Raw genomic sequence first — 72089 nt, forward strand, 5'->3', positions numbered from 1 at the left:
CACTGGGAGACATAGCTAGGGGGATTTAATCACAACACTGGGAGCCTGAGGCAGGGGGATTTTATCCCACCGCTGGAATGGAGAGGCAGGGGTATTTAATCCCAACACTGGGAGCCTGAGGCATGGGGACTTAATCCCAGTACTGGTAGCCTAAGGCAGGGGGATTTGATCCCAGCACTAGGAGACATAGGCAGGGGTATTTAATCCTAGCATTTTGGAGGCTGAGGCAGGGGGTTTTAGTCAGAGCAATGGGAGCCAGATGCAGGGGAATTTTATCCTAGCACTCAGGAAGCAGAGGCAAGGGATTTAATCCCAGCACTCAGAGGCAAAACTCGGAGTATTCAATCCCACCAGTCAGAGGCAGAAGGCAGAGACCTTAATTTCAGGACTTGCAAGGATGATGAAGGGGGATTTAATTCCAGTGCTGGGAGGCAGAGGCAGGGGGATTTAATTTCAGCACTTGGGAGTCTAATGAAAGGGGATTTTATCCCAGCAATGTGATGCAGAGGCAGGGGATTAAATCCCATCACATGGAGGCATAGGCAGTGTAGTTTAATCCCAGCACTGGGAGGCAGAGGCAGGGGGATTTAATTTCAGCACTTGGGAGTCTAATGAAAGGGGATTTTATCCCAGCAATGTGATGCAGAGGCAGGGGATTAAATCCCATCACATGGAGGCATAGGCAGTGTAGTTTAATCCCAGCACTGGGAGGCAGAGGCAGGGGGATTTAATTTCAGCACTTGGGAGTCTAATGAAAGGGGATTTTATCCCAGCAATGTGATGCAGAGGCAGGGGATTAAATCCCATCACATGGAGGCATAGGCAGTATAGTTTAATCTCATCACTGGGAGGCAGATGCAGGAAGATTTAATGCCAGTACTGGGAGCCTGAGGCAGGGGGATTAAATCTCAGTACTGGGAGACATAGATATGGAGATTTAATCCAAGCACTGGGAGACATAGGCAGGGGGATTTAATCCTAGCATATCTGAGGCAGGGGCAGGGGGTTTTAGTCCCAGCACTGGGAGGGCAATGCAGGGGAATTTAATCCCAGCACTCAGGAAATAGAAGCAAGGGATTTAATCCCAGCACTCAGAGTTATAACTCAGAGTATTCAATCCCAGCATTCACTGGTACAAGATGGAGAATTTAATTTCAGCACTTGGGAGAATGATGAAGGGGGATTTAATTCCAGTGCTTGGAGGCAGAGAAGGGGGATTTAACCCCAGCACTTGGAGTTAGGGGCAGGGGCATTTAATCCCAACACTGGGAGGCAGAGGCAGGGAGAATTCAATCCCAACACTGGGAGGCAGAAGCTGGGGGATTTAATTCCAGCATTTGTGAGGCTAATACAGTGGGATTTTATACCAGCAAGGTGATGCATAGGCAGGGTGATAAAATCCCGTCCCTCGGGGGCATAGGCAGTGGGGTTTATCCCATCACTGGGATTCAGATGCATGGGGATTTAATCCTGCACTAGTCCATAGAGGCAGGGGGATTTAATCCCAGCACTGGGAGTCAGAGACAGGGGGATTTAATCCCAGCACTGGGAGGCAGAGACAGGGGGATTTAATCCCAGCACTGGGGAAGTAGAGGCAGGGGATTTAATCCCAGCCCTCAGAGGCAGAACTGGAAGGATTTAATCCCATTTGTCAGAGCCAGAACCCGGAGGATTTAATTTCATCACTTGGGAGGATGATGACGGGGATGTAATTCCAGCACTGGTGGCAGAGGCAGGGGGATTTCATCCCAAACCTGGGAGGCAGCTGTAGGGGTATTTAATCCCAGCACTGGGAGGCATAACCTGGAAGATTTAATTTTAGCCCTTGGGAGGGTGATACAGGGGGATTGTATCCCCAAACTTTGAGGCAGAGGCAGGATGATTTAATCCTGTCACTTGGGGGCAGAGGCAGGGGGATTAAACCCCAGCTCTGGGAGGTATATGCAGGGGGATTTCATCCCAGCAGTGGGAGGCAGAGGTAGGGGAATTTAATTCCAGCACTGGGAGGCAGATGCAGGGGCATTTATTCATATCACTGGGAGGCAGAGGCAGGGGGATTTAATTCCATCCCTTGGTGCTAGAGGCAGGGGGATTTTATGCCATCACTGGGAGGCACAGGCAGGGGGATTTAATCGCAGCAGTGGGAGGCAGAGGTAGGGGGATTTAATCACAGCAGTGGGAAGCAGAAGCTGGGGAATTTAATTCCAGCACTTGGAGGCAGAACCTGGAGGATTCAATTTCAGCACTTGGGAGGCTGATGCAGGGGGATTTTATCCTAGCATTGAGAGGTAGAGGATGGGTGAATTAATCATGTCACTCAGTGGCATAGGAAGGGGAATTTAATTCCAGCACTGGGAGGCAGATGCAGGGGGATTTAATTCCAGCACTGGGAGGCAGAGGCAGGGGAATTTAATTCTAGCACTGGGAGGCAGAGGCAGAGGCAGAGGCAGGGGTTTTAATCCCATCACTGGGAGGCAGAGGCAGGGGGTTTAATCCCATCCCCTGGGAACAGAGGTAGGGGATTTAATCCCATCAGTCAGGTGCAGAGGCAGTGGTATTTAATCCCAGCACTGGAAGGCAGATGCAGAGTGATTTAATCCCAGCACTGGGAGGCAGAGATAGTGGGATTTAATCCCAATACTGGTAGCCTGAGGCAGAGCGATTTAATCCCAGCATGGGGAGGCTATGGCAGGGGGCTTTAATATCAGAACTGGGAAGGAGAGGCAGGGGGATTTCATCTCACTACTGGGAACTAGAGGCAGGGGTTTTAATTCCAACACTCTGGAGGCTGATGAAGGGGGATTTAATCCCATTACTTGGAGACAGAGGCAGGAGAATTTAATCCCAGCACTGGGGAAGCAGAGGCAAGGGATTTAATCCCAGCCCTCAGAGGCAGAACCAGGAGGATTTAATCCCAACACTAGGAATCAGAGGCAGAAGAATTTAATCCCAGCACTGCAAAAGCAGTTGCAGTGGATTTAATCCCAGCCTTCAGAGGTAGAACCCGGAGGATTTAATCCCATCTGTCAGAGCCAGAACCAGGAGAATTTAATTTCAGCACTTGGGAGGAGGATGAAGGGGGATGTAATTCCAGCACTGGGTGGCAGAGGCAGGGGGATTTCATCCCAGCACAGGGAGGCAGAAGCAGGGGGGTTTAATCCCAGCACTGGGAGACAGGCATAGGAATTTAATCCCAGCACTGGGGAAGTAGAAGCAGGGGATTTAATCCCAGCACTCAAGGCAGAACCTGGAGGATTTAGTCCCAGCACTCAGAGGCAGAAGCCGGAGGGGATTTAACTCCAGCACTTGGAGGCAGGGGCAGGGGGATTGATTCCCAGCACTTTGAGGGAGAAACTGGGGGATTTAATTTCAGCACTTTGGAGGCTGATTCAGGGGGGGTTAATCCCAGCACTCGGAGGCAGAGGCAGGGGGATTTATCCTCATCAGTTGGGCAGAGGCAAGGGGATTTAATCCCAGCACTTGGAGGCAGAACCTGGAGGATTTAATTTCAGGACTTGGGAGGTTGATGCAGGGGGATTTTATCCCAGCAATGTGATGCAGAGGCAGGTGATTAAATCCTGTCACTCAGAGGCATAGACAGGGGGTTTTAACCCAGCACTGGGAGGCAGATGCAGTGGGATATAATCCCAGCACTGGGAGGCAGAGGCAGGGGGATTTAATATCACCACTGAAGCTAGAAACAGGGAGTTTTAATTCCAACACTTGGGAGCCTGATGCAGGGGATTTAATACCATCACTTAGGGCAGAGGCAGGGGCATTTAACCCCAGCACTTGCAGGCAGGGGCAGGGGCAGGGGCATTTAATCCCAGCACTGGGTGGCAGAATCTGGGCGATTTAATTCCAGCACTCAGAGGCAGAACCTGGAGTATTTAATCTCAGCGCTTGGAGTCAGAATTAGGCAGATCTCCATGAGTAGAAGGCCATACTGGCCTACAGAGCAATTTCCAAAGCTACACAGAGAAATCCCTATTCAAAAAACCCCGGAAAAAAAAACACAACACCAAAGTCATTGTTCTTGGTCTCTATACTAACCAAAGTGGATAACACCATTCTTACCCTTCTAGAATCTCTTTATTTCACTCTTGTCCCATCTCAAAAAATAGTCAAGGCCCACAAAGTATGTCCTGAGTGACATTGTCTGCTAACCATAAAGAAGTATCCCAGTCCCATAGGAATATGTTCTCTTTTTAACAGCTTTGGCCCAACTCACAGGAGCACCTCCATCTCAAATAATAGAGCTTGTTCTCTATTTCAGCCACTGCAGAAGACGTCTACCCTTACCTCAGTAACCACCATTTTTTATGTTGATATTTTAAAAATAATTTTATTTTTTTGTGATTGTAATAACATCGATTCTATCATTTCCCCACTTCCCTTTCCTCTTTCCACACATATCCATGTATCTGTGTTGCTCACTTTTAAATTCCTGGTCTCTTTTTCTTTAATTGTTGTTGGTGGTTGTGGTGGTGGTGTAGGTGGCAGTGTTGGTGGTGGTAGTGGTAGTGGTTTGTGAGTATTACTAAATACAAAATACGTCCTGGTCAATCCATATAGTGTTACATGCATGCATGTTTTCAAGGTGACTGGAGTCCAAACAGACCTGGACAGGGAGGACACCAATAGGCATGTTTGTGTGGGAGGAGGCAAGCTCAGGAGTTAAAGCAGTATTTAAGAGAGCCAGCTCCATGACTGCATCCAGGATATGCAAAAAAAAAAAATTCCATGAATTTGGTGAGGGCTTAGGAAAAATTCTTATCCATCTGAGGGTTAGATTTTCTCTGAGCAGGAAAATATGGAAATATACATGCTTTCTGATGGTAACTTTCTTTCACTTCATCTTAAAAAGTCTCTTTCTCTGAAAATCTGTCTCCCAGGTGTGTAGCTTGAACTACATAAGGGGGATGACAATGGGATTAGAATCCATCCCTGGTCATGAGCTGGCTTTTTGGAGCCCACTACCTAAGGTGGGACACCTTGAACAGCCTTGAGGCAGGGGAAAGGGCTTGGACATGCCTCAACTGAATGTACCTCCTCATGGGAGGCTTTACATTCTTGTAGGAGGGAATGGGGTGTGGATTGGGAGGTGGTGGCTAGAGGGGTGGGAGGAGGGACGAGAGGGATCTTTGATTGGTGTATAAGATGAATAAATTTTTTTTCTTAATAAAAACTAAACAAAAAAGGAAAATATGACTCCATATAGTTCTCTCTCTCTCTCTGTCTCTGTCTCTGTCTCCCTCTCCCTCTCCCTCTCCCTCTCCCTCTCCCTCCCTCCCTCCCTCCCTCCCTCCCTCCCTCCCTCCCTCCCTCCCTCCCTCCCTCCCTCCCTCCCTCACCAAATTCATGGATTTTTTGCATACCCTGGATGCAGTCATGGAGCTGGCTCTCTTAAAGACTGCTTTATCTCCTGAGCTTACACACACACACACACACACACACACACACACACACACACACACACACACACCCCTCACTTTCTCTTTCTGAAAGTCTGTCTTTTTCTTGCTCTCCTACCTAGTTATTCATTCTCGTTCTTGAGCTCCTTCTGCATACCCACATATATGTTCACATATTCTCTCATTCCTCATTCATCCTTCTTCCTCTCATAGCCAAACTCTGCACAATTATATGTTACATTTTCAGGGTCTGACCCATTTTCATAACACATGATAAGTCACATAGTTTTTCTCAGGCTAAGAAGGTCACACTGACTGGCCAGTGGGTAACACTTGGCCAAGCATGTAGCATGAATGGTTAGTGTTCCCAGACATAGAATGAGATTGAAGTTCAGGACTTAACAATAACAGTAGTTGACTAAACCTTGAATGGTTGTAGTACATGCAGAAAGAGAATTATTGCAGGGGGTTATGTCTACCAATGTTGATTCAGTTCTGATCTTGATTTAGCAATTAACAAATGGAATTAATGTCTGTGTGTTCTCTGCAAGGGCAGTTAGTCTGGTTTGAATTTGTTCTGAAATCTAAAATTAGCTGTCTTTTGTGACTGAGAATACTGTTACTATCATGTGTTGGTCATGAAAAATATTCTAGTACAATTTTTATTCATCAGAATTATACAGCTTTAATAGAAATCATCTTTCTGACCTATAAGTGTTCCCAAAGATGGGGTTTTTTATGAGATAAACACTTAAGCAGTAGGGAAAATACCCATAGCTGTTATTAGGGAATAAATGAAGTGGCACATGAGAAAAACTACAGACAGAAATAACCAGTCATTTACAGTCAAGGTCTCCATGGCATTTCCAGATGGGGCTCCCCATCAGGTAGGGCTGGTGATTCGACCTGTTAAATACTAGTTGTCATTCACTGTATATTCCCATGGCCTCCTACAAGGAGGCTTCAATCCTAGATAAGAACTACAGTCTGTGACCACCATTTTAATCTGTCTCTGTGCAGTTTTTATAATAGCTGTTGCTCCCCTGCCACACACACCTTTGTTCTCAATCTCTGTTACTTTCAGAGAAGGACTCACATTGCCCTCAGGAAGCTGGTCCATGTTTGCAGTAGTGGAACACCCCAAAGAAAAAAAATACCTCTAACAATTTAGAGAACCCCTGAGAAGAATGGTGCAATTGAAATACCTGCTTGTTTATGCATTTAGGGTTTTAAAAATGGCACAGTCAATAAAAATGTGGGCCACATTTTAGTAGAGGAAAGAAGCCTATACTGACAACATAAAATGCAGAAAAACATAGGTGGAGATACTCAGAAAGGCCAAGCATGGGTGTCTCACAGACATACGCCCTCTGTTCCTGCAGAATTAGAGAACTGAGGCTCTTGACATGAGGGGAAAAGATCCTCATGTTAGCCAAAGAAGCAACACTATGTTTTGTAGGGAATTAAGTGAAGAACCTAGAGTGTGTCCTGAGGGAACTCCCCATCCCAATACACTCAGGAGGTTAACAGCCTGCCCCTTTCATCAGTCCTTGGAGGTACATGTAGTGCTAGTGTGTTAACTACTATCAGACAAGTCTTAAGAGTAATGAGATTCTTAGGGTGAATGGAGGGTCCTTTAGCCAGATAAATTCTCGGAGTATGGTCAGAAATCAGATAAGGACTCCATGGGAGGAATCAGAGTACTTCTCCTCTGCTAAGAGCCTAGATTTTCTGTGCAGTAGTAATGGGTCAGGCCCCCATTTACTCCCATGCAATGAGGCTGTAGCTGAAATAGTGGTAAGGATTTTGGTCAGAGGACATGGCCTAACTATTTCTACAAGGAAGTTCAAGTCATTTTTGAGGAGAACACATACAACAGAGTATATCACAGGGGGAGATTTGGCAAGTGGTAGAGGAGAGAGGTTCAGGATTTCCAAGAACTTGCTTAAAGATTCTCAGTGGAAACTGAAAGGGCCCCAACAACTCTAAGGAGCTAGAAGGCATGAGTGCTAGCCTGATGTATTCAGCCAAGCCCAGCAGAGGCAGGAATGATAGGCTGTAAGTCTAGACTTAATCTGCTTCTTCCTTAGGGAACAGGCAGTTGAGAACAGAAGGCCAGTAGATTCCTAAAATTGGTGCTCTCATGGAAACATGCAGAGGCTAACTTAGATAAACAAAGGGTGGATTCCCCTGGATGAAAGTCCTCACATAATTTCATTCTCTCCTTAGCAGGTGTCTGCATCACCAGCATCCTGCCCACACTTCTTGCTGTTGTCCCTAGCCAGAGTCATCATGCCTCGTGGTCATAAGAATAAGCGCCATGCACGGAAGAAACGCCACCAGACCCGAGGTGAGGCTCAGGCTTGTAAAGGTGTTCAGGAAACAGTAGAGGAAATACCAGAGGCAGCAGAAAAGTCCTCTGCTGCTTCCCAGAGCCAGCCTGGGGCTGATTCCTCCAGCACTCCTGAGGCTCCTGAGAGAGCAACACCATCTGCCTCAAGCACTCTGAGTATTTCTTCCATTGAATCACATGAGAGTTCCTTTGAGGAAAGTGATGAATTCCAGGAAAAGGAATCCCCCGTTGAGGACCAGCCTTGTACCATCCGTCCTCACCAAGAAATGGTAGCAGGAAAGGTAATAGTGCTCTTACAGTACTTGCTTCACAACTACAATCTGAAGCAGTTTACTACTAAGGAAGACATGCTGAAGCTTCTCACCAAGAAGTATGAAGACGACTTTCCTGAGATCTTTAGGAAAGCCTCTCAGAAGCTCGAAGATGCCTTTGCAATGGAAGTGAGGGAAGTCAACTCCAGTAATCCCACATACAACCTCATCAGCAAGCTGAAGCTCCCCAACAATGGGAGGATTCGTGCTGGCAAAGGCTTTCCCAAGACTGCTTTTGTGATGTGTGTCCTAGGTATCATCCTCGTTAAGGGCAATTGTGCCAGTGAAGAAGAGATCTGGCAGATCCTGAAGACGAAGCGAATCTATCCTGGGAAGAAGCACTGCATCTTTGGTGAGCCCCGGAAGCTCCTGACCCATTATTTGGTGAAGCTGAATTACCTGGAGTATAGGCAGGTGGCTGGCAGTGATCCTCCACGCTATGAGTTCCTTTGGGGTCCCAAAGCCTATGCTGAAACAAGCAAGGTGAAAGTCCTGGAATATTTGGCCAAGACAAACCAAACAACACCTGGTGCCATCTCTGCCCTTTATGAAGAGGTTTTGAAAGGTGATCGGGAACAAACAGAAGCCAGAGATGAAGATAACTGATGCCACTGATGAAACTAGTGAAGATTCTTCAGCAAAATTACCAGCGAATTCCACTGTCCCTGTTGACCCCTAAAGTTTTCCTGTCATTGAGATAAGGACATAAAGCATGAAAAAAAAGGTTTTCTTGAAAATATGAAATAATTCTACAGTTAGAAGGATTAAAAGATGTTCAAATCTAGTTTTCATTTTTTTTTTTACTATGTCGTTTGGTAAAGTTACATGCAATTAAATGTTATTCTTTGCTTATGAAATAAAGTTGAAGAAATTAAATGTTTATGACTCAAATTTTTTTCTTCTTACCTGCTATTCACCAAAACTTCCTTTAGCACACTGGTCAAACTGGGATGCTAAGTTAAATCATTTGCTTCTACTTTTAGAATTTTTAAATCTAAGAACTGCAGCTCAATCACTATATTTAATTACTTTTTTATTAGTTAAGGTAGATTGAAAATAGGAGTTTTTTTATGAAAGCTATTAAGTGGAAATATAGTGTATAAAGGACATGGGATATTAGGGGAAGATGAAATAACATAACAGTGTGGGGAATACATGGGCTGCAATGATGGTGCCAAGAGGAAGTTGGACAGATGGAGCCCAAGTTGTTTATGCTGAGATTAGATACAAAACTCAGATAGGATGATATCAGTACATAAACAGCTCGTAGATAAAGGAACAAATAGAGGGTGAGTTTTAAAATGATTGGTTGGTATCTTTCACTCCCTCCTAGGATTCTGAGGTTTTCTGCTATAAAAGATGCTTACTGCCTAATAATAAATGATTTCCTGCTTGACATGACTTCCTGCTGCATCTGATTGTCTCTGGGCAAGAGGAAGGCTGGGAAACGGGTAAGTGGCGCACTTACCTTTCCTGGGTTGTGACCACCTCCTCAGAAGTGATCTTAGTTCAGGATGGGGTAAAGCCCTACAGCTGGCGCTCCTATGTGGGGCTTGAAAGTACATTCGGCCAAGGCCAAGTTGTCTTCCAGGGTAAGTGAAACCCTCAGTATGGATAAAGCAATTTTTCCAAAAGATTCCCAAGAGCAAGGGAGGCTAAAGAAGGCAAAGAGGAACAGGAGGGTGAAGGGACCAAGTTTGACATGAAAGTGAAAGTCACCCCCTCCATGCCTTGTGAGCCATGCACCCAAAGGAGCAGGGCCCCTTGCTTTATATCCCTGAAATGGGAATGTTCTTCACCATATACTACCCTTAGAAGGGACCTAGGTGACTGGGGTACCTATGACCTGCCATTAGCTGGGGATCAGGGAGCCAATGAACTGACTTTTGCAGAGGCCTATATTACCCAGAGAGGGCCCTAAGGGAGGCAAGGCACAGGGCCCCAAGAGCAGACCCCAGGCATTTACTGTTAATATGGTCCCTTCCCCTAATAGGCATAAGAATGGTACCTGTGGGAGGCCAAAGACCTTAAGGGACTCCACAAGGCAGTGGCAGAGGATGGTTCAAATGTCCCTTGGTCCCAGACCCTACTGCAGAATATTGCATATAATCACTGTGTCCCCAAGGATTGGCTGGACCTGGCTGAGGTTGTCCTTTCAAGCAGTCAATATATCAAATAGTGTGCCCATTAAAAGGAGGAATATAGAGTTTAAGCAGAGGCCAATCAAGCTGCTCAGCCCATGATCGAAATTACTTATGGCATGTTGGTGGGAACTGCTGAAGTGTACTCTACTAGGGTCCAGCAGGCCACAGTCCTGGCGCCATACCAAGACCAAGTGTGACAAATGTGCTAGCAGCCTGGGGTAAGCTAGATGAGGGACCTACAGAATCCCCCATAGCCAGAGTTGTAGCAGGATGCTTAAAAGTTCTTATTAATAAAATCAAACCCGAGGCCAGTTATTGGGGTCCATGCTGGTAGATCAGAGAGACAGAACAAGCCACAGCTATCTCACCTCGCCGGATCCTCAGCTGGTCTTGTCTCCTCAGACTGGAGGCCTCTGAGTCCTCATCCGGAATGGGTCTCAGCTGAATTACTGCTCAAAAGCCTGAATGCTTAACCAGCCAAAATCTAGTTTCTGGTCCTCACGCCTTATATTTCTTTTTGCTTTCTACCACCACACCCTGGGATTAAAGGCTGGCTTTCTGGGATTAAAGGTGTGTCACCATGCTTGGCTATTCCCAATGTGGCCTTGAACTCACAGAGATCCAGAGGGATTTCTATCTCTGGAATGCTAGGATTAAAGGTGTGAGTGCCACCATTTTCTAGCCTTTGTATCTAGTGGCTGTCTGTTCTCTGACCCCAGATAAATTTATTAGAGTACACAATATTTTGGGGAACACAATACCACCACACAGAGTCAGGCAGATGCCCATTGAGACCCTACCAGAGTTTATAGACCAGGTCCAACAGAGTATTAGTTGCAAACTACCAACTGGATACCTCTGGGACCAATTTATAAAGATTCTGGTCTGGGATGGAATGAGTTCAGAATACCATGCTGCCTACACAGGGCTGAAAGAGGCTTCCATGGGCTGATGGGTAGTTTCCACCCAAGATCTGGGCACCCAACATCACCAGACTCAGATGCTAGCCTTAACGTTGCAATCCCAGATGGCTGCCCTGACTGAGGCTTTCTCAAGGGCCCTGGCAACCCAGAGTCAGGGGATTGCAAAGCCTTCGACCTGGGGGCATGCTTTAGATGTGGACAGGAGGGACATTTTATACAAGAGTGTCCTCTGCAATAACCTCCTGCCATCCAACAAAAGTTTTTAAGTTGGCCAGGAGAAATAAAGCCCCCTACCAACCACTACCCTAGGTGCAGAAAGGAAAAAGGACTGCAGGTCAAAATCTAACGTAGATGGGAAACCTTTAAACTAGATAAGGGGGTGCCCTCCAGCCCCATTAGCCAAATGAGGAACTCCCCCTGGGGGGGAGGCATGGCCCCCCAGAGTGGCCCATGCCAACTGGACCATTCCTTTGGTCCTGGGACACCACTCCAAGATGAGTATTATCATAGGAGAAGATTCCACTTCCTGGTGGATACAGGGGCAGACAGGACCGTGCTCCACTGAGAGGAGGTGCCCCCTGACTGGGACCTGACTCCGAGACCCGAATATTGGGAGTGGGGGGTAATGCTCAATCTCTTGAAACAGTCGCTCTCTTTAAATGGACCAGCCCAGACGTGGAACAGGGCAAGATATGACCCCTGGTGGCTGAGAATATTACTGCCAACTTATTGGGACAGGATATGTTGTCTCAAATGGATGCAGTACTCACCACCATCCACTGAGCTTTCTATGATGATATTATGGAGGAAGAAGAGGCCCATGGAAGGGGATGGGGAGAAGAGGAGATAAAAGGAGAGGACTTCTTCACCCACTATAGAAATGACTTCAAAAAATCCACTCGGTTTTACCCCCAACCCTAGAGGCCACTGTCCCCCTGGTACCCCCTTTTAGGTGGAGGCCAGGTGACCCAGTATGTGTGGAACAGTGGCCACTTGTTAAACCTAAATTAGAGGTACTCCATGCTCTGGTTAAGGAACAATCAGACCTTCCTTGGACATGTGCACCCTTCCATAAGTCCCTGGAATACACCTGTCTTTGTTATTAAAAAAGCCTCAGGAGCCTGGCACATGTTACAGGCTCTCTGGAAAGTAAATTAGAGGATAGAGCTGGTAGGCACTCCCTTGAGGGGTCTGCCTTGGGTGCCAGCAATACCCTCAGAATATATACCCTGGTGGTGATTGATGTTAAGGACTGTTTCTTTTCTATCTTCCTCCATCCGGATAATTGTGCCAAGTTTGCCTTATCTATCCCCTCCTTCAATTTCTCCCAACTTGATCAGATATTTGAATGGATTGTATTACTTCAGGGAGTGGCTGATAGCCTGACCTTCTACCAACAATACCTGGCTATCCTGTTAGGATCCCTGCTACAGACAGATAAGACACTTACCTATGTTTACAGGTGCTTGAATGGCTGCAGAGAGGAGTGTTCACAGTGGCTCCTAACAAAGTCCAGAGGGTACCTCCCTTTAAGATTCTTGGCACCGAAATTATCCTGACCCAAGCCTGCCCACTTAAGCCTAAGCTAGACATTCCTGTGTCTTTGACCCTGATTCAGTTGCAGAGTATCCTGTGAGAGATCAATTGGATACTACCTTGGTTTCCCATCTCCAAAGATAGTCTTGTACCCTTATTCTCCCTATTAAAAAATAAGTAACCTCAAGATGTTATTGTTCTTACCTCAGAATACTGGACCAGCCTTTTACAATTTCAGAATGCTCTTAATAAAGTTTCCCTGAGGAGGTATTCTGCTGACCTTCTCATTTCCCTCTGGCTGTTCACAAGCACTATATTGATCTCTGCAGTGCTGGTTCAAAAAGGAGAGCCAATAGAATGAATCCATACCTCCCTGGGAGATACCCCAAAGGTATACTCCCAGGCTGACCAGGTTATTGATGCTATAATCAGAGATCAGTCGCAAGCCCAGAGACATTTTGGAATGGATCCTCAGTCTATCATCTTCCCCTCCCAGATGGTGGATGTTGAATGGCTTTCTAAAGCCAATGCCTGTCTCACCCTCTCCCTTGAAGGATTCCTGGGACTTCTTGATTGTCACTATGGACCCTCCCCATGGACAGTTATGCTTTGGAGGCTCCTGTTGAGGCTACCCCTATTGATTTTACCTGAGCCTATTCTAGATGCTCTTCATGTGTTTACAGATGGGGCCCAAACAGCTCGGCTTATGCTGCTTTCAGGGACAATCAGGACTCTCAGAGCCTACAGGAATTCTGACCCTGTCAGGTATAAGCACAATATAAGGAAATGCTTGCAGTTATTATGGCCCTCCAGAGTATCCAGGAACCTTTCAATTTGTGTTCTGATAGCCTGTATGTAGTAAATCTAGTACCTCATTTATCCAAGGCCCATATTCACCTGGACACTAATTCCATTTCCCCGCTAATGGTGACCCTTAGAGGGTTACTGGAGGGAAGAAAGTATCCTATCTATATTCAGCATATGAGGGGACCTTCTAAGCTCTTGCAATTTCTGGCTATGGAAAATGACTGGGTGGATCCTCTGGCCTTGGGTGCCCAAATATCAACATTACAAGAGGCCACTCGCCTACATGGCCTGACTCAACTGGAGCGGTCTACAACATAGATTTCCTCATATTCCTATAAGGGACCTTAAAAAGATAGTTCATACCTGCAAGGCCGGCCAGCCCTTTCTATGAGTACCCTCCCCCCCCAAAAAAAAAAAAAAAAAAACACCACCAGGAGTCAATTCTAGGTCCTGGGACCAAACATCCTCTGGCAAACTGATGTCGCTCATTTTGCACACTTTGGCAAATTGAAATATATCTTTGTCTCAATAGAGACCTTCTCAGGGGCCTGCTGGGCTACAGCCCATACCGGCGAGAGGGCCAAACGTGCACACTCACTTTCTGCAATGCTGTGCTACCTTGGGCTTGCCAGCACAGATTAAGGCAGACAATGGGCCTTGTTTCTTCAGTAAAACCATGACAGAATTCTTTCAACATTGGCACATAAAACATACTATGGGAATTCCCCACAACCCTCAGGGTCAGGCAGTCGTTGAAAGGAACCATCAATGTTTCAAAGAACAGCTTTTAAAACAAAAAGGAGGATTAAGCCCCCATATTCAACTACATCAGGTCTTATTTACTATTATTTTGAATTTGTCCAAAGGAGCCAATAAAACCAGATTTCAAAAACATTGGGGTCAATTAAACCCCAAACCTCAAATTCAAGTAGGATGGAAGGATCCTCTAACACTTCAGTGGAGAGGACCACATCCCCTGCTTACTGTGGGGGGAGGGTAGGGTTGTGTTTTCCCCTTTGGAGAGATGGCCCTGATCTGGCTCCTAGCCAGAAATCTAAAATTCCCACCTCCCCACCCCAACAGAAAGATGCCCAAGGCCAGGCTGACTAACATGGAGAGAACAACATAGGTTTACAAGGCATGTCAGCCCTTCCTAAAGGTACCCCTTTTTACAAACACAGGGAGTTAACCCCAGAGGCCTAGAGCCTAATATCCTCTGACAAACAGATGTTACCCATTTTACATCCTTTAGCAAACTTAAATATATTTTTGCTTCAATAGAACAAAAGGGGGAGTTAGACCCCATATTCAGTTACTCAGAACCTTGCGGCTATCATGCTCTGGCCTTGGGGCTACAAGGACACCCACATCAGGCCCTCATGAGGGCCTTCAGCTCCCCCTTCTGCTCCCCAGCCACTCCTTCGTGCCTCTTGAGGAGCAGGAGCTCCTAGAGTGACAGTCCCTATAGAAGCATTGTCAGAATACAAACTTGTGGTGGTGGATGCTGGAGGCGTGGGAAAGAGTGCCCTGACCACCCAGCTGATCTAGAACCATTTTGTGGATGAGAATGACCTCACCATCGAGGACTCCTATCCGGAAACATGTTGTCATTGATGGGGAGACATGTCTGCTGGACATCTTAGACACAGCAAGTCAAGAGGATTATAGTGCCCTGCGGGACCAGTACATGTGCACAGGGGAGGGTTTGCCATCAACAACACCAAGTTCTTTGAAGATATCCATCAGTATAGGGAGCCGATTAAGTGGCAGAAGGACTCAGACGATGTGCCAATGGTGCTGGTGGGGAACAAATGTGATCTGGCAGTTCATACTGTTGAGTCTTGGCAAGTCCAGGACCTTGCCCACAGCTATGGTATCCCATGAAACATCAGCCAAGCCCTGACAGGGTGTGGAGGATGCCTTCTATGTGCTAGTAAGTGAGAGAGTAAGTTTGGCAACACAAACTGTGAAAGTTAAACCCTTCTGATGAGAGTGGCCCTTGCTGCATGAGCCGCAAGTGTGTGCTATCCTGATGCCAGATTGCGACCCAGAGGGACCCATACCAACCTCAGTGGGTGACTTAAGTGGTGATCAGTGCTGGCAATGGAGAGATCCTCAATAGCACCACTTGTGAGACTGTACCTGGAACCTGGTGGCCTGAACTGTTCTTCGATCTTTGTGATCTGGCGAGGGGCTCCTGGGATGATGGGGACTGGAAGGACAGGTGCACTCTGCCTCATACCCCTGACACCTAGCCTCATCACTCAGCAATGCCTTCCCCCATGAGGCCAAGTGGTAGCAGTGGCCGCCCTGAGGGTTTCTTGGGTCAGCGCTGTCGGACATGGACTTCGGTGAGATGGGCATCCATCTGTCCCCATCTTCCCGCACCGCCCCCCTACTGCTGGCATCACCTGCTTCGTCTCTAGGCTCAGGTACCCCAGGCACCAGCAGTGACAGGCAGCAGCCAGTGCTCCCTCTCTCTGACTCTTCGGCCTCCCCTTCTTCCCTGCAGCAGCCTCTGCCACACACTTCACGAGAGCTCTACTGCCTGGCCTGCCTCCAGCATCCGCTGCCACTTCTGAGGGCCCCACCACTGGCTCCTCAACATCCTCGGAGCCTGGGGACAATGGTAACTATACTGAGATGGACTTAGGGGTGGCCACTACCCTGCCACAACCTATTGCAGCACCCCCAAAGCCAGAAGGAGCCCAAATAACATCGGGCTTGAAGCACCTAAGTCTCATGGATCAGATGTCTGGAGTAAAGGTTTTTCTTCAAGTCAGCCAGCCCCCTGATCCCCACCAGTGTGCCAAGGTCATCTGTGCAGACCCACAGTGGGGCAACATTGCCACAGTTCAGAGACCTTCTCCTCTACCACCACTATCACCCCAATGTCCCCGTCCTTCGCCCACAACTCCAAGCACTACAATTTGGCCTCTGTGGAAAATGTCTCTCTCAGGAAAATCAGTGAAGGCAGTGACCTCCTGGGAGGAAGTGATGAGCCAACCAATTTCCCAGGACAGACACTGCCTTCTGGCTGTGCCACCGGCGCCACAGGCTAGGCTATGGAACCCAGGTCAGCCTGGAGCTTTAATTGGCTGTCCTGGAGGCAGTGGTTCTCCCATGCACGGAGAAATCTCTGTGGGTTTCTAGAAGGGCCTCAACTATACCACCATTAATGTGATGGATGAACAGGGGTCCTTGTCACAGTGTCAGCTGCAGCATCCACAGCCAGGAGACAAGAGCTCCTGGGGTCGGACTCGTAGCCTTGGGGGGGGGGGAGCTCCTCAGCTCTGTCAGAAGCACTGGCACCAGTGGGATATGTGGGGGCCCAGGCACTGGAGCCTTGAAATGGTACAGGCTCCATGGTCACCACACGAAACTCCGACCAACACTGCTCACTTTTCTTTAATTGTATTAGATAAGAAACCAAGAGACAAGGCCACCTCTCTCACCTGTTCCCACACGGGGAAATTGTCACCATCACACTGTTTGTCTTACATGTACAGAGCCAGGTGTGGGATTGACAATTCTCCATGGGATTGGACTCAAAGATGGATTAATCCTAGTAATTCCTAAATGTGACTGGAGTAGCCTCCTTTTGGAAATCATCAGCCATCTTTGGTGATAGGTGTTGGAAAGGATAGCTCTCTCTTTGTAACTTTAACGGGTTTCTTGACTCTTCTCTCTGTAGATGTTGATGTAAGTACTTCTGATGATAAAAGTCCAGGAGCCTCCTGTCCAAAGCTTCAGCTCACATTCCTCGAACCAAATCTCAATGTAGGCATGCTCATAGCTCAAGGCTGGTTTCCTAGAAGGGCTGAGCTTGCCAGCAGCCATCACAGGGCTAGATTGCAAGACAAAGTTAAATATAAATTGACCCACACCTCTCACTAATTCTCAAGATTTACTTTCCTGTAGTTACATATCACAACAGTACACAGGGCACACAATACTAGAGTAAAAGTCTGTTTGGGTGTGTGCTGTACTTTATTGAGGTACTCAAAAATCCCCTAAAATTTGTAACTAGAGCTGGGACTAGGAACTTACACTGTGTTTGCTTCTAACTAAATCCCCCCCCCAGGGAAAAATAGGGCTGATCTGCCAATGACAACACACTTAAACAGATGTGACACACCCTCCATGTTTGAAGTGGTCACCATAGGACACAGATGACACATGTCCCTGTTACAGCTGAGCAATCTTCATAAAGAGGTGCCCTGAACCTGAACTTTAAAATAAGATGAGCTTGCTTAAAAACGAAAAGGGAAAATCTGTGAGGCATGCATGGGCTGCAAAGATGGTGCCAAGAGGAAGTTGGACAGATGGAGCCCAAGTTGTTTATGCTGAGATTAGATACAAAACTCAGATAGGATGATATCAGTACATAAACAGCTCGTAGATAAAGGAACGAATAGAGGGTGAGTTTTAAAACGATTGGTTGGTATCTTTCACTCCCTCCTAGGATTCTGAGGTTTTCTGCTATAAAAGATGCTTACTGCCTAATAATAAATGATTTCCTGCTTGACATGACTTCCTGCTGCATCTGATTGTCTCTGGGCAAGAGGAAGGCTGGGAAACGGGTAAGTGGCGCACTTACCTTTCCTGGGTTGTGACCACCTCCTCAGAAGTGATCTTAGTTCAGGATGGGGTAAAGCCCCACATAACAGGATATATAATTTTCATTGGTCATGTAGGTAGGTGGTGGGCTAATTGGACTCAAAGAAATGTCAGTACATGCATAACCTCAGATGATATGCTTCAGAGTCAAGGGGCAGAATCTTTTAAGTCTGTTGGTTTCCAAAACAAAATACAATGGGTGGGAGATATGCGTCATTTTAACTGATACTTATTTTTCTATATCTCAGAGGCTAGGAAGTACAAGTTCAGGCTGTCTAGAGATCCAGTTATGAGGACAGTATACTTCCTGACCTATAGAGAAGAAGGGAGAGAAGAAAGGGAGGAAAGAGATAGGGGTTGAGAGAAAGAGAGGGAAGAGGATGTAGGAAGGGAAAGGGAGAAGGAGAATGTAGCATTAATCTTAACAGGTCTTATTAATAAAAACAAACCCAGAGCCAGGTATTGGGGTGAATGCTGAATGTTCAAAGAAACAGAACAAGCCACAGCCAGCCTCACCTTGCCAACTTCTCAGCTGATCCTGTTTCCTCAAACTGAAAGCCTCTGAGTCCTCATCAGAATGGATCTCAGCTGACTGCTGCTAAAAGCCTAAATGCTTAAAAAGCTTCTACTTCCTGGTCCTCATGCCTTATATACCTTTCTGCTTCCTGGCATCACTTCCTGGGATTAAAGGCACTTATCTTTACCAAGCAAGACATGAGATCTCAAGTGTTGGGATTAAAGATATGTGTCACCATTCCTGGCTGTTTCCACCGTGGCCTTGAACTCACAGAGATACGAATGGATCTCTGCCTCCAGAATGCTAGGATTAAAGGTGTGTGCTACCACTGCCTAACCTCTATGTTTAATCTAGTGGCTGTTCTGCTCTCTGACCCCCAGATAAGTTTATTGGGGTGCACAATATGTCAACCACAGGAAAATGAGGAGGGGAGGATGGAAGGAGATGAGGGGAGAGGCAGGGAAAACTAGAGGAAGATACAGGGAAAAGGAGGGAGAGAAGGAGAAGGGGAAAATAGAGAAATAGAAATATGGAGAGGGATAGAGAAAGAGAGAAATTCTGCTCTTTTGTTATAGGGCCATGATGGAGTCCACAAGATTATGCAGTAGATTACAGCTGATATTTAGAAGGCCAACCCACCAGAAATGTACATATCTGATGGAGGACAAACTCATATGCAGGATGATGAGGATTATTGCCTTTTGAATAGATGACTGCTTCTTACTGTAAATCTCTTATGTAATGCCATTGTTTCCCCTCACCCATAACAGCTTTGGGACTTGTTCCGCAACCTTAGCAATATATTCCTCATTTGTCAGGTAACATTATTCCTATATATTGATAGAAGGATGACTTCTTCCACATACTATGTAATTCTGATGAGAAAAATAAGTCCCATAGTTAAATATTTGTTCCACATTTGAATAAAAACTTAGAGTCTGTTCTCTGTAATTATCTTTATGACAGGACAATTTGGTCAGATAAGGTGTCTAGGTAAAAAAATCACAAATGGAACTTTCACTGACAGACTCAAGGACAGAATTGCAGCATGTCTGGATTTATTGACTCAAAACCCCTCAGAGAAGAAAACAACAGAATGCCTTGAAGTTACCTTGCCTGATAATAATGGGAAGTGCAACACAGCAATCCTTTCTTTGACTTCAGAAGGCTGTTAACACTTTGTGTATATTTTCACCTTGGTTTATTGATGCAAGATTTTAGCTTAGGAGACTAACTGTTTATGCTTTAGCCCTGAGATCTGTATGATTAACAGAAAGAGGTTGTTAACCTGTTGACCAGCTCTGGAGGGAGATAATTTTCTCACACAGTCATCATGGGAATGAATGCCACAAATGGCCATAGTGACTGAGAGATGCAAGGCCCCAGATTTTTTACAAAATAGTTACAGAACACCACTTTGTTCTAAACACTTAGGGTAAAGGTATATTTTTTAGATCTGAAAGGTTCTTTATTGCCAGTTAATGTTTGGTGAATATGCTGATGCATATCAAATGCATCAGGCTTCCCCCATGGTTTACTCTGGCTTCTTTGGTTCAGCTACATTCCTGGCATGCCAGGAGAGAAACAGTATCTGCTATGTTTTATCTTTTTCAAGATAAATTGACCACAAACTTTTAGCTTATATATTTAGTCACACTTAGGTAATGTAGAATAGTACACATATTCCCTTTTCCCTTTTTAGATTTCTCTATTGGTTTAATTTCTCCCCTTCGTGAACTTCATGACCCCTTCCCCTTTAAGAGATAGCTGGAACTTTTTACAGCCACATCTGCCAGCAATCATAAAAAAGTGAACAAGTTATTGCTTTGTATGACTCTTATCTGTTTTATGATCTGGGAAAGAAGCATTGTAACCTTTCTATTTCCAAAGAATTGCTGTTGTATATGTATATAAACTGGAAACATTTGAAAAGAGGGGTAGAACAATGACATGACTAGAAAAGCATGCATGTCAGTTATTTTGCAGCACATCAGATCAAAATATTATAAGTTCTTTTTGCTATGCTTCACCTTCTTGCTGTGGGATGTTCTGTATGTCCTGTGGGAGCCCTTCTTGGGTTCTTTGTGGCGTTACCCAGCAGGTCCGCATAGAGGATGATTAGGACCATGGGCCTGAGTGCAGGTGTCTGAGATGGTCTGCACTTGGCTGTGCTGGAGGATGGTCTGTATGTCAAGTTGTTCTGATTGATCAATAAATAAAACCTGATCGGCTGTGGCTAGGCAGGAAGGATAGGCGGGACTAACAGGGAGAAGAAATAAAAGGACAGGAAGGCAGAAGGACTGGCTGCCAGATGCCGCCATGACCAGCAGCATGTGAAGATGCCGGTGGGCCACCAGCCACATGGCAAGGTATAGATTTATGGAAATGGACTAATTTAAGCTATAAGCACAGTTAGCAAGAAGCCTGCCACGGCCATACAGTTTGTAAGCAATATAAGTCTCCGTGTTTACTTGGTTGGGTCTGAGCGGCTGTGGGACTGGCGGGTGACAGAGATTTGTCCTGACTGTGCAAGGCAGGAAAACTCTAGCTACACCTTCTGACCTGAATTCTGGAGGTAGCCTTACAGAGGTAGACTCTGAGGCTGCTGATAGGGCCATGAATCACCAAATGGGGGCTTCACCTTCTTAACATCATTAAATCATAATTACTTCTGAAGTCTAGTAGACTAGATATTATAACTGTAATTCTTGCTTGGCAACTTTTGTTATATATAATTTTACTATACTAAAGTTAAAACTTTCCTTTTTAATTAAACAGAAAAGGGGAAATGCTGTGGGATAATGCTTTTGTACACTGGTTTAATAAAATGCTGATTGGCCAGTAGCCAGGCAGGAAGTATAGGCAGGATAAGCAGACAAGAAGAATTCTAAGAAGAGGAAGGCTAAGTCAGGAGACACCAGCCTGCTGTCTAGGAAACAGCATGTAATGACACATATGTAAAGCCACAGAACACATGGCAACATATAGATTAACAGAAACGGGCTTAGTTTAAGTGTAAGAGCTAGTCAGTAGGAAGCCTGAGCTAATGGCCAAGCAGTTTTAATTAATAAAAGCCTCTGTGTGTTTACTTAGATTTGAGCAGCTGTAGATCAGGTAGGACACAGGAAAACTTCAGCTACAGAAGTCCATCATTATAATACCACCAGATTTTTTTTGAGACAGGGTTTCTTTGTGCAGCCTTGGCTGTCGTGGAACTAGCTCTGTGGATTAGGCTAGCCTCAAACTCACAGAGCTCCACCTGCCTCTGTCTCCCAAGTGCTTGGATTAAAAGCATGTACCACCATAATCCAGTTATTTTTTATTATTTATTTTTATTTTATGTGCATTGGTGTTTGGCCTGCATGTAAGTCTGTGTGAAAATGCCAGATTCTGTGGAACTAGAGTCACAGACAATTGTGATCTGCCATATTGGAACTGAACCCAGATCCTCTGGAAGAGCAGCCAGTGCTCTCAACCACTGAGCCATCTGTTCAGCCCCTCCCACCACATTGCATAATAATACCTTTCCATGGTAATTTAATGATCACATACTTTCAATTCATAATGGAAAACTACTTTCATAAGTAACTTTGAGATGGTGTATATATAGGGAACTCTCTACTTTGACAGTAATGGGAGGTGCCATGTATTCTATCTTCACTGCTAGGGTATACTGTTTGCATAGCAGGTGGTCTGTCCATATTGTTCCCAAAACTTTTCTGAGAAATAGGAAGAAAGACCTTCATTTAAGATTAGATGTAGAGAAGTTGGATTTTTTGCCTTGCCCTGGAAAAAAGTAGATTCAATTGCATTACAAGGGTATCTAAGAGGAGTTTCTTTTGATTGTGATTTGGAAAACTTTAACTGAGGGTTATATTTTGTTATGGTTGCAGGAATGTATGTAAAGATGTAAAACTATAAGAAGATCTTTGAGAGCAACCATGTTGAGTACAAAATTTGCCTGCCACAGATCTCTGTGTTAGCAAACTCCATATAGCTATGGCCAAGCAAGGCAAGAGTCTGTTCTCGAAAATAGATCTGAGAGAGGTCAGAATTTTATTATAAGAAGATAGTCTCCATTAAGAGAGATGAGTTGGATTCCCCACAAGTAGTCAAAATAAGAACAGTGAGTGAAGATTGATGGGACCACACTTATTATGGTATACATTTATCATTATTTATTTATTTATTTGGGTTTTGAGACAAGGTTTCTCTGTGTTGCTTTGCACCTTTCCTGGAACTCGCTTTGGAGAACAGGCTGGCCTAGAAACTCACAGAGATCCGCCTGCCTCTACCTCCCAAGTGCTAGGATTAAAGGCGTGTGCCACCACCGCCCAGCTCATATATCATTTTTAAAATTCATGTTGAAATTTAATTCTCATATGATTTATCAGTGTGACCAGCAAACCTTGAAGTAGTGATTAAGCATATATTTGTTCATGGACAATTAATTAATTTATGTATATCTTAACAGTGAATCTCTGGTGAGTTAAGTATAAATTTGTATCCTGAACACATGCTATTCTCAATGAGATACTCCATTTCACATGAGGACTCTATAGGTAGTTCCCACCAGAAAGGCCACTGGTAGATTGACAATTCTCCAGTAGAAGGCCAAATATACATGAATGTAGAGGAAGCAAAAATTCAAATGAATGGATAAAAGATAAAGAGAACACAAAATTGAGTGTTTAGGAAATAGGGTGAGGTAGGTCTGGGAAAAGTTGGGGAAGGGGTGAATATAGTCAAAACTCATTGGATGAAATTCACAATGAACTAAAAAAATGAGCCTTCATCAGATGTGGTCTATCAGTATCTTAGTCTCAAGAGCTTTATGCTGACAAATTCTCCATCTATATAAATTACCCCAAATGTCATATTCTATTATAACAATAGAAAACATGATAAGGCAACACTACATCATCCACTTCAATAGAGAAAAAAAGCCAAAATTTAGCTCTATCCATGATACACCATCAGCTAAAACCCAAGAGAGGGCTTAATAACACAGCCTCCCTTTTAGCTTGAATGCTTCAGCCTAATGTATGGCATTTTTCAGACTAAAAGTGAAGCCAATAAAAATAGAAGGCTGGATCCCCACCCTGGCCAGGGAAGAAGGCAGGCTAACAGCAGATCTTCATATCTCCTTCAGCTCCTCCAAATCCAATCTCCCAGTCTCATGCCCTTCACTTCAGAAGACCACCAGCTGCAGCCAACACCCCATTCCCATTTCCAGTGGACCACACCCTGCTAAACTCTGTCCTCCTGCACATTGAATTGTCCCAGGCCCCAACTCCAGCAGGCACTTCCTAGGAACACAGAGGCTACTCTTACCAAGGAAACAAGTAGGCTAACTGTAGATCTTTATTCTCCATTTTTCTATTCCAAGTCCAATCCCCCAGTCTCACCCCCAACTCCTTTGCTGTGGCCTCTCCTTGCTCTCAACTCTCATTCCCAGGGGATGAATCAGATATCAGCTCTCAATGCCCAGACAGATTTTACCTGGAACTCCCACTGGCCACACCTATTAGCATCCCAGAAGACTTTCCTAACAGGCAATACACAAGCACCACAAGCACTCCTAAAAACCAGAGAGGGTAACAAAAACAAAGGAAAAAAACATCCACACAACAAAGATAAGACCACATATCAGCACTTAGGATCACACTCTTCCCAATCCTAGATACCCAGCTGCCAATGTGAAAACACAACCAATCACATCTAGGACAATATGTCCCCACTAGAGCCTAGCAAGCCTACTATAGTAAGCTCTGAGAATTGCAACAAAGCTGAATCACATAAAAAAGACCTTAAAGTAGTTTTGTGAATTTAAGAGGACCTTAAAGACGAAATGAAGAAGTACCTTAAAGAAATCTATGAAAACACAAAGAAAGAGTCAAAAGAAAAGAATAAAACAGCTCAAGACCTGAAAGTGTAAATAAAATCAATAAAAAAGGAAATCTATGTAGATGAATTTCTAAACACACTTATTAACTAAAAAACACAGAGCCAGATACAGGAGTGAAAACCTGAGAGATCAGAGAAATAGGGGAAGCCACAGCTAGCCTTACCTCACCAACTCCTCAGCTTCCAAAAGCGAGCTACTTCCTGTCTACCTATGCCTGTATGCCTTGCTGTTCTGTCATCTGATTTGCTCTCTTTGTCTAGCTTTATCACTTTCTCTTCCTGCCCTGCTCTGTCACTTCCTGTCTGTCTGTACAGATCTCCAGACCTCCATAGTTAACTAGTGTTGGAATTTAAGGCATGTGCCACCACATCTGGCTCTGTTCCCAGTATGGCCTTGAACTCACATAGATCCAGACAGATCCCTGCCTCCTAAGTGATAGGATTAAAGGCATGTGCTACTATTGTCTGACTTCTATATAGTGGCTGGCTTTTTTTCTCTGATCTCCAGGCAAATTTTATTGGGAGAATCAGTATATTGGGGAACACAATATATCACTGCAAATCTGAAAATGAAAAATTTAGGAATTCAGACAGGAACCTCAGAGGCAAGCCTAACCAACAGAATACAAGAGATGGAAGAGAGAATTTCAGGTATTTAAAAATGATAAAAACAAATAGATATCACAGTCAAAGAAAATGTTAAATCCAAAAATCTCCTTACACAAAACATTTAGAAAACTTGGAACACTATGAAAAGACCAAATCTAAGACTAGTAAGAATGGAGGAAGGAAAAAAATCTCAGGTCAAAGGTATAGACAATATTTTCAACAAAATCATTGAAGAAAAATTTCCTAGCCTAAAGAAGAAGACTAACAAGATACAAGAACCATACAGAACACTAAAACTGGACCAGAAAAGAAAGTCCTCAGGGCATATAATAATCATAACACTGAATGTACAGAACAAAGAAAAAACTTTGAAAGCTGAAAGAGAAAAAGATCAAGTAACATACAAAGGTAGACTTATTTGAATTACACCTGCCTTCTCAATGCAGACTCTAAAAGCCAGAAGGCCTTGGACATGTGTGCTAAAGACTCTAAGAGACCACAGATGCCAGCTCAGACTACTATATCCAGGAATATTTCAATCACAGCAGATGGAGATATTACATAATAAATAATATTTAAGAAATATCTATCCAAACTGCATCCCTACCCAAGGCACCTGAAAGAAAGCTCCAACCTAAGGAGGTTAATTATACTCAAGAAGAAAGAGGTAATAAATAATCCCAGAGGAGGGGAAACACACACACACACACACACACACACACACACACACACACACACACACACACACACTGCTGCCACCAATGTCACCACCACCACCACCACCAACAACAACAACAACAACAAAATAATAGGAATTAAAAAAAAAACTGCACATTGATCATTGATATCCCTCAAGACAATGGTCTCAATTCCTTAGTAAAAAGACAGAGACTAATAGAATGGATGAGAAAACAGGATTAATCTGCTGCTGCATCCAAGAAACACACCTTAACATCAAAGATAGACATTACCTCAGGATGAAGGGTTGAAAAATAATATTCTAAGCAAATGGATCTAAGATGCAAGTTGTTATAGCCATTTTAATATCTAACAAATTAGACTTCAAACCAAAGCTAATCAGAAGAGATAGGAAAGGTACTTCAGATTCATCAAACAAAAAAATCCATGGAAAAGACATTGGAATTCTTAACATCTATGCCCCAAACACAAGTGCACCCAAGTTAGTAAAAGAAACACTACTACAGCGTAAATCACATATTGGTCCTCACACACTGATAGCCAGAGACTTTAATATCTGACTCACACAAATGGACAGTTCATCCAGACAAAAACCAGAGAAATGCAAGAGCTAACTGACATTATAAACCACATGGACCTAACAGATATTTACAGAACATTTCACTCAAACACAAAAGAACAAACACAAAATCATCTCATGAAACTTTCTCTAAAACTGACCAAACACTTGGGCATAAAGCAAGTCTCAACAGATACAAGAAAATTAAAATAATGCCCTGCAATCTATCTGACCACCACAGATTAAATTATCTGAATATCAACAATCACAGAAGCAGCAGAAAGCTTACAAACTCATGGAAACTGAACAACACTCTTCTGAATGACTACTGGGTCAAGACAGAAGTTAGGAAAGAAATTAAACACTTTCAAGAAATGAATGCATAACATATTCAAAATTGTAGAACACAATGAAGGCAGTTCTAAGAGGTAAATTCATAACACCAAGTGTTTACATAAAAATATTAGAGAGATCTCATACTAACAACTTAACAGCACACCTGAAAGCTCTAGAACAAAAAGAAGAAATTACATCCAAAAGGAATAGATGGCAAGAAACAATAAAACTGAGGGCTGAAATCGATAAAATAGAGACATAGAAAAAAAAGACAATATAAAGATTAATGAAATGAAGTTGGTTATTTGAAAATAATAAGATTGAGAAATTCTTATCTAAATTAATTAAAATGCTGAGAGATAATATCCAGATTGAGAAAATTAGAAAGGAACAGGGGGACATAACAAACACCAAGGAAACCCAGAAAATCTAAGGGTTTAAAATCTAAATTTTAAAAATTTGCACTACACCATTGGAAAATCTAAGAGAAATGGATAATTTTCTTGATACATACTACTTTCCAAAGTTAAATTAAAATGAGATAAACAATGTAAACAGGCATTTAACCCTGAGTGAAATGAAAAGTCAGTAAAAGCCTTTAAAAAATAAAATAAAGCTCAGGACTAGATGGTTTTAAAGCAGAAATCTACCAGACTTTCAAAGAAGACTGTGGTAGGTATTTGAATGTGCCATTCCTTATGAGATTTCCATAATCTCGTAAGGAATGGCATTATTGGGAGGTGTGGCTTTGTTGGAGTGGGTGTGGCCTTGTTGGAGGAAGCATGTCACTGTGGAGGGGGGCTTTGAGGCCTCTTTTGCTCAAGTTTCCCTCAGCATGTCAGTCAACTTCCTGTTTCCTTCAAGATGTAGGGCTCTCAGCTATTCCTACAGAACCATGCGTGCCTATATGCAACGATCTTTACCACTATGATAATGAACTGAACTTCTGAAAATGTAAGTGAGCCACCTCAATTAAATGTTTCCTTTACCAGAGCTGTGTGGTCATGGTGTCTCTTCACAGCAATAAAAAACCCTAGCTAAGACAAAGACTTAATGTCAATACTCCTCAAATTATTTCACAAGATTGAAAAAGAAGAAATATTTATCCATTTTGTTTTATGAGGCTACAGTTATCCTGATACCAAAAACCAAATAAATAGCTATCAAAGAAAGAGAATTACATACCGGTTTGCCTTAATGAATACAGACACAAAAATTCTCTATTAAATACTTGAAAACTGAATCCACAAACAAATCAATAAGATCATCCACCATGATCAAATAAACTTCATCCCAGAGATGCAGAGATGTTTCAACATTTATAAAGTGATAAATGTAATCTATAATATACACAAACTTAAAGAAAAAAGACATGATCATCTCACTAGATGTGGAAAAAAAACTTTGACAAAATCCATGCCCCATTCATGATAAAAGTCTTGGAGAGATCAGGGATACAAGGGACATACCTAAATATAATAAAGGCAATATAGAGCAAACCTCTACCCAAAAGCAATTAAATGGAGAGAAACTCAAAGCAATTCCACTAAAATAAGGAACAAGCAAAGTTTTCCACTCTCTCCTTATCTATTCAGCATAGTACTTGATTTTTTAGCTAGAGCAATAAGACAATTGAAGGAGATCAAGGAGATACAAACTGGAAAGGAAGAAGTCAAAGTAGCTTTATTTGCTGATAATAAGATTGTATACATAACTGACCCTAATAGTTCTACTGGGAAACTACTACAGCTGATAAACACTTTTAGCAAAATAGCTGGATACAAAATTAACTCACAAAAATCAGAACAGCAACTTTCACAATAGCCTCAAATAATATAAAATGTCTTGGGGTAACTCTAAACAAACAAGTGAAAGATTTATGATAAAAATTTCAAGACATCAAGGAAATAAAGTGAAAAAGTTATCATAAGATAGAAAGATTGTTCATGCTAATAGAACAGTAGGATTAATATAGTAAAAATTGCTATCCTAGCAAAAAAAACTACAGATTCAACACAATCGCCATCAAAATTGCATCACAGTCAGTTCTTCACAGATCATGAAAGGACAATTTTCATCTTCATAAGAAAACACAAACAGTCAGACAGACAGACCCTCCCCCCCCCAAAGCCAGGAAAGCTAAAGCAATCTGAATAATAACAGTACTGCAGGAAGTATCACTATTCCCAATCTCAAGTTCTGTTACTGAACTATAGTAATAAAAACATCATGGTAATGGCACAAAACAGACATGTTGATCCACAGAATTGATTTGAAGACCCACACATAAATCTATACACCTATGTAAGCCTGATCTTTGATAAAGATGTCAGAAATACACACTGGAAAAGACAGCATCTTTAATAAATGGTGCTGGTGAAACTGAATGTTTGCAAATAGAAGAATCCAAAAAGATCTATACTTATCATCCGGCACAAAAACTCACGTCCAAAGGATCAAAGACTTCAACCTAAAACCAGATGCATTGAACCTGATGGAAGAGAAAGTATGGAATAGCCTTAAACTCATTGGCACAGAAGACAGCTTCCTGAACAGAGCACAAATAGCACAGAGACTAAGATCATCAATCATTAAATGAGACATCATGAAACTGAAACCCTTCTGCACAGCAAAGGGCATTGTCATTTGGACAAAGTGGCAGCCTACAGAAAATGAAAACATTTTTTGCCAATAACATATCCAACAGAAGACTAATATCTAAAACATATAAAGAACTCAAAAGTTAGTCATTAAGAAAACAAAGAACCAAATTAAAATGGAGTGCAGATCTTAACAAAGAATTCTCAAAAAGAGGAACCTCAAATGGCCGAGAAACACTTACTTAAAGAAATGTTCAACACCCCTAGTCAGCAGGGAAATGCAAATCAAAACTACCTTGAGATTTCATCTTATACCTGACAGAATGGCTAAGATTAATTCAACAAGTGACAGGTCATGCTGATGAGGATGTGGAGTAAGGGGTACTCTCATCCATTGCTGGTGGGAGTTCAAACTTGTACAGCCACTGTGGAAAATCAGTGTGGCAGTTCCTCAAAAAGATGGGAATCAATCCATCTCAAGATCCAGCTATCCCACTCTTGGGCATATATGTAAAAGATGCTTCATCCTACCATGGAAACATTTGTTCAACCATATTCCTAATAGCCAGGAAAAGCCAAATGTCCCTCAACAGATGAATGCATAAAGAAAATGTGCTAAATTTACACAATGAGTAATATTCCCCAGGACTAAAAAATAAAATCTTGAAATTTGCAGTTAAATGGATGGAACTGGAACAAAACATCCTGAGTGAGGTAATCCAGACTCAGAACAAAAAATATGGCATGAATTTGCTTATATGTGGATGTTAGCTCTTAAGTCAATGAAAGCAAGCTACAATGAGTGGAACCACAGAGGTTAGGTATAGAGTAAGGGACTTGAGGAAGAGGGGTAGATACTTTCTCTAGGAAAGATAAATAGAATAGATAGTTATATATGGATGGGGGTGCTGGAATGTTAGGATTACATGGGGTGGAGGTGGGGAAGGAGAGAGGGGACAAGAAAGGAAATATACAGATAGGAGTAAGGGCCATTGGACAGTGAGTATGGAAAGTAAATACAGTAGAAGCTCATAAAATATATACATATATGAAGATGAACTAAAGGAATTTACCAAATAATGGAGGAGACAGAGTCCCAGTTGGCCATCTCTTTTCACCAAATGAAGCATCCAGTACTGGGATTGGTTTACATCTATATTGAGTTATTGGCCAAAGGGGTCCAATAGGAATTCCCAAATGATGCAGACTGTTGTCAAGATTTGAAGTTGTTCTCCACAAACTGACAGCAAGGACCCACTGTTGAAGACAACACTTATATAACCCATTGAACATGAAGAAGTCATGCAGGTGCCTACATAGAGTCTTCACTCTTCCTTTCTAGTGTCTTGGGTATGGGAAGGTTCCCTTACATGCTACCAAAAGAAACATAAACACCAAAAGAGAAACAAAGCCTTTCGTCTATAATGGTGTCGTGCCTGGAAGACATATGAGGGAAATGGACACATATGGCTTGTGGGAATAGTCAACCAATGTCTGATTTGACTTAAGGCCCACTCCAAAAGAAAGAACCCATTCCCAACACTACTTGGTAAAACTAAATACTAAATACTACTATCCAAAAAAATAGTAGCAATATGACACCTAATGACATCCTGTTTCATTCATAGATCAGTGCACGCACACACATTAAATAAAAGTAAACATATACATATCTGTTGGGACAAGAACTTCATATATGAAGAATCAGAACTTGCCAATACATATTTGGAGCACAGAAATCCCTGGTGTACTGGTAGGTGTCCACCAATGATCATCCATTGTATGAATGTCTATGAGTTTCAAGAAACTGGTGAAATTAGCATGAATGAAAAAGGGCCCATGTCCATGATGACATCCACATTTTATTAGTAAATTTTCACCCTTACTCTGAGAGAATAGCTGAAAAACTAAGGGAGAAAATATTTTTTTAAAGTTTGTTTCACTTGATATCAGCTTGTTATAGAAAGGAATCATGTGACTAATCTTCTCCCACTGGAAAATGTACACATCTATCTTGTCTCAGAATCTAACACCAAACACACAACATACAAAATATCATAAAGTTTCTGGTTTCCTGGCATTTTTCTGGCAGTGCAAATAATTCTTCACAGCATGTCCATATAAAATTAAACCATAAACTCTCACAGGACAGAATTTTCTGTTACATTAAATAAAAGCATTGGAATAAAGATCTGTATTTAAGGGTGAAATGGTACACATTTCTAAGAAGTCCAATTTTTGAAATCCTGGCAGGGAAAATGTTTATATATTCATGAAAATTTACATTCTCTTTTTAAGACTTTTCATTTAAGGGACCCAAAGGCTTGGGGAAGGAGGATCAGTAATGGATGACTTGTATGCATACAAACAAATGATTTAACTACATTGTGTGCAAAAAACCAGGTAGATTTCCCAGTGAGGATGAAGGCAACTTTAAGAAATTAAGGCTTATCTACTCCCACAGCCTTAAGTACGTCACTTAGTTCAGATCAGAAAATACAATCTCTTGGTCCAGATACTTTCAAAGGATGTTAAGTATCAGCCACTTTTGACTTCATTGCAATGATGGTAAGAGATGATCAGAGCGTACAGGGTTTCTTCATTAAATCATCAGTCCTTGACATCCTGGGTAAGATAGAAAATTAAATGATTTTTCCATTTGAGTCTTCCAGTGAGGACAAAGAAACTATATATATAGTTGTTGTTGTTGTTGTTGTTTTTGAGACAAGCTTTCTTTGTGCAATTTTGGTGCCTGTCCTGAATCTCGCTCTGTAGACCAGGCTGGCCTCAAACTCACAGAGATCTGCCTGGCTCTGCCTCCCAAGTGCTGGGATTAAAGGCGTGCACCACTACTGCCCAGCTCAAGAAACTATATTATAAATAATGATAAACATAAATAGCATCAGGAACCAAGGCAGAGGACACAGAAAATCTCAAAAACATGGAAAAGCAGAAAGGCAGGCTAGAGAGAAGCAGAAAGCAGGCCATAATTACAATGCAAGCTCCCTGTGAAGAAAGGGACTACAAGATCTTGTGTATGAAAACCTACAGAGGGTGTGGAAAACCTGAGAACCCTCTTGTCAAGATGTTTGTGTGGAAGGCTAACATAAATCAACACATTGAGACGGGAAGTCTCTGGTATAAACCCACTTAAGGGGTTATGCAACAGGGCATTTTTGTTGTAAAGTATATTGCTGTGCTGGCCTATATCATCTGTGGTAAACAGCCTGCCCACCTTCAGATTTAGTTGGGGAAGGCTTGATAGCCTAGAGCCAAAGTTCAACAGATGGGTTTGTTTGCTTGTTTTGATTTATTTATTTAACTATTTATTTATTTCACTAAAATTCTCACATGGAAGAGTAAAACAAAGTGATTCTTTTACTCTCCTAGCTCTCCAACACATGTAAGAATAAGTCTTGATGATGACATTTAGTATGCCAAGGGGTGCACAGACTGGGAGTCTCTGCAGTTAGTTCAACAATGTCTAACTCAAAAGTTCAAAGCTCATTGGCACCAGCAGTAGTGACTAGTGGTCAGGGAAGTTAAGTATTCTGAATGAATGCTACTTTGTCACTAACGTCACTATTTGGTTGGGCCTGAGTCTTAGCCTGCATACTTGTTTAGTAGGAACCTACAGAAATTATATTAGACTCATCTGATATTCCATTATCTTTCATTGTTTCACACCAGTAGAACCTAGAAAGAAATTTTTAAATTCAAAAACACTAGAAAGCAAAATTTTGTCATTTAAGCCCTATCATTCTTCTTTCTTCCTTCCTTTTTTACTGTTTTATAACCTACATTTTCTGTATTTAGTTTTTATTTCATTTATTTCTCTTTTTTCAGGAATTTAAGAAATGTCTTTATTTAAAAACATAAAACATTATTTTTAGTCATGAACATTGACAGCAGTAAACAATTGTATATTGTCAATTGAAACCACTAATTGATAGTTATAGTGACTGGTCAGCATTTTCTTTAGTCATTTTCTTTAGGTGACTTCTCTGAAGTCACTGGTGAGGAATCTGGCATGAGCTTCTTGTCTCAATTAAATGATAAGGGCACAACACTATTCTTGGTGTTAGAACATGCCACCCCCATTCCCCTTCCCACTCCACACATTGCTTCCATACCATGGACCGTCTCTTCTGTAGGATTTCCTGTCAGTATAGCTTCCACTGTACTTATCAATTAGGCTGCCCCAGCAGCATCTAGTAATGCAGTTCTTCCAAATATTGTGGGATTGATGATTTCCCCTTCCACCATGTGCACAAAATACCTGAGTGCAGCATCATAACCAACTTCTGAGGTATTCTGCAGAATTTTCTGAACTATCAAAGATCTTGCATTCTTGGCAATAGTCACTGCAAGAAATCTGAGTGCCCTTTGAATAATTTCTATACCTACTTTCTGATCTTCATTGGCAGGCTTTAATGAATACAAGGCTGGGATTCACCAAAGCAGACAATCCCCTCCTAGAGCAATTCCTTTTTCCAGGGCTACTCTTGTAGAATTAGGGAATTTGTAACTCTGTATTCTCTTTCACTTCAACATCACTTGTCTCTCCAACCTTAAGCACAGCTGCTCCTTTGGAAGGTTTAGGCAGTTTCTCATGCAGCTTTTCATTTTCATATTCACTAGTTGTCATATATACCTGGTCAGTGATTGCTTGAATATGTTTTTCAATTTCAATTTCCTTTCAAAAGCATGGCATTATCTTTGCTGATGCTGTTGATCTCTCATACTTTTGCTAAGTCATGAGCTTGAACATCTTCAGTATTTAGATTCAACCCCTTTTCTCCAACTACAGCACCATCAATAGCAATAGCCATATCTTTCTGCTGCTTTTTATTGTCCCCAAGCCCTGGAACTTTGACTGATATAACATGGAGACCAACTTTTAGCCTGTTCAAAACCAATGGACTTAGACTCTCCATAAACAGCTTCAGTGATTATTTGCAAGGGCTTCCAGTGAGGTCTGGCAATTTTGAAAGTAGGTACAATGGACTGAACACTAGAATTTTTCTTTTCACTCTATAGAACATAGGCATCATATTTTTGACTTTTTGGTGTGTTAATGAGATATGCAGAAATATATCCTCTATCAAACTTCATTCCTTCAATCATTTATAATTCATTGTTCAGGGATTTTCCATACTTCACTGTGGTGATAGATACCCTTTCTTCCAACCTTTTTTACTGAATCAGAAATGCAATGTCTTTGTCTCCACTTACAGAACTCTTAGCAAGCTGAGTAATTTCTTCAGGGATTGTCAGGGGTTCAGACTGTTTTAGAATTTCAGCAATTACAGTAACCACAGCCAACATCACACTTCTCCCATTACCACCAGGCTAGCACCTTTGCTGATCTACTCAAAGCCATCCTTGGCAATAGAACATGATGGAACAGTAGCAGAGGTGGGGCCATGAAAGTCCTCTTCATTTTACTTACTGGCCACATCTTTAACCAGTTTAATTCTCCAATTTTGATCTTTATCTTTTAAATCAGTTGGTTTTTCTTTCTTTCTTTCTTTTTCTTTCTTTCTTTCTTTCTTTCTTTCTTTCTTTCTTTCTTTCTTTCTTTCTTTCTTTCTTTCTTTCTTTCACTTTTCTTTTCTTTTTTTTTTTTTTGGTTTTTCGAGACTGCACTCTGTAGACCAGGCTGGCCTCAAACTCACAGAGATCCACCTGCCTCTGCTTTCCGAGTGCTGGGATAAAAAGCGTGTGCCACCACCGCCCGGCAGTTGGTGTTTTCAACAGTCACCTCATCTTTCGTTACTTTGGGGTTTCACCAACTCTGTTCAATAATCACTGTTCTTCTTTGGTCCCATTCTAACAGCTACATCTGTCTACACCTGGAAGTACTAAGGCTCAGGCATCCATACCAAATTTAACATCTTTGACATAGGCAGGAGTGAGATAAGGATCCAGGGCCCAGGGCACTGCTCTTATGTAGCAAAACACTGTTTGGTAATTGAAGTATTTTGAGAGTTGTGGGTGGGTGGTGGGCATGTAAACTCAGAGAGGCAGGCCATGACCTGTTATTTGAGGGGGGTCATTTGTTTCCTTTTGATAAAGTGTTTGCTATATAATCCAGGTTGACCTCTAATTCACAATTACCATGCTTCCATTTTAGGTCTGCAGTACTGCAATAGAAAGAAATAAACAAAGCAAAGAGATGGTAAAAAAAAAAAAAAAAAAAAAAAAAAAAACAGACTTATATTCTGATTATGGTAATTTCTCTCTCTCTCTCTCCTCCTCCTCCTCCTCCTCCTCCTCCTCCTCCTCCTCTTCTTCTTTTGTTTATCTAGGCAGGATTTCTCTGTGTATCTTTGGCTGTCCTGGAACTTATTCTGTAGATCAGTCTGGCTTCAAGCTCACAAAGCTCTGCCTGCTTCTGCCTATCCAGTGCTGGGATTAATGGTGTGTGATACTCTGCCTGGCTGACATTTTTTTTTCTTGTTTTAAATTTATTTTGTTCATTTTTATTTTTTCTCTTTGACATGCTGTTTGTTATATAACCCAGGTTGGCTTCTATTCACAATTTACCTGTCTCTGTTTTTGGTCTTCTCAGATTACAAACAATATTTCTTAGAATTAAAACTTCAATAATTCAAGGAAAAAATTCAGTTGCAAACCTCAACAGAATTATAAATGGAACAGAAGGAAGACTACCAGGATTAAATATAATGTTGATGAATTCTATCCTGACAGTAAATCTGAAAATAAATATGAATTATGCCTAGAATAAGAATGGCATTTGACATAACATTAAGAGATCAATCTTAAGAACAAAGTAGTTAGTTGGAGGTGTACATGGATTATACTGAAAGTATAGAAAACACATTAAGACAAATAATTGGAAAAAATAAAATTCTGAGAAAGGTATGAACATCAAGGTACTGAAACCATTTAGAATGCAAATAGACAAAACCAGAAAGTATTTCTCCACATCATATTTCATTTAAACTACCAAGATTGAGGAAAACAGATTGTTGATAGCTGTCAGAGTGACATGTCAATTCAGCTAAGAAAGGAAACCATGATAACTTTTAATTTCCAGGCAGAAACTATTAAACCTTGGGAAACTTTGGTGTGGTGTTTCTAGGTACTAAAAGAATATAACTGCCAACCTGGCTTATTATTTCCTGAAAATTTAGTACTCAAAAATCAAATGAAAAATAATAATCTTCCAAGATAAGCATAAGCTAAGGCAATTCATGACCACTAGACAAACATTACAGAAGATACTTAGAGGAAACCAATGAGAAAGAACAAAACACACAACCATGAGAGCTCAAGAAAACACAAACCTTATTTGAAGATTAGATAGAGAAGTGAATTAAGAAACATTCAATCACTTTTTAATAACTATCAAATTTCTAATAATAATGACAGAATACAGTATATTTGAAATCAATATGGCAGTTCTCAGAAAACTGGGACTCAGTCTTCCATAAGGCCCAGCATACCACTCTTGGGACTATACCCAAAGGCTGTTTCATCCATACCAAAAGTCACTTGCTCATAGCAGCTTTATTTGTAATAGCCAGAACATGGAAACAATCTAGGTGTCTCTTAATCGAGTAATGGATAAAGTAAATGTGGTACATTTACACAATGGGTTATTACTCACTGTTACAAACAATGACATCATGAAATTTGAAGCCAAATGGATGGAACTAGAAAAAAACAACCTGAATGAGGTAACCCAGACTCAGAAAGACAAACATGGTATACACTCACTTATAAGTGGATATTAGCTATAAAGTAAAAGATAACCATACTACAATCCTCAGACCCAGAAGAAGCTAAGTAACAAGGAAGGCTCAAGAAGGAACACATGGATCTCATTGTGAAGGGGAAATAAAAGAGATTTTGTGAATGAACTGAGGGTGGGTGAGGATAGGAACATGAGCAATCAGCTTGAAGGGGTGGAGGGTAAAGGAGGGGGAGAGTACTAAAAAAGACTACTGGAAGTGGGGGGCATCTCATTGTCAGGTAAAAACCTGGTGCAAGGGAATCTCTTGGTAATCTCCAAGGAAGATTCTAGCTTAGATCCCTAATAGTCTGAACTAGCCATCTCCTATAACCAGACTAGTGTCTAGCCCAATTGTCATCAGAGAGGCTTCACTCAGCAACTGATGGAAACAGATGCAAAGACCCACAGCCAAACATTAAGTGGAGTTCAGAGAATCCTTCAGAAAAGGAGAAGAAATTATTGTAGAAGCCAGAGGGGTCAAAGATACGACAATAAAATCCACAGAATTAACTATTCTGGGTTCATAGGGGCTCACAGAGACTGAACTGACAACCAGGGAGCCTGCATTGGACTGACCAAGGCACTTTGCTTATATGTTACAATTGTGTAGCTTGGTCTTTGTGTGGGAATCCTATGGGAGCAGCAGTTGTCTTTGACTCTTTCCCTGGCTTTTGGGACCCTATGCCTAATATTGAGTCCTGTAGCTGGAGTTTTCTCCAGTCCTGCCTGGTCCACAGTCAGGACAAATCTCTCTCACCCGCCAGTCCCACAGCCACTCAGACCCAACCGAGTAAACACATAGAGACTTATATTGCTTACAAACTGTATGGCCTAATGGCTCAGGCTTCTAGCTATCCAATTCTTACATCTTAAATCAATCCATTTCTATAAATCTATACCTTGCCACGTGACTCGTGGCTTACCGGCATCTTCACATGCTGCTTGTCATGGTGACGGCTGGCAGTGTCTCTCCTGCCTTCTTGTTCCCTCCATTCTCCTCTGTTAGTCCCGCCTATACTTCCTGCCTGGCCACTGGCCAAACAGTGTTTTATTTATTGACCAATCAGAGCAATTTAACATACAGACCATCCCACAGGGGAGTTCCCTTTCCCAGTCTTAATATATGGGGAGGTGCTTAGTCTTACTGCAACTTGATATGCCTTGTTTTGTTGATATCCATGGCAGGCCTGTCTTTTCCTGAACAGAAATGGAGGAGTGGATTGGAGGTGGTAACAGAGGTGTGGGGAGTGAGAGGAAAGGAGGGAGGGAAACTATGACCAGCATATAAAATACATAAATAGATTAATACATAAATAAATAAATACATGTAGGGATAGTTGTCTGTGCTTCATCCCTGAAGCACCACCTCTAGTAGGCAGCAGATAACTGCTAGGTACCTGCCCCTGCCTGGGGTGAGGGCAAGAGAGGGACCTCTTAAGACCTCAGGTGATTATGTGCTAGCTCTCTCTTGGCTACCTCATGATCCTGGATGCTGGATGCTGGTCTGCAGACCAAGTTGGAGTTCTCCTGAGAACCGTATTGGACTGTGCCTCACCTCTCCTGGATCCCATAACCCACCCCTTTGTTTGCTATAAGTTTATCCAAAATAAACCTCTTTTGACTAACAGATAAACTACGTGGAATTGCCTCACTAATTTCCACTACAAATACAAAATAAATAAAAGAAAAAGAAAACACAAGTGGAAAAAACAAAAATTAGTAGATTATTTGAAATAACCCTGAGGGTCAGCAGTGTTAATTCTCCCATCCAAGGACACATAGTGACCGACTAGCAAGAAAGCCATAGCTTCTTCAAGAAACTTACATTATCTACAAAGTTGTATAAAGATCAAGAATAGGAAAATGGAAGAAGTATATTCAAATAAATGGAATCAGAAAGAGAGCAGAACTATCTATATTCTTGCCTGATAAAAGCAGAACTCCAAATCAAATTTAATAAAAAAATGTAGTAAGAATAAATAAAGGTGTTTACAAATAAAGGTGACAATTTACCAAAAGGACACAATGGTTTTAAGTATATCAGGACTGAATGTTGGTGTTTCAATTTTATAAAAGTAACACTATTCTTCATAAAGGGGCATATAGGTCCCAATACAAAACTTGAGGCTCATGTCAACATGTAATTTTCATCAACAGATAGGCCATCCAGAGATAGACTCAGAAAGAAACATCAAAATTTAGCTGTGCTAGAGATCAATCAGATTCAACAAATTCCATTGTAAAGCTACTGAAAATATATTTTTTCTCAACAACTCATGTAACTTTCTCTAGAGCAGAATATAAAACTTTTTTATTATTTTATTGTTTGAGAACTGCATGCATGCATATTCTGTACAGCAAAGGGCACTATCATTCGAATGAAATGGCAGCCCAGAGAATAGGAAAAATCCTTACAACTACATTTTTGACAGAAGGCTTGTGTCTAGGATATATAAAGAATTAAAAAAGCTAAACACCAAAAAAAAAAAAATAAGCAACATGATTATGTTTTAGGCACAGATATAAACAGAGTTATGATTAAAAGGAACACAAATAAAAAAAACTGATAAAAGTATTTTTATGTTCAACAACCTTGACCATCAGGGAAACAAATTAAAACTACTTTGAGATTACATCTTACCTTAGTCAGTATGGCTAAGATAAAACAACAATAACAACAAAACAAACAAAACAAAAAAACAAGTGCTGGCATGGATATAAGGAAAGGTAAACAAATTAACTGTTAGTTTAATGCATACTGGTTCAGCTATTATGGAAATCAGTGTGAAGTTTTATCAAAAAGCTAGAAATAGCTCTATCACTCCTGGACATGATCCCAAAGGACTCTATCCTACTACAGAGATTCTTGCTTATCCATACTTGCTGCTCTGTTTACAATAACCAGGAAATCGAAACAGCCAATATGTCCATCAACTGATGAATGGATAATGACTATGTGAAATTGTCTTAGTTTGATGTTTAGTGAAAAACGTCATAATCAAAAGCAACTTGGGAAGCTAGCCGAAGCTAGAAAAAGTGCTCAAGCAGGAACCTGGAGGCAGGAACTCAAGCAGAGACCATGAAGAAATACTGTTTACTGTCATGTTTCCTCACTCATGTTTAGATGCCTGTGTTATACATCTCAGGTCCTGTGGATGGAACTGACCACAATGGATGTTTGGGCCTTCCTTCTTCAATTTGCAATCAAGAAAATGCCTCCTCCGGCCCAATCCAATAGGGGCAATTCCCCAAACCAAGGCTCCTCACTGTCAGGTGTTGTGTGATAAAAATTTCTTAGATACAGAAAACACACACACACACACACACACACACACACACACACACACACACACACACACACACACACACCAAAGCAAACATCTCCATGTCTGTTCACAAAAGGTACCCATGATATACTAAAGCAACAATTTCAGTAATATACAGTTTAATGAATCAGTGAATTTTTGCTGAGTCTAACAGACATATGGGAGAGATGTTACTTAATAGAATCAGGAATGACTTAAAAGCAGCTATCTCACCATAAGAAAGTCCACATATACATGGGTGAAGATTCAGAAATGCTGCAACACTGAAGTTCCCTGCAAAGCTCATAGGCAACTTGACAGTCTGAATATCTGTTCCCTTTGCTGATTGGCTGATCAGAATCTCCTCCACCAGCCTTCCATTATATACTGCTGGGGAAATGCTCTCAAGAAATTTCTAAGTTTTCTTCTCCTAAACTTGTAACATTTTAAAAAATTTTCCCTCTGAGTCTCATGGGTCTTATCCTCCCTCCTGTAGAAAAATGTTTCATTTCAGAGGGACTGAATGAAAATGCCACACAACACAAGGTATGTCAAGTAGATAACCAAGATTATCTATGATGGGCACATCATATTATCAGCCAAATATTATTCAGGTAAAAAAAAAAAAGAGTATGTCTCATTTGTAAAAAGTGGTGTAGTTGGCTAACAAAAACAACAACAAAACGAACTCCATGGTTTGTTTTGTTTTGGTGGGTTTTTTGTTTCATTTTGTTTTGACATTTTTGTCTTGTTTTTGTTTTTATTTTTATATTTTTGTTTTATATGTTTGTTGTTTCAGAGAGACAAACAAAACATGAAGTTAGGTAGGTAGGGAGATGGAGGAGATCTGGGAGGAATTGAGGGAAGGGAAACATAATCAAAATATATTCTGTGAAAAAAATTAATAAGGAAAATTGCAATAAAAAGAAAAAAGGATGAAGAAAGAGGGAACAAATGATGAACCCTGGAAAACTAGCCTGGGAAAAGAGAGAGTTGTGTTTTGAAACTATTTGGAAATAATGGATTCACCAAGAATGATTTTCAGTCTTTTGGAAAACAAGGTGGAACATATGTGTCCCATACTTCAATAATGAGCCACAACTGTGTATTCACTAGGGAACTTGGTAGTCCTGCCTGTTAGCAATCATAGTAAGCCTTATGAACTGCCAAAGCAAATTTCTCATAATTGGGCATAGACTCCCTCAGATAAGGTTGGAATAAAAATCACAGTCACCTAGGCATAGCAGATGGCCAACTAAGAATATGGAAAATGTTCACTAGAGTCTTGTACTTCAGAAGTAGAAAAAAGCTATATTGAACATTTCCAGGACAATATACAGAGTTCTGGGAACACATGGCATCAAGATTCCTGTAAATGAATATCATTTTTATTGCATTTTCTTGGGCAAATCAGAAATTTAACAATATTCTTTATTGACTGAGTTTTTCATAAACTATATTTTGAAATTTTATTTTAAGAAATTATCTTGCTATTTTGAAAACAAAATGAATTAAATAAATTAAAAATATTTAACAATCTAAATGACTTAGGATTTTATTAGCATTCAAACAAATTGGGAAGGTGAATAGACAAGCCCCCACCACTCTAGCTTTCTAAGACATGGAAGTAAAATGTCAAGTAGCATAAATTCCTCACTTTCTTCCTTACCTGGGGTGGAAAACTTTTAAAAGTTCCTCATGAAGTAGTCAGTTGACAAAGACTCACCAAGATATTGAACCATAATCATAGGTTAGAGAATGATTCTCCTCACCTTACATTCATTATACCACCACATCCAGAGGGCTCCTGTCTAATCACACAGAAATATTAAGGACAAAATTACATATTTCAGAAGAATAAGGGAGACAAAATGAAGGATAGCAGTGGAGGTTTCTGCTTCTAACACCCATGGATATACTAAACACATGAATCCTAGCTAGAAAAATATAAAATTTCACAATGCATACCTAATTAATTTAGTTCTTTATAACTAAGACATTATACTTCATATTCAACAAGACAGTATAATGCTAAAAGACAAAAAGTCAAGAACTCATAAAATAGCATGAGTATTAGGATCAGCCTCCAGTATGGAATACATTTAGGAATTATCAGAACAGGTGATTAAAACACCTATAGTTAATATCTTAACAATTATAACAGAAAAAAATGGATAACATATGAACATGAATTGTAGTTTAAGCAGAAATATGAGAGAGAATCAAGCTGAATATATAAAATGTTTTTTAATAACCCACCAACTTAGAATTCTATAGCCACCAAATTTTCCTTCAACACGAAGAATGCAAAGTTTCTCTGTGATAAGCAAAATCTAACATGCTCTGCAACTGATAAACATGCTTTGCAAGAAATATTAAAAGAACTCATTCAGAAAGAAAAAAAAATATGTAACTTGGAAACTTAGATTTATAAGAAAGCATAACTGTGCTGTAGAATAAATAAACATTAAAAATATTTTATTATGGTTTCTCAATAGATCTAGCTGATAAAAGTTTGCTTGAAATGATAATAACTGTATTCAGTTATATCTTACGATAATAAAAGAACATGAGAGAAATGTTATGAGAAAAGCAAAAGAGAGTAGTCTGCTAGAAGATATTTGCACCATCTATGGTGTATAACATGAAGTGTTATAATAGAGTTTCAAGGTGGACTTTGATTGTTTGAAAAGATTCATTTCAAAATCTAAGGAAATCAGTAACAAATATTTGAAAAGGTATAATTTCTATGTTAAGAGAATAAACAGAAAAATAAAATTTTCTCAATTACTGTAGAAAATATCAAAGCAAAACAGAAAGCCAAAAATGACAAAAAATACAAAACAAAAGGATACTTGCTATATATTAGTATAACTATCACAATAAAGATGCTAAAAGTTAGTGAACTAAACATACTATCTAAAATCTGGAAGGTTTCATGGTAGGTTATAAAAGCAAGTCTTGTCTAGAAAAAATAATCTTAAATACAATGATTAAAACCATATTAAAGGTGAACCTGAGAGGAAAGTTCTAAGTTAACAGAAATAAAAACAATGCCAAAACAGCCATATCTATTTCAGAAAAAGCAAAATTTTAGATAGAGGAAAATTATCAGAGATAGAGGACTATAATATAATACTGTAGGGATTAATTCTCCAAGAAAATATGACAATCATAGTTGTGTATAGACTCAATATCCCTGTGTTAAAAATAGTTCTAAAGGGGCTGGAGAGATGGCCTAGCAGTTAAGAGCACTGCATGGTCCTCCACAGCACCCAGGATTAATTAATTCCCAACATCCACATGACAGCTTACAACCATTTGTAACTCCAGTTCCAGGAAATCTTAAACCTTCTTTTAGCCTCTGCAGGTATCAGGGACACATACGGTAAAAAGACATGTACGCAAGGAAGCCACTGAGACACACACACACACACACACACACACACAATTTTAATGAAAACAAAATAGATATGAAGACAAGTCCACTTGTGTAGTTAAATATTTCAACATTATCGTATGAGTCATTGACAAGCCAAAAGGCACGAGTCCTTCTACATACTGCTTTCTCTGCCCCTCAGATATCTTAATGAATTTGCTTTCATTTCATTTATCTCAATCTACAATCTCTTTATACAATATTGATCATAATAGACCACATCTATAAGCTTACAAAGGATACATACACACAAAGAGCGAGTTCCTCCCCATTTAATAACACACCACTGACAAATTTGAAGGAACAGAAACCATACAATGTATTCTGTAAGGCCATAAAGAAATTAATGTAGAAATTAACTACAGTTAATCATAACACCCTAAAATATTTAGATGTTTTAGAACATGCTTCTAAAGAAAACACACATCAAAGGAGTCTTTAAAGAAAAACATTAAAAGTGCTTTGAGATAAATGAAATGAATGCAAATTCATCAAAATATCTGAGTGGCAGAGAAAGCAGTACTTAGTGGGAAATTCATAGGTGTGAATTTATGTGTTAAAAAAGAAATGGTATCTAATATAATCATGCAAAATTGTAGTGGGTAGCCATTCCAGCTTGGATCTGGAAGTTCCAACCCCCATTGAGACTCTGGCAACTGTCACGCCTACGAGGCGGGGCGAGGGGAGGTGCTGGAAACCCGAGAGCTGGATGGGCGAGCGCTCTCTCTGGGCGCTCTCTCTGTGCCTGGACCCTGGACGGTGGAGATTGACTGTGCAGAGCTCCAGAGAACACCGCTGGATTGCGATACAGCTTCCCCAGACCCCCGCCACCTATCCATTCTTTCATTTTTTGGCCAGCGTAAATGGTTTCCTGAATCTGTGAGAACGACCATTGATCGTCTGGCACCTCACACGTATTCTTGAGACCGGGGTAACCCCCGACCACGGTCTTCATTGGCTACGGTTGGCCCCTATCACAGGCCTAACTTTTCTGGCCATCTCCCACGTCTGCAGCCTGAGATATTTCTCGCGTTAGGGCCACTGCCATTGGTGCGTCCTGGGAGCCACGTGAGGCCAGCATATCCATCTCCTTGACGAAGGGGCAAATGCTGTCTGGATTCCTGTGGAATCCTTTCCCCTTACCGTGGAGGGGGCCACTGCTTCTGGCTGATGAGTCAAGGAGCAGCCTGTGCCTGGGATCCGCCCTTGACCCTGGGGACGCCTGAGGTCTTGGCTCCGGATCACGTTTATTCTTTTATTTGTTTTATTATTTTTCTGCGTCTCCGCTGCAGACATGGGAAACAAGGCTTCCAACCCTGTTAGTCCTTCTTCTCCGTTAGGCTGTCTTGTTGAAGCTTTAAAAACTCTCAGTTTAATGCCTTCCATAAAGATTTCTAAGCTAACTCGTAAAAAGTGGCCAAAATATGCTTTAGAAAATAACAAAAAATGGCCACCGAGCGGCTCCTTGGATCCCGATATTTTACGGGAGCTATCTAATCACTGTCGGTGTTCAGGCAAATGGAAAGAGTTGCTTTCTTCTTTCTCAATGCTAAACTGTCTCTTCTCGTTTCCTTCTCTCCTGCTCATATGCTCCTAGCTATACATAAACCAAAGAATTCTCTGACTCTGGAATCTCTGACTCTAGATCTTGCTAAGGAACCAATAATTAAAATTCATGTTCCATCCTCTCTTTCTAACAGAACTCTCTCAGATAGAATATAAGCTGGGTTCTTATACGTCTAATTCTGCTTCCTTTATTAAACAGTTTCAATATATAACTCAATCTTTTAGTCTCACCTTTCATGACTTCCTGAGGAGCTCAGGTGGGTATGGGAGCAGGCTAGGACTCATGCAGACGAAATTCATCAAATTAACCTTTCACACCCCCCAGGAGCTGAGGCGGTTCCTGACCAAGAGCCACACTGGGACTACAACATCCAGAGTGGCTGTCTAGCCAGAGATAGATTTATTACCTATCTCCTGACAGGCCTCCATAAGGCTGCCCTAAAACCAGTAAATAATTCAGGATAAGGACGAAAATCCATCTCTTGTTCCCCAGACCTCCCCGACTAAAACTTAAGCATCTGGAGAGCAAGGCTCCTGACCCCACGGGCAAAAGAGTCATCTGTGGCATTTAAGGTGTGCCAGGGAAAAGATAAAAGCCCGAAAACAAAATTGCCAAGTGCTGGCACTCGCTGACTTCCAAAAGCTGTTGGGTCGCTGTTTTAGATGAGGAAAAGGCCACGGGCTAGCGAATGCCCTGCCAGGCCATCAACAGCCTTGTTAAAAGTGCCACCTAGAAAGACAAAGAGTCAGCTGACTGCCCCCAGGCACCAAGATGCATGGGTACATCAAGCTAAGACCTCCAACAGACCTAGGCTTGGCTACAGACATGGCAGGGAACCCAGGACGCAGCAGGGAAGCGATCTGTTTCTTTCCTTCTGGACACCAGAGCCACTGACTCAGTCCTGGGAGTTTTGGGATGCCACCTCTCCTTTATTGTCGGGTACAGAGGACAGCCTTACCTGCCTCATCAGACACCGCCATTTAATTGTATTTTCAGAGGCATCCCTCTCACACACACATTCTTAGTGGTGCCAAGCTGCCCTGTACCTTTAATGGGAGGGATCTCCTAGCTAAGGTAGGAGCATCCATTTCTTTTGCTCCACACATTCGCCTCCTCCCAGACACGCCAGCAGCTCTCCTACTTCTCCTCCTAGCCACTAACTCTACAGACTCCAAATATCCTCCTGTCCCACGCTGCTATTTGGAGGGAGCATGGACTTCTCACATCAAAAGGGGGATCCATATCTAACTCAGGCCATATAATGGCCATGCTGGAGACTTCCCACCTCCCCAGGGCTACAGCTTGATTTTACCCATATGCCCACTGTCAGGAAAAGTTAAATATCTCCTCAGACCAGTTCTAACACCAGGTCTTTTTTCCAAGCCTCCAACTGTTCCAGATAGCCTGTTAACTCCTCTTTTATGTCACCTAAGGTCTATTCTATGGAGCTATGAGGACTGTTCACTGCCTCAGGCGTGTGACAATCCTTGCCCATCTCCAATACACATTGGGGATCAGGTTCTTCTCTTTCCTCCAGGCCAGCGCCCTTTACCCCTTTCCCCTAAGTGGCAGGGACCCTTCAAGGTAATTCTTGTAACCCCCATGGCTGCTAAACTCGAGGGTTTTCTGTAGCTAGAGTTTTCCTGCCTTGCCCACAGTCAGGACAAATCTTTGTCACCCACCAGTCCCACAGCTGCTCAGACCCAACCAAGTAAACACAGAGACTTATATTGTTTACAAACTGTATGGCCATGGCAGGCTTCTTGCTAACTGTTCTTATAGCTTAAATTAATCCATTTCCATAAATCTATACCTTGCCACGTGGCTGGTGGCTTACTGGTGTCTTCACATGCTGCTGGTCATGGCGGCAGCTGGCAGTGTCTCCCTGCCTCAGCCTTCTGCTTCCCAGAATTCTCCTCTCTCCTTGTCCCACCTACTTCCTGCCTGGCCACTGGCCAATCAGTGTTTTATTTATTGACCAATCAGAGCAATTTGACATACAGACCATCCCACAGCAGTTTTCTGAACTGGGTCCACCTGTCTCACCTAAAACCTTTTATCTCACCTCCATCCCAGAAAAATCTCTCTTCATATACAGTGAAACAAACAGGGTCTCTCACTCTCAAGCTCCAGAGGACATCAGGATCCACTGCCTTGTCACCAATTCCAGAGGAATAAGGTATCACCCCTTCCTTTCCCAACCAGGGCCACACAGAGCCGGAGGCAAAAATGACCATCAAAAATATCCAGGCGGTAAGGAATAATGTAATACAACAATTTATCATTGTTCAGTACTCAGCAACTGATCACCTGTGTTTCCTAAGTGCTAACCTAATAAGGGAAACAGGTGCCTTAAATAAACCACCTCTAATGAGGCTTGTCTCAGATAGAAATTAAGCAGAGTACTAAGACCAGATCTACCTCAGGTAAATGTCACATGCCTCTATCTGGGCAGGCCAGATCTACCTCAGACAAATGCCAACTCCAAAATAAAATAATGATGATTCTTTCTCTCTAAGCTCTTTCTATGTCAACAGTATCTTATCAAACAGAAGGTCCCCAGCCACAGCACAGGAGGTCCCCAGCCACAGCACAGATGGACAGCTGCAGAACGAGGAGACTGGCAGAACGTCATTCCAGGAACTCCACCATCATCCCAGGACTTCACAAGATACCCCTCATCCCCCCAAGAGCCAACCAACGCCCACTATTCAGCTGGAAGCAGTCTTTAAGAGAAACATCGCCCCCATACCCAGTCAACCACAATTTTTTCTTTTTTTAAAAAGGAAAGAGTCGGGGATGAAGGGTTCACAACACACCCCCATGGTTGCATATACCAGGCGGACACTTCTGCCTAGCCAATTCCAAGTCAGGATAGCCATTTCCGGGTCAAGGCGTCTCGCGTGACCAGGATCCGTGACGTTACATGGCCATGTAAGTGCGCAACGTGACCATGTGATCTACGAACATGTGTGGAGTAGTGACATGACCTGGCCACGCCCCCAACCAGTTTTTAAAGCAGAGCGCCATATTCCCGGTTCTCTCTTCTCTCTCTCCCTCTTCTCCACTCATGTGTCTCTCCCACAGGCCTGAGCACTCTCTGTCCCTTTAACTCTAATAAACTCTTATAAGCGGATTCTGTCATGTTTCATGACACTTCCTTGCAGGGTAAGAACACAACGCAGCTAAATTACTAACATAAATAACTAACAGTGATCCCACATCAATTATAAATGATGAAAATGTACCACAGGCTCATACCCCATTCTGGTGAAGGCATTTTCTCAATTGGCTCTCTCTCTTCCAAAACGAATCTAGCTTGCATCAGGGTTTATGCTTGGGGAGTGAGCTATGGACCACTTGAACCCCAACAAGAAGTCTTCTTTTGAGTTGTTAGTCAGAGTTGTCCAAGAGAGTCCTAAAATATTGTAGGCCATTTCCTTGGTTGCCCCTCAGAGGTGGAAAGTAAGCCCTTATTGCTAAAGATAGCATGCCCTTTGGGGCACAGAGTCTAGAGGATTCAAGCTGTATTGGTCAAAGCCTCCTCTCTGATGGCTAACTTTCATGGTGCAAGAAGCAACTATGCAAGTTTCCAAAGGAAAAAAAATAACTATAGGCAAGTAAGGAATGCTGAGAGCAGGAGAAATAGTCCTCCCCTGGGAAGAGTACACTGATTGATTGTCCAATACCAAATGATTAGCCATGAAAACATATACATACAAACAACATTATATAAACTGAGAAACTTATATTTATATATTTAGAAATATATACAAACACATAAGTAACAACAACAGAAAGGAACTCATGCATTTGAAAGAGAGCAAGGTGGAGGGATATATATATATATTAGAGAGTTTTGAGGGAGGAAAGGGAAGAGTAAATGATGCAATTATATTCTAATCTCAAAAAAGTCATTAAGACACGAAAAGACATGAAAAATCCTAAATGAATACAGCAAAGTGAAATAGCCTATCTGAAAAAGATAACTTGCTGTGGTTCCAACTTTATACAGTTATAAAAAAGACAAAATCATGGAAATCATTTTAAAAGCTTTTAATGAAGAAATTCATAATTAGTCAATGCTAAGAACAAGGGGCTATAGGGTACTCAATATTAAATGGAACAGCTGCATTACCTTTCTAACAAGGCTTGGGGAACATTACAGAAGTGGTTGTGGAAAGAGATGGGGAGGAGTACCTTGAAATAATACCTTCTGGAGTTGACCTAGCTGTTTCACTTATGACCTTACTAAAAGATATGGGTATGTTCAGAAGAACTGTACAAGATGGGTCTGTCAGCATTATACTAAAGATAAGAGAGGGGACTCATGAGGTTCCATCTCTATTAAGAAGCTTTTGGCAGTTAATGGCTCCTGGGGTATAGGAAGACATTTTTCCTTCAGTAATATAGACACTATTAAGTTGACCATGACATTGGAAATAATTACACAACTTTGTCTGTGCAAATAATCCTAATTAAGATAAGTGGGTTATAAAAACAGACAAAAGGCCAGGCGGTGGTGGCACACGCCTTTAATCCCAGCACTCGAGAGGCAGAGGCAGGCGGATCTCTGTGAGTTCGAGGCCAGCCTGGGCTACCAAGTGAGTTCCAGGAAAAGGCGCAAAGCTACACAGGGAAACCCTGTCTCGAAAAACCAAAACCAAAAAAAAAAACCAAAACAAAACAAAACAAAACAAAACAAAAGCAGACAAACAGTCAAAAGAGAGCAATAAGTTAGGGACAAGGGTACCAGAGGTGTAGAAGGAAATAAAAGAAGGAATTATGTGTGAATATGATAAAAAAAAACTTATGTGTGTGTGTGTGAAAATGTCAAAGAATAAATAATTTTTAAAAGATAAATCATTTCAAAAAAAGCTAAGGTGTTCAAGAAGAAGGAAATATAAATGATTAAGTCCAACACAAAAGGCTTACTGTGGTAATATTATTCACATGATTCCATAATGGCAGATGTACAAATATTTTATAAGAGTATAGAATAATTAAAGTGAATCATAATGTGAATGCTGCTTAATAAAAATACATCAATATTAAGTCATTAATAGTAACACATATAGCTCACTAATGCAAGATGTTAACGTCAAGAGATACAAAAGCAGATTAGATGTGGCAATTTTTAGCGAAAGAACATTTTGTTCAATTTTCTTAAAATATGAAACTTCTCTAAAATAGCCTATGCATAAAATAAATCTCTTCTGAATTATCTATTTAGAGTGGAATTTGTTTTACTGGATCATACATAAACACATTCAGTAGGATAATTTTTTAATTTGTTTTTGTGAAACTTTCATTTCTACAAAATAAAAAGACATATGTCACTAGTGGTTCAATTTCATCAAGTTTCTCTCTCATCATTAATAAACAAAATATAACACAGCAAACAAACACATGGATTATTATGAAACTTTTGTATAATTCTGCTGCATTTCCTAGTGTTTGTATACATAGTTATATTCTCAAATTATATTAATATATATCTCCATATTAAAACAATTATAATCTCTAGTATAGAGCATTAATAATAAATTCAATTTTTCAAATATTTAAGCTCCACTCAGTAACTTCATTAATATTACTTTTTTTTTGTGATATATATTTTTTATTTTACAATACCATTCAGTTCTACATATCAGCCATGGGTTCCCCTATTCTCCCCCCTCCCACGCCCTCCCCTTACCCCCAGCCCACCCTCTATTCCCACCTCCTCCAGGACAAGTCCTCCCCCGAGGACTGTGATCAACTTGGTAGACTCAGTCCAGGGAGGTCCAGTCCCTTCCTCCCAGACTAAGCCAAGTGTCCCTGCATAAGTTCCTGGTTTCAAACAGCCAACTCATGGAATGAGCACAGGACTTGGTCCCACTGCCTAGATGCCTCCCAAACTGATCAAGCCAATCAACTGTCTCACCTATTCAGAGGGCCTGATCCAGCTGGGAGCCCCTCAGCCTTTGGTTCATAGTTCATGTGTTTCCATTCATTTGGCTATTTTTTTTTTTAATAATTGAGTAAAACTGAAATTGATTATATGCCACAGTCATCCTAGGGACCTCCATGCTATATATATAGCTCTATGGTTCTATGGGTTGTGGTCTGATTGTTCATTTTATATCTAGAATCCACCAATGAGTGAGTACATACCATAACTGTCTTTCTGGGTTTGGGTTACCTCACTCAGGATGATTTTTTCTAGTTCCATCCATTTGCCTGCAAATTTCATGCTTTCATTGTTTTTCTCTGCTGAGTAGTACTCCATTGTGTATATGTACCACATTTTTTTCATCCATTCTTCCGTTGATGGGCATCTAGGTTGTTTCCAGGTTCTGGCTATTACAAATAGTGCTGCTATGAACATAGCTGAGCATGTATCTTTATGGTATGTATCAGCATTCTTTGGGTATATGCCCAAGAGTGGGATGGCTGGGTCTTGAGGTAGTTCGATTCCTAATTTTCTGAGAAACCGCCATACTGATTTCCACAGTGGTTGTACAAGTTTACATTCCCACCAACAGTGGAGGAGTGTTCCCTTTGCTCCACATCCTCTCCAACATTGGTTGTCATTGGTGTTTTTGATCTTAGCCATTCTAACAGGTGTAAGGTGGTATCTCAGAGTCGTTTTGATTTGCATTTCTCTGATGATTAAGGATGTTGAGCATTTCTTTAAATGTCTTTCAGCCATTTGTAGTTCTTGTTTTGTGAATTCTCTGTTTAGCTCTTTAGCCCATTTTTTAATTGGACTGTTCAGTGCTTTGATGTCTAGTTTCTTAAGTTCTTTATATATTGTGGAGATCAATCCTCTGTCAGATGTGGGGTTGGTGAAGATCTTTTCCCAATCTGTTGTCTGTCTTTTTGTCTTATTGACTGTGTCTTTTGCCCTGCAAAAGCTTCTCAGTTTTGAGAGGTCCCATTTATTAATAGTTGTGCTCAGGGTTTGTGCTGTCGGTGTTTTATTTAGGAAATGGTCTCCAGTGCCAATGCGTTCAAGAGTGCTTCCTATCTTCTTTTCTATTAAGTTTAGTGTAACTGGATTTATGTTTAGGTCTTTGATCCACTTGGACTTGAGTTTTGTGCATGGTGACAGATATGGATCTATTTGTAATCTTTTACATATTGACATCCAGTTATGCCAGCACCATTTGTTGAAGATACTTTCTTTGTTCCATTGTATAGTTTTGGCTCCTTTGTCAAAAACCAGGTGTTCATATGTGCATGGATTAATGTCAGGGTCTTCAATTCGATTCCATTGGTCCGTATGTCGGTTTTTATACCAGTACCAAGCTGTTTTTATTACTACAGCTCTATAGTAGAGTTTGAGGTCCGGGATGGTGATGCCTCCAAGGGTTGCTTTATCGTATAGGATTCTTTTAGCTATCCTGGGTCTTTTGTTTTTCCATATAAAGTTGAGTATTTTTCTTTCCAAGTCTGTGAAGAATTGTGTTGGGATTTTGATGGGGATTGCATTGAATCTGTAGATTGCTTTTGGTAAGATTGCCATTTTTACTATGTTAATCCTGCCTATCCATGAGCATGGGAGATCCTTCCATTTTCTGATATCTTCTTCAATTTCTTTCTTTAGAGATTTAAAGTTCTTATCAAAAAGGTCTTTCACTTGTTTAGTTAGTGTTATCCCAAGGTATTTTATATTATTTGTGGCTATTGTAAAGGGTGATGTTTCTCTGACTTCTTTCTCAGCCCTTTTATCATTTGTGTATAGGAGGGCTACTGATTTTTTTGAGTTGATCTTGTATCCTGCCACTTTACTGAAGGAGTTTATCAGCTGTAGAAGTTCCCTGGTAGAGTTTTTGGGGTCACTTATGTATACTATCATATCATCTGCAAGTAGTGAAAGTTTGACTTCTTCCTTGCCAATTTGTATCCCTTTGATCTCCTTTTGTTGTCTTATTGCTCTAGCTAGAACTTCTAGTACTATATTGAATAAATATGGGGAGAGTGGACAGCCTTGTCTTGTTCCTGAATTTAGTGGTATCGCTTTGAGTTTCTCTCCAATATTACTTTTTATAAATGGCAATTATGGTGGTTATAGGTGCATTTGTTCCATTAAATATTTATAGCTCTGCATCACGCATGTACAACCAGCACTTAGGAGGCTGAGGCAAAAAGACTGGAGTTGAAAGTCAATGTGAAATAAAAAGCAAGTCCCTGGGTGGCTAAGGCCATGTAGAGAAACTTTATCTAAAAGAAAAAAAACCCAAAAGTATAAAACATGTTTATAAGAAAAAAAATTTACATATCCTCAAATTCAGGAAACTAGAGAATCAATATCAGACTAAACATAGAGAAACTGCTGATAAAAATAATGAAGATACATGCAAAATTGAATGCCTACAAAATAGGACTAGTGAAATTTTGCAGTGGGTAGTTGTTATTAGAGACTCCTAATTGGTCAAATTATTGAGTACAAATAACTCTGAGTGTTCAGTTGTGAATGGGTCGTTCATCTATATTAAGTTTCCTTTACCTAAGGCCTAGGGAAATTAATGAAAGAAGGGGAAGAAAGAGTGTAAGAGTTGGCAGACAGGAAGGAGAGATGAGTTCTGGACATGACATGGCTGTTGCACTTGTCAGCTCATCCCATTTCTGGATACCTGCACAGTGCCAGCCAAAATTTCTGCATAGATGGGGAGGGGCCCATGAAATTCCATCCTTATTGAAGGAGCTATTTGCAATTGATGAGTGTTGAGAGAAAGTCACTCTCCTTTCTGGATGTGGCTACTTGTTGGTCATTTATGCCCCAGTATATGTCCACAAAGTCACATGCCTATGGGCAGCACTAACTGGATTAAATGTGTTATTAATAACAATACATAAAAGAGGACATGAATTTGGGAGGGAGTTAGTTTGGGGAACAGTACAGAAAGTTGAAGGGAGGCTGGCTGCCTGCATATGACTAATAAGTATTCTATACATGTATTAAACTTGCAAAGAATAAAAATATTGTTAAAATAATAATTTATATAAATAAATGTATACATATTCCAACTAAAAATGAAATAATCAGAAAAATGTTATAAGTAAACTAAAAAGACAAGAATCTTTTTGTATAAAGGATTTACTATCAATAATGGAATATTATAACTACATATTATCAATATGACAACATGATAAATGAAGGAAAATGAAGAGTCTTCCCAAAGAATTTCTAGTAATAAACTGATAGGAATTTTTTTCTTTCATAATTTAATTTAATTTTACATATCAGCCATGGATTCCCCTGTCCTCCCTCCTCCCGCCCCCCAACCCACACCCCCATTCCCATCTCTTCCAGGGCAAGGACTCCCCTGGGGATTCAACAGGAAAAAAGTCTGTTTTTCCCCCCTATGAACTCTCCCCCTCCTCCTTGGAACAATGGAACTGACCACCCTAGGTGTTCTATTCCAAGAACTAGAAAAGAATGTGGGGGTCAGCAGGAAGAAGATGACTCTGACTTCTGCTTCCCCAGCCTGCGGGGACAAGGCTTTTGTCTGAGAAGTGTGGCCTCTGATCAAGTAAGAGAGTCATCTAAGTATTGTTATGTGCCTTGGGGGATAATCTGAATTAAAATGATGACAACCCGAAACCTCAGTGATTCCCCTCAAACTGTAATTCATCTTCCTGGAAAAGAGGTCATGCAGGTCCTACCCTACTCTTGTCTCTGGAGTTCTGAAACACGGTAGCGAGGACCAGCGGCCATTAACTTTACCAAGGCATCTTTCAGGGAATGGCATCTCAGGTGCAAGGTTGTTTGATTCAGGCAGCAGAAGGAGAATTCTTGGAACGTGCTGTGTTACAAACAAGCTCATTGTTAAGATTAGGGAGATTTCATGTTCCATAACTGGTAGGGAAGGGGGCACACACCAGAACTCTGTATGATAGCATGAGTGTATCAGGGAAGCCCCACCCTCACCCCCCAAAATGATATATTACCTCCATTTGTTTCTGGTAGGATAGGGAGATGGTACTTTGTTGCTAGGGTCCTTGCCTGGTAAGGACTTTGTTCATTGTGGGAATCAGATTCTTGGTAACAGCAAGGGCTCTAGAATATCTCCTCTCATGCCCGCACTAGGAGTCCTGAGGTCCCTTGAACAAAGTGGTAGCAGCAAAATGCTCTTTGAATTTTCCTGCGTGCAACTATAGAAGTTTGTAGCATGAACTTCAGAGTAACAGTGACAAGTGGGTATTCAGACTTTACCAACCATGGATATATGGTTGGAAATGTAAACCATGAGCATTTTGACTCTTATTCAGGAGGAACAGCCTGTTTTCTCACTCTAGGAATCCTCAACTGGGCTATCATACAACAGTCTAACAAACTCTAATTTCTTTTGCAAGGTTCTTGGGAATCAAGCTGACCTACAGAACAGGAGTCCTGACCAAGCTGAACAAGAGAGCAGGAACACAGTATGTTGCCCTCCAGGAAAACAGAGACCTTCCTAAAAGCAAAGTATTCTTTACTTTGTGATGATATGGTGCTCACATGTTGTCATTGTATCCCTCCAGGTTCCTGCCTTGCCAGTTCTCCAACTATAGTCCTGACCTTTGTCTTTGACCCCTGCAGTCATGCCTAGGAGCCACAAGAATAAGGGCCACTCCCGTTCCAAACAACGTCGTGGTAATCAGGCACCTGAGGAGAGCCAAGATCTCCAGGGTGCTCAACCTGCTGTTCAGAGAGAATCAGCATGTCCTTCTGTTGGCCAAGCTAATTCCCCAAGCTCTTCTAATGCCCGTGCTCCTCAGGGAGCTGCATTTCCTGCCTCTCCTCATGCAGTTATGTCCTGCATAGGCTCTGATATAGGTACTGGGGGTCGTGATGTCTGTGCTGTTGGGGGAAGTCCACGTACTTTCCAGGCAGAAGCCTTCACTCAGCCAATATGTCGAGATGCTCTTACCAAGAAGGCTAGCATGTTGGTAGAGTTCCTGCTAGAGAAGTTTAAGAAGAATGAGCAGTTTACAGATGCTGATATGCTGAAGGTGGTCAACAAGAAATACAAAACACAGTTTTCTGACATCCTCAGGAAATCTTCCTCCCGAATGGAAATGATCTTTGCAATGCAGTTGAAGAAAATCAATCCCAATAGTCAATCCTATGCTATTGTCAGCAAGCTAGGTCTCTCCACTGCTGAAATTCTAAGTGGCAAGAGGGGGTTGCCAAAGATGGGTCTCCTGATGACCATCTTGGGCCTGATATTCACAAAAGGCAATTGTGCCACTGAGGAAGAGGTCTGGAAATTCCTGAGTGTATTAGGAGTGTATGCAGGGAGGAAGCACTTGATCTTTGGGGAGCCCCGAAGGCTCATAACCAAAGATCTGGTTGAGCAAAATTACCTTGAGATCCGCAAGATGTCTGAGGGTAAATCCCCTAGATATTATTTCCTGTGGGGTTCCCAGGCCCATGTAGAAACCAGCAAAATGAAAGTCCTGGAAGTTTGGGCTAAGATCAATGACACCATTCCTAGCTTCTTCCCCACTCTATATGAAGAAGCTCTTAAAGATCAAATGGAGAGAGCACAGCCAGAATCTCCAGTCTTGGCTTGCACAGCTGTCATGGCCAGTGCTCATCCCAGGTGCATGTCCTGCAGCTCCTCTCACAAATAGCTGCAACTCACTTTCCGTCTGAAAAGGAGTCAACCTTCTATGTAGTGGGGGATTTATGGGTCACAGGAATAAAGCACATATTTTTTTTTCTGTTATACAATGAGTAAATGATATGTGTAATTGCTTTGGTGAGTTGCAGATGTTCCATTAATGGAAAATTAATTTGTTTCACAGCCTTTGTTTCTTGATGTTATGCTTGACACATTTATTGATGCATTTCAATTTTACAACCAAAGAGTTTTGTTACTTTAAAAACCAACTGAAATTTTTCCATAAATTTCTTTTTAGTATTGGATAAGGTAACATGAAATTGTAAAAGTGAGTCCCATGGAAATGTAGTGTCACACATTGGTGAAACAGATACCATGATCAATTCCTAATTGGATGTATGGTTTTGTCTGTTGTTTGTAATATCAATTGACACAAACTTGGATTTGATTACTTTACTCAATGTATGAACTAATAAATTATAAACTTCTGATTCACTCTTTCATTGTGTCATTATTATCTCCAATGCTTATTAGAGTATCTGTTCTTTGGACCCCCAAACCCAATTCAATCAGCACTCAAGAGGAATTTAGAGCCTAGTCATAGCTACAAATAAGGGAGAGGGTGAGATATGACATGAAGACAAGTAAAAAGATAATATAAAAGAACTAGAGATTTCAAACACCAGACTAATGTAAATTATTTGATGAAGTTAGTTTGGAACATTAGGAATTTCCATTTTCAGTGCACAAAACTTTCAGTGACATAGTGGGTTAGGTGAAAATGTGGGGATGGTGATCAAGGTCCACAACCTCAGGTAGCATTATCTTTCAGCAGAGAGACCAACTCTTGAGCATTTATTTAGAACTTTAAAAGTACCAGAAGTAAGTGTCTACCTCTGATAAGAAGGGAAGGAGTCTAAGTGATTGCCCTAGTGCATGTAAATACCATGCAAAAACTACACACACAATGTCCTAGGATTCTCTAACAAGTATAAGCAATACTATTCTGATAAGAGGACCAAGAAACCACTGAGTTGTCTTTACTGGTATGGGCTGGTAGACCCATATTCTATTTTAATAAAAGGACATATTTTGTATTTGTATGTATGCACATATGAATGTGCAAGCATGTGGTACATGCACACACACATGTGCACTCTTGCATTGAGACCAATGAAGAACACTGAATATCCTTTTCCATCACACTCTTTATTTCGTGAGACAGGCTCCGTCACTGAACCTGGAGCTAGGCTAGTAGACAGCGACTTCAATGGATCCTCCTATTTCTTTTTTTAAAAATTTATTTTATAATTGAATTTAATTTTACATATCAGCCACGGATTCCCCTGTCCTCCCTCCTCCAGCCCCCCTGCCCTTCCCCCAGCTCACCGCCCCCCATTCCCATCTCCTCCAGGGCAAGGACTTCCCTGGGGATTCACCTCAGCCTGGTAGATTCAACTGAGGCAGGTCCAGTCCCCTTCTCCCTTCGCCCAGGCTGTCAGGACCTGTCCTTAGTGCATGTACTGGCTGTTTGGAACTTTGGATCCTCCTATTTCTGACTCTCCCTCTCAACAGCTATGGGATTGCAGGTGCATTTTATGCACCAAGTTTTTACATGGGTGTTGAGTACTTGAACTCAGGCTCTCACAGTTGTACAGCAAGTGTTCTTCTGACTAGGCCATCTTCCCATCCTCCAAGAGGACATCATTTTTTATTATTTAATTTATTATTTATTTTACAGCCCGAGCACCATTGTCCCTTCCCCTATTCTCCCATTCCTTCCCCCAATCCACCCCTAATATACTCCTCTTCTGTTTCTGTTCAGAAAAGGGCAGGCCACCCATGGGTATCAACAAAGTATGGCATAGCAAGTTGCAGTAAGACTCAGTACCTCCTCTTATGTTTAGGCTGGGCAAGGTGACCCGGTATGATTGAAATAGGTTCCTTCCTAAGAGCCAGCAAAATCATGGAGAACAGTCTCTCCTCCCATTCTTAGGAGTCCCACAAGAGTACAAAGCTACACAACTGTCACATATATGCACTGCCTAGGTCAGTCCCATGAAGGCTCCCTGGTCATTGGTTCAGTTTCTGTGAGTTTCTACAAGCCAGGCTAGTTTTTTTTTTTTCCTGTGGGTGTTCATGTGATGTCCTTGACCCCTCTAGCTTTTGCAATCCTTCTTCTCTCTCTTTCCCAAGATTCCCTGAGCTTGGCCTAATATTTCAGTGTGGGTCCCAAGAGAATATCTTAATTAGGTTATTTAGAGTGTACACTAAGAGATGGGTTCATAATTGGGTAGTGAAGAAAGGTATGCTGTTGTTGGTTTTTTTTCTCTTTTTACTCTTTTGACTCTTTTGGGGGTCCACCACCCAGCTCCCAAATAAATACACACAGAGGTTTATTCGTTCTTGGAAATGTCTGGCCTTGGCTTGACTTATTTCTAGCCAGATTTTCTTAACAAATTATCCTGTCTATCTTTTGCCTTTGGGCTTTTATCATTCTCTATTTTGATAAGTTTTAGGCCTACTGAAGGCCTCTCCGCCTTTGCAACAAAACAAATCAGACCAAATTGGAAAGCCCAGGTTTAAGGGTTAAAGCCCTCCCAGGTGATTCTCTTGCCCCACAGAGAGGAGAAGGGGACAAGACCGGAGGAACCATGAGTCTGTTTTTGGGGATGCAGCTTTATCCCCTGTGGGAGTTGTCCTGAGCCTCTCTGGAGTAGGAGCTATGTTTGACATGGCTTTGAAGGGGTGTGAGGTGGAGCTCCTACTCTAGACTCTTTGGGTATAGGGATGCCAGGGTGCAAGGGTGCCAGGGGTTGAGGTGGAGCTCCCATCCAAACATTCCTGACTCTTTGGGTATAGGAACGCCCATTCAAGTCTGACTACTTCCTTTGGGCATGGGGTGATGTGGGGAAGAGGATTCAGGAATTGGTGAGCTCATAATCAGCAGGAGCATCTGATTAATTGTCATGCTGGAGACCTGAGGAATCAAAGAAGGCAAGTTTGTAGGAAAAAATAGATTAACATCTGCCTTAGTTGTACTATAACGATGAATGTATAGAGCAGAAGAGCAGATAGGCCCTTTAGTGGGACATCTTGGAAAACTGGAGGGTGGAGGGTCCCAGCTGTTGGACAGACCATGTATCCTGAATAGGTGCCCATTTGAGCCTGGAGAGATGGTACCAGCATGGATATCCCAGGAGCTTGGCAGCCGAGGGGTTGGTGAGGATCATAGTATAAGGTCCTGTCCACTGGGGCTCAAGAGACTTAGGAGCTAGCTGTTTGAGGAGTACTCTGTCCCCTGGGGAGAGTGAGGCAGGCTCAGGGGCAGATGGGTCTGTTGGTGTTGGGGCAGGGAGATACCTGTCAGCATGTGAATGGAGAAGGGACCTCAGAAGAGAGAGGTAGGGGAGGTACCTGGACATTGGGGGAGTTTGGGCTAGGAGGTGGTGATTGAGGAGGAAGGGCCTTCTGTAAAGGAGCTCAAAAGGGCTCAAACCTGTAGGAGAGCATGGGGTGGCCCTGAGGCATGTAAGGGCAATGGGGAGAAGGAAGGGCCAAGATAACCTGAGTTCAATGCAGAGCTTGGTGAGTTGTCATTTGATGAGTCCATTGGCCTTCTCAACCTTTCCTGAGGATAAAGGTGTCAACCATAGTTAGGAGGTAACGGAGTTCTTTAGGTATGGGCATGTGAGTGAAGTCCACCTGCCAATCCTCACCTGGTTGATGTCTTTGAAGGTGGTACAGAGGCTGACATATCTGGAGGGGTCTTTGGCTGGACCTATGAAATACTCAGGAGCGTGTGTGGGCCAAGGTAAGTGTGACCCCAAAAAGGCTGAGCACATTGTGACTAAGCAGAGGTGCAGGGCAATTAGGTCACCCTGGAAAAATACAGGGAAGTGTCAGGGTCTTAAGTGGGAAGGAAGGGATCCCATCCACCCCATGACAGAAATTAGTGAGGGAACTGTAGTACCTGAGTGAGATGTCAAAACAGAATAGACAGCTCCCATGTCCAAAAGAAAGTCAATGGACTTACCTGCTGCCTGCAGTGTCACCCTAGGCTCAGAGAGGGCAATGGGAGTCAGCAGGTCTAGGCAGGGTCAGTTCTCCACCAGGCTTAGGAGTTCTCAGTTGCCGGAGTTGGTGAGGCTGGACTTCCATGGCATGGCATGGAGGATGGGCCTGCCTGGGAGCATTCTGATTTCCAATGTCCAGGTTGTCAGCAGACAGAATGGCCTCCTAGGTGGCTGGGGGTCAGGGCAATACTGTGACCAGTGGCCCTGTTTTTTGCATTTGAAGCCAGTTTTTGGCAGAGTTGACTTGGCCTGAGCTCCAGTGAGATGGAGCCTCATATCCGACTTCCCTTATACCCCTTTGTGGGGGGCCTTGGTGGCCTCAGAGCAGCTGCTAAGGCTTGGGCTTGGAGCATATTCTGTTGCAGCCTTGTCTGTCAGGTTGACTCGGCTGTCATTCTTGAGCCTTAAAAACTTTAAAAGCCAATTCCTGTAGGGGAGTTTGGGAATCACCTCAGCCTTTTTTAATTTTTTGTAATATCTGGCACTGACTGAGAAATGAAATGGGTGGGAAGGCAGGAGTCTGGGGAGACCTAGTAGGGGGAAGCAGTGGGGGGAGGGGAGGAAAGGAAGGAGGGTAAGGGGGAGGAATTTGGTCTTAGATTTGTGGCCCCAGAGGAGGGGGGTGGGTAGGTAGAGTTTGGGGGAAGTGGAGGGAGGGGTCAGTGTCTCCAGCAGTGAATGGGCTGGTGATGTGAGACATTGGCCACATTGGCCCTTGCAGGGAGCCCGGAAGCAGAACCCAAAAACTATAGGGCAGTTCTGTAGCCCTATTTTGAATAAATTTTGTAAAAGACCCTGCAGGGTGTTTGGGGATCAGGTTTTGAATGGCAAGTGCCATTTCTCAAGTCTATGCTAGCAACCCCAAAGCCTAGCACAATGCATCCATTGTGGTAAGTCTTGGGTCAAAAAAAAAACAGGGGGTGTGTGGGAAAATCCCTTCAACAGAATGTCTTCTGGAGAAGGGGTCCCATGTAACAAAAGCAGCCCTTTGCTCTGGAATGGATCAGGTGGAGCAGAGGCAGCCCTGTGCTCCAGAATGGGTTGGTGGCCTAGCATGGCTGCATCTCTGGCAAGACACCCTGAAAAACGAAGAGGCCCTGGGTCTTCTAGGCAATGACTTGAAAGGCAATCTTACCTAGCCAGGAGCCGATCTCTGTCTGGCAGAGAGCAGGTATGGAGGAGAGGAGTGTTTTTCCACCATGTGACCCTGGGCCAGTGGGGAAAAATCAACCCCCACTCCACCTTGGTGGGACCGCCAGATGACAAGTTTTAGACCTGCTGAAGGCCTTTCCACCATTGCAACAAACCAAATTAGAAAGCTCAGCTTTAATGGATAATGTGCTCCCTGGTGATTCCCTGGCTCTAAAAGAACCAGGAGTCTGTTTTCAGGGACACTGCTTATATACCCCCTGTGGGAGTCATCCTGAGCCTCTCTGGGGGAGGAGCTGTGTTTGGTGGGCAGGTCTGAAGGGGCAGGTTTGGGGAGGAGACATGTGAAGTGGAGCTCCTATTCAAACGTATTTCTGTATTCCTTTCTTTCTTTCTTTCTTCATGGCTTGCTGAGTAGTTGGGTGGCTGGCTCCTGATGTTCTCCTCCCTCTTTTCTCATTCTTTCTTTTTCTCATCCTGTATTTCTCCTATTTATTCTTCTGCCTGCCAACCTCACCTATACTTTCCTGCCAACCTATTGGCCTTTCAGCTCTTTATTAGAACAATCAGGTGTTTTAGACAGGCAAAGTAACACAGCTTCACAGAGTTAAACAAATGCAGCATAAAATAATGTAACACATTGTTACATCATTAAAACAAATGCTTCACAGCATAAACGAATGTGACACATCTTAAAATAACGTTCTATGTTGTATACAACAGTATACAAAAGGGTTTTGAATTGAAACACTAAGGAGAAAGTTGGATGCCCTTAATAACAAATAGGGACTTGAGATACCAATAGCTGAGAAAGAACAAGTTCAGCTACAAATATCCAAATATATTAAATACCATTGTTTAATTGGGAAACATACTTGGTTTTACTTAGAGTTGCATTTTGACTGATCTATGTCCCAGACTTGTATGCCGTCCACTCTAGTGGCAGAAAAGGAGAGTCATAGAAAGAAAGGAGATTGAAAATAATTCTAGGAACCATGGACAGATAATTCATATTCTATTTAGGGACACACCTGTCACTAGGCAGGAAGGTATTGTCAGGCACCTAGGCACATAGCAACCCACAGGTGCCACATATAGGTGGGTACAGTCATGTATACAAATAGGCACACCACACAGACCACACCCAAGTAGCCATGCAGGCCTATGAACAGATGCACAGAGGCAAGCTGGAAAATGTGAAAGCTAACGAATCTAGCCTCAAAGCCTGATTTATACAAGAGCCGCACAAAAATGACATTCTTCCAAAATAGTTAGATAACATCCCTTTTTTCTTTGGGGTTTCAAGGATGTCCAGTGTCAGTCATTATTGATTGAATCATGGTTCCCTGAACACTTGCTTTTAGCCAGGTTTTTTTTAAGCTGATTAATACTGGAAATCTATATCATCACCACATTGTCTGAACATAAACTGTCTGTAAAGCCTTGGGTACCCTGCAACTTGTATATTCTCTAATAGAGTCTTAAAATAGAATTCCGTAAAGGAATGTTTTTTACAATCCTATGTGAAAATATTCATAGCAATAACTGCTATCGACTAAAGACACAATTTTTGACATGTGATTTACATCCATTCATACCTAAATCCTACATGGCAGGCCTTATCAGGCTCACTCTGCTATAAAATAACTTACTACTTTCTGAAGTTTGCAAGATTGGTACCGTTGGATTAATTGCATTCTCTGAATTTCTCTCTACATTGTTGTACTCCTTCAAGCCTAGGGCAGACCTTGTATCATTTATTAATTGTCTACCTATTACCTCAAAATGTCTTTCTGTTGCTAAATACAAGACTTCAAGCCAGAAATAATCATTTTCAATACACAGTCCAAAGAATAAGCAATGAAAATTGTTGAATAATTTTGAGATATGAATAGAACATTAAAACATGAGGTTTGTGAGTTTGAGACCAACCTGAGCTATATAGTGAGTTTGAGGCCTGCCTGGGGCCATACACTGTCTCAAAAGAAAGAGTAACTACTTGAAAGTATCATTAGCAACAAAATCAATGTGAGTAAAATTCAAAGATTAAGGACTGAAAGATCATAAGATTCATCCTTTGTCCTGTAGAAATTATGCATATTTACATAGAAGTTGCATAAGTACCTAGGCCTTGCTGATTATCAATGTTGTGCTTGACAGCACAGTATCTGTCCTGAGATCTTTATTTTTGCTTCTTCTTCTACATCTTACATTGCTACTGAGACTCAGACTATTCCCAGCAAGATCTTCAGAGGCTAAATGACTAAGAATTTGAAGTGAAGTAGCATTTTGCTGGATGCTTGCCAAGTAATATATAATACCAACAAGAAGACTCACATAAATAAGAACCAAAGAGATAAATATAACATAGCAAACCGAATCACAGAGAAAGTAGCCTAGGTCTTCTCTCAGATTCATAAGACTGAGGAAGGACTGTGAGGACATTACACCAACTAATTGTTAGGAGTCTTGAGAGCATGAGCCACAATAAAGCATTATGTGTAGAGAGCTGTTTCACTTAAATATTGCATTTTATTCCTCATAAGTGTAATTTAAAATAAATAGTTTTATCTCCTTAAAGTTAAGCTGAATTGTGGAAATGAAAGATCCAGGAGTGCAGAATAGTGCTCAATAAGGCAAAACTGTTTACTGGATACTATACTACAATTAGATGAAAGCAAGATCTTGTATATTATATGGCAAGGTAGGGTGACTATGGCTAACACAAATGTACTGTCATCTGAAAAATATGGAAAAAGGATATTGAATGTTTTCACAATGAACAAGTGTTTGAGGAGATATATTCACTCAGATTTAAACAATCTACAGTGTTCACAGAGAGTAAAACATCCTATGGTATCACATAATTGTGTGAAAGCTCTTATTTTATGTATCAGTTAAAAGCAAATGTTATCAATATACAATAAAGAAGAAGACAAAGGGCTTGCAAGGAGTGAATACTGAAGTCCTGAGTAAGCACTAAGAGCACAACCTTGACCATAAAAATATCAGGTAGCCTGAAACACTTAGAAACTGCAAACAGATGTAGACACATATGGGATTTCTTAAAAATTGAAATCATCAAATTTGCAGATAAATGGATGGAATTGGAAAATTTTATATTGAACATGGTAACCCAGACTCAGCAAGACAAACACTGCATGATATCTTTTATTTGTGAATCCTAGCTCTTAATCTTCATTTTTAGGATTTTAATTTATTATTATTATTATTATAGTTCTTTTTATTTATTTTTTAATATAATATATTTTGATCACATTTTCCCCCTTCTCCAATTGCTCCCAGGTCCTCCCCACTTCCATACCCACCCAAATTTATGTTCTCTTTCTATATCCTTCAAACACACAGGAAACAAGAACAAGAAACACAAAAAATGAAAATCAAAATATACAAATAAAAGATGAATAAGACTAAAAATGCCAAAAAAATGAACAAAATCTGCACAAAAATATCATTGAGTTCATTGTGTGTTGGCAGACTACTCCAAGACATGGACCTGCCTGGGAATGTCCATACAATGACACTCCACTGGAGAAAACTGATTTTCTCTTTGCCATAAAGTATCCATTGCAGATAACTTCTTGGTTAGAGGTGTAATTGCTTGTCCACTTACCCCTCTCAATGCTTGGAACTGAACCTGTGCAGGTCTTGTGACTGCTGCTATAGCCTCTGAGAATTAATATATATACCAATTCTGTTGTGTCTGAAAGATACTGTTTTCTTCAGAGTCATCCATTATTTCTGGCTCCTACAACATTTCCCATTCCTTTCCTATATAGATCTCTGAGCCTTGAGGAGAGGGCTTTGATAAAAACATCCCGTTTAGGACTGAGTGATCCAAAGTCTCTCACTATGTCCAGTTGTGGGTATCTGTATTAATTCCCATCTACAACAAGAAGAAGCTCCTCTTATATGGGTTGAATGAGGTACTGATCTATGGGTACAGCAATATGACATTAGGATTCGTGTTGCTGCTATATTCCTTTAGCCAAATAATGGTAGTCTTATGTAGGCCCATATCCTATCTACTCCCTGGTTTTTGGCTACTTTAACAGTGTCAGGAGTGTGTTCTATCTCATGGAATGGGCCTTAAGTCCAACCTAAAAGTGAATGGTTATTCTTGTAACATTTGAGCCCCTCTTGCACCAGTATTTCTTGCAGACAGGTCACTACTGTAGGTACCAGGGTTTGTAGCTGGGTGATATTGATGATAACCTTTCTCCTCTGGAAGCATGCAGAGTACCTTCCAGTGTCATGTAAAGTACCTGCCAGTATCATGAATGCTAGTCAGTAGAGGTGAAGCTTTTAATTAAGCACCAGTTCAATTTCTCCATGTTTCATGATATAAATAAGTGGTGTCTCCACTGGTCTTGGTCACTTTGGTCTTGGTCACATAGCTAATGATGTTTGGTGGCTTCCACAGAACCCCTTTATTCAATGACTTAACAAAATGTAGCTGATTCCTGGCACTGAGTGTCTTACTTGGTGTCATAAGATATCTAATTGGATCATTATCCCCTATTATTTGGTGACTCTATATTCCTTTCATTTTATATACATATTTTAGGAAGCTTATACAGTAGTAGGTTTTCATATAGTTTTTAAATGTCTTTGAGTGTCCTCCCCATATTCCTTCCATTTTTTTCTCCCAGCTTCTCCCTATCTAATCCCAATATTCTATATTACTCTTTGTCTCTCCATTAACAATATATTCTATTTCCCCTTCCTTGGAAGATTCTCTCCTCCCTATAGTCCTGTACTAGGTACCAAACTTCTGGGGTTATTCAGGTTATAGCACACATATTGAAAACTTAAAAGATAACATCCATACTTAGAAGAAAACGTACAATATTTGTTTTGGGCATCTACATCGCCTCACTTAGGTTGATCATTTCTAGTGCTATCCATTTTTCTATGAATTTAATAATTTCAGTTTCTTAACAGGTGAATAATATTCCATTCTGCAAACATACCACGTTTTCATTATCTATTAATCAGTTAATGGATGTTTCCAATATCTGGATATTATGAGTACAACAGTAATGAATATAGATAAGCAAATGTCTCTGTAGTAGGATGTAGAGGCCTTTGAGTATTATCTCAAGAGTGGTATAGCTGGGTCTTATGGTAGATCTATTCCTAGCTTGCTAAGGAACAAGCGCAGTGATTTCTGAAGTGGCTGTATAGGTTTGTACTTTTAGTAACAATGAATTAGTGTTTTCCTTTCTCTGCATCCTAGCTTGCATGTGCTACCATTTTTTTTTTATTAATCTTGGCTACTCTGACTGTGATAAGAAGAAATCTCAAAGTAGTTTTATTTGTATTTCCTTGGTAGCTAAGGATGTAGAACATTTCTTTCAGTGTTTATTAGTTATCTGTGTTTTATCTTTTGAGAACTTTCTGCTTAGTTCTGTATTCCGTTTTCATTCAAAATTTTTTCATTCTACATACCAAAGTTCCCCCTCTTTCCTCTCTCCTTCTCCCCCTCCCCCCAACTCCTCATACACTCTTCAGAGAGGATAAGACCTCTCTTGGGGAGTCATCACAGGCTGGCATACCAAGTTGAGATAGGACCAAGCCCTTCCCCACTGCATCAAAGATGAGCAATGTATCCCACCATAGGGAATGAGCTCCAAAAAGTCAGGGGCACCACAAAACAGCTCAAACCACACAACTGTCACCCACATTCAGAGGGTCTAGTTGGGTCTCATGCAGGGTCCCCAGCTGTCAGTCTGTAGTCCGAGAGCTTCCATTAGCTCGGGTCAGCTATCTCTGTGGTTTTCCCCATCATGATCTTGACCCTCCTTGCTCATAAAATTCCTCCTCCCTCTCTTCAACTGAACTCTAGGAGCTCTGACCAGTGTTTAGCTGTGAATCTCTGCATCTTCTTCCATCAGTTACTGGATGTAGGTTCTATGTTGAGAATTAAGGTAGTTTCTAATCTGATTTCCCAGGAGATCTTCACTATTTCTCTTTCCTGGGGCGATCAATGCATGTTTTTGTCCCTCTTAGTGTCCTCCTGTTTATCTAGATTATCTGGGGTTGTGGATTATAGCCTGGTTATCCTTTGCTTTGTGTCTAATATTCACTTATGAGTGAGTACATACCATGTTTGTCTTTCTGAGTCTGGGTTACCTCACTCAGGATAATTTTTTTTTCTAGTTTCATCCATTTGTCTACAAATTTCATGATGTCATTGTTTTTTACTGCTAAGTAATACTCAATTGTGACAATGTATCACATATGTTAAACCATTCTTGTATTTCAGGGATAGAGCCAACTTGGTTATGGTGCATAATCTTTTAATGCATATCTGTATTCTCTTTGCAAGTATTTTATTGAGGATTTTTGAGTTTATGTTCATTATGGATATTGGCCTGTATTTTTTGCTTTTGTTGTTGATGTATTTTTACCTGGTTTGGATCTTAGATTGGACACTGGTTTCATAGAAGTTTGGGATTGTTCCTTCTGTTTCTGTTTTTGAATACTTTAAGTTCTGGCTGTAGATCTTCTTTAAATAGCTAATATGACTCTTCTGTGAATACATTTAGTCCTGATGATTCTTTTGTGAATACATCTTGTCCTTGACCTTTCTTTTAGCAGAAAATATTTTTATTACTATTTAATTTTCCCTTTTGTTATGGGTCTGTCTAGGTTATTGACTTTTTGGGTTAATTTTGGTAGTTTACCCAAATCTAGAAAAATAATAAATTTCTTTTAGGTTTTCCAGTTTAATGGAGAACAGGTTTGAAAAAAATATTCCCCTATAATATTCTGAATTGCTTTGGTGTGTTTTAATGTTTCTCCTTACTCCTCATTCTGTTATTTTGGGTCCTCTCTTTCTTTCTTTCCTATGGTTCATTTTGCCTAGGCTATCTCAGATTTGCTTATTTTCTCACAGAACCAGCACTAAGATTTTTTTATTCTTTGCCTTGTTTTCTTTGTTTCTATTCCATTGATTTTACTCTGGTTTTTATTATTACTTACCAACTACTGGGTTTGTATTTGGTTTGTTCCTGTTTTTCTAATTTTTTGAGTTGCATCATTAATCCATTTATTTGTTCTCTTCCTGCTTTTTTAATGTAGTCACTTAGAGCTATATATAAATCCCCTTCATAGGACTACTTTTTATTGTATCTTGGAAGTTTTGCTTGCATTTTGTTTCAATTTTTCCTTTTATTAAAAATAGATTCTTCTCTCATTACATCCCAACTATAATTTCCTCTCCCTCTATTCTTCCCAGCAACCCTGCCCCCATCTTCCCTCCACTGTGGATCCACTCCCTTTCTGTTTCTCTCTAGAAAAGAAAAGGATTCTAAGAGACAACAATCAAACATGACAAAACAAAATATAATAAAATGAAGCAAAAACTATCATATTGAAGTTGGACAAGGCACCCCAAAGGGAGGGAAGGAGTCTAAGAGCAGCACAGGAGTCAGAGACCTACTCATTCTCACAGTCAGGAATCCTATAAAAATGCTAAGCTAAAAGCTATAATATGTAGCCAGAAGACCTAGTCCAGACACATGTTGGCTCTGTGCTTGCTGGTTCACTATATGTCAACTCATATGCACTTTTCTTATTTGATTCAGAGGGTCTTGTTCTCCTGGTGTCCTCCATCTCCTCTGGATCATACATGTTTTCCATCTCCTCTTCCTTGGTATTCTCTGAGCCCTGAGAGATATAATGTCTGGCTGTGGGTCTAGGCATCTGTTTCCATCTGTTGCTGGTGAAGCCTTTCTGATGATGACTGAATTAGGCACTGATTTATGAGTGTAGCACAATATCATTGTTGTCATTGTATTGATACTTTTTTAGGACCACTGGTGTTTGGGAGGTTGTGTGGAAACCTAGTGCAGTAGAAACTTTCTGGGATGTGTGAAGGTGATCCTAATGCCTAATAAGGACCTGATATCCTGTCTTCTGCTTGACTCATTCTACTTGTAAGGCTTTCCTTTGAGTCTTCTAGTTGGGCTGTTGGGTTTTACAATTCTATCTTCATTTCAGCTTGAGTCTTCTTCATTTTGTCTATCTCTGAATTCCATTCTCAAGTCTTGTTTGAATTTTCTTGGGCATTACTCAGGTATTTATTTTCTTTCAGCACTTTCTCCTTGATTTCATTGAGCTATTTCATTGAATTCTCTTTAAACTCCTTGGAATCAAGTTTGTGATTGTTCTTTTAAATTCTGTGTCCTGTCCTTCATCTAGATAACTCTCATTGGTAAGTATTTCTGCCAGACTGTTACATTTTAGAGAGCAGTTCTTTTTTATTGTTGTTTTTCCTAATACGAGATCTGGGCACATAGACTTATTTGTTAGTTCTGGGTTTGTTACATATAAAACAGGTTGAGGAAGAAGATGTGGAGACAGTTGGGTCTAGAGGTTGGAAATATCTTTGGTGAAATGAAATCATGTGGACAGAGGGAACTGGGTGTGCTTCCTGCTCCAAGGTAGAGTGTGGTAGTAGATAGGTCTGGGTGGAAAGGTTGGATATGATATGAGAGAGTCATATAGTTTCACAGATAGATTTGCAACATCCTGGCTCAAGCTTAGAGTTGGTGTTTAGTGATGGCAGAGAAGGCAATTTAGGATGCTGAAATGGTTGTGAGACCCAGGCTGAATCTAGTGGGTTAAGGAAAATGTGTGGAGAAGGATGGGGTATTCACCAGGCTTGATCTTGGAGGTGGACTAGGGCAGTCTGGGTAGGGGAAGGCAGAGTGGGGATGGTGCAATGAGACCTATGCATCAATGCATAAAGGCCAGGTCCTGATGGAAGCATAGATATTGGCTTCAGCATTGGAGGAGGTTGTCAGACTAGGCCAGGGCACTCACTGGAGGATCTGGGCTAGATCCAATAGCTTGAAGAAATATGAGAAACTTGGTTGTAGGGAGCAATCATTAGGATAGACCCTGGAGGAAAACCTTAAATAGTTTATTTCAACTCAAAGTTTATAATTTATCATGAAGGGAAGTCGGAGAAGGAACTCACTGAGGAGGAACCTGGAGGCAGGAACTGAAGTAGAGGCCATGGAATACTGCTTACTGAGTTACTCCCACTGGCTTTCTCAGCCTGAGTTTTTTATACAACGTAGGACCACAGTGGACTGGGATCCTCTATGGCAATCTAATCATGAGACTTTCTCACAGACTTGCCTCCAGGCCAAACTCATAGAGGTATCCTCAAATGAGATTGTCTTTCTAGATGAGATGAATCTAGCTTGTATTATTATTAGTTACTGTTCTATTGCTCCAAAAAGACACCATGTCGAAGGCAACTTATAAAAAAATGAAACATTTAATTGGGGCTTGCTTTTGTTTCAGAGGGTTAGTCTGTTATAAGCATGATCTGCACAATGGCATGCATGCATGGCTATGGAGCAGTAGCTGAGAAGAGAGCTTGCATCCTGGCCGACAAGCAGGAGTTAGAGTTAGAGTTGAGAGAGAGAGAGAGAGAGAGAGAGAGAGAGAGAGAGAGAGAGAGAGAGAGAGATTGGGCCTAGTGTGGGCTTTTGAAATCTCAAAGCCTACTCCCAGTTGTAGCATGAATCTTAAAAGGTCTTAATATAAACAAACCCAGAGCCAGATATTGGGGTGAATGCTGGAAGATCAGAGAAACAGAACAAGCCACAGTTTCCTCACCTTGACAGTTCCTCAGCTGATCCTGCGTCCTCAGACTGGAAGCCTCTGAGTCCTCATATTCAAATGGATTTCAGCTGAACTGCTGTTCGAAGCCTAAAAGCTTAACCAGCCAAATGCTTCTAGTTTCTGGACTTCATGTCTTATATACCTTTCTGCTTTCTGTCATCACTCCCTGGGATTAAAGGCTCACCTTCTGGAA

At 41.3% G+C, this 72089-nt stretch overlaps 2 protein-coding genes and 2 pseudogenes across 3 annotated transcripts in view; 3 read left to right on the top strand and 1 right to left on the bottom strand.

Annotated features, from left to right (window-relative positions):
* The window catches only part of LOC102911742 (melanoma-associated antigen B10-like), a 22644-nt gene extending 13696 nt beyond the window's left edge, over positions 1–8948 (top strand). Inside the window, exon 2 of one of the 2 annotated variants that reach the window (XM_076561804.1) lies at positions 7647–8948. In XM_076561804.1, coding sequence (XP_076417919.1) covers positions 7707–8684 — 978 coding nt within the window. In that variant the 5' untranslated portion in view covers positions 7647–7706 and the 3' untranslated portion in view covers positions 8685–8948. Of the gene's footprint in view, positions 1–7643 lie in introns of both variants that reach the window. The other variant, XM_076561805.1, reaches the window with a different exon arrangement.
* A 4416-nt stretch (positions 8949–13364) lies between these two features.
* On the top strand, positions 13365–20345 carry LOC102914261 (GTPase HRas-like; annotated as a pseudogene).
* A 13034-nt stretch (positions 20346–33379) lies between these two features.
* Positions 33380–35347, bottom strand: LOC102914569 (60 kDa heat shock protein, mitochondrial pseudogene; annotated as a pseudogene).
* A 19475-nt stretch (positions 35348–54822) lies between these two features.
* On the top strand, positions 54823–57496 carry LOC102914879 (melanoma-associated antigen B4-like). The gene is made up of 3 exons (XM_006990128.3): positions 54823–54929; positions 55753–55821; positions 55921–57496. Exon 3 carries the CDS (start codon positions 55981–55983, stop codon positions 57013–57015), a length of 1035 nt encoding a protein of 344 aa, XP_006990190.1. The 5' UTR covers positions 54823–54929; positions 55753–55821; positions 55921–55980; the 3' UTR covers positions 57016–57496.
* The last annotated feature ends 14593 nt before the right edge of the window (positions 57497–72089 follow it).

This window comes from Peromyscus maniculatus, chromosome X (genome assembly GCF_049852395.1).
Source record: "Peromyscus maniculatus bairdii isolate BWxNUB_F1_BW_parent chromosome X, HU_Pman_BW_mat_3.1, whole genome shotgun sequence".
Lineage (NCBI taxonomy): Eukaryota > Metazoa > Chordata > Mammalia > Rodentia > Cricetidae > Peromyscus > Peromyscus maniculatus.

Excerpts from the sequence above, each read along its gene's own strand:
- LOC102914879 (XM_006990128.3), top strand. The coding sequence starts at position 55,981 with ATGCCTAGGAGCCACAAGAATAAGGGCCACTCCCGTTCCAAACAACGT.